The following is a 72,089-nucleotide window of genomic DNA, read 5'->3' on the forward strand; positions in this document are numbered from 1 at the left end:
ATAGAAAAAAGAAATAACATTATTTGGCTTTTTGTTTCTTTGTTTGTAGCCAAAGGACTGAAATAAAAATTAAGCTGCATGATATCTGCTAGCTAAAAGGGTTGGTTTTATATTTCACATTGAAAATGGGTCTCATACTTTGGATGTAAAAAGAACATGTTATATTTTTATTTCAGTTCTCTTATTCCATTCACTGAACAATAGCATCAAAAATTTGGCTCAATGTGTCAAAAAATTTACTTTTATTTCATGCTAAAACTAGTAAAGTGTAAGACATAAAGGTAAGGTACCAGAATGTTTCATAATTCTCTGAGTTCTCAGATTTGAAAAAACCAAACTATTTGTATTATTTTTTCATATAGATGAGGTGAGGTACTGAAGGAAATCAGAATGTGTCACCCCAAAATATGCTACTTTGGCACACTGATTATTTTGAATTAAAAGCTCTTATGAAACAGCAGGTTCAGGAAGTTCACTCTGACCCTCATTTTTCTTCCTAAAATCAGGAAATAATATTCCTGTGTGAAAGGCACCCTCTCTGTACCAGAAGGAAAGAAGACATTCTTAGTACCCCAGAGATAGCATCAGAGACAAATGTTACTCCATTAATTTCCTCCGATATTTTTACCCAAAGGTTGTCACCCTTGGAAGCCTAAAACTGCTTTCCTTTGTCTTGTCATTTCTTTACAAATTTATTGTTCTTTGTTGAAGATGCTATATATACTGCAATTTTAAGTGCCATTTTGAGTTAATCTCGGTTTCTGTTTCTCCCATGAGATGTGTGCTACAGGGGTTAATGACTTTTTTGTTTGCTTTTGTTTTTATTTTCTGTTAATCTCTCTTTTTGTTATAGGGATCTCAGCCAGGAACTCAGAATGGTAGAGGGAAAATTACTTTTTCTCTCCCACAGTACAAAAACAGTTCTATTGGATCCCATTGTAGCCAACTTATTAGATAATACCATTCACTTTCGTGCATCTGGATTCCCTTTAAATAGAAACAACACTGTTAGAGATTGAAGATGTTGACCTAAATGACTCCTATAATAATTGAAGAAATTAATTCAAAACATATTGCAGTTTTTCCATTCATCTCCACTAACTTTGGAATCACCTCAATTTCTACTTTGCCCCAATGTGCCCCAGTCTCTTATTTATCCATCATTTTTTCTCTCACTCAACCCTCAAAGGAAGAAATTCAAAATAATTCTTAGCAACTAATCTGGACACATTTCAACAATGGCTTCTGCCACATTACATATAGTTCCACAACCGAGAAAGTCAACAATAACCACATCTAATTTGGAGATTAGGTACAAATGGACAAGTATTGTGTTCACATCTCCATACTAGATTTTCACTTTACTGAATGTGTCATCACAGATCAGTCAAGCAGTGGTTAGCTGGATCTTTGCCTCATATGCAAGCCTGATCCACTAAGGGCAGCTTCTAATGAATAGTAATATTCAAAACAACAGCAACACCTTGCATCCTTTTTTGCAACGTCCAAACCATTTCTTTAAATATAGTCACTGTTTTCCTGTTTTCCAGTAGATATTGAATGCTTACAAATGTGTAATTACTTTTGTAGGCAGCAGATTTTACTTAGTGCATGATTGCTGAGGTGGGATACCTCCCTGCAAGTGTTTTACCCAGGGCTGACATAAGCCCTGACTAGTAGAGAATCTGATCATGCTTGTTTATCAAGGTAACCTTATGTTAAATATTAGTTAGCATATCATTTTCTAAGTGGTAGTATTCTTTCTCTGAATGGTTGATTGATTTGCTGTAGGTATAACTATTTTGAGACAAATCTCACCTTTGAGCGAACAGATTTTCCTTGCCAAAGACTAGAATTCCCACTTTTCACTTGAAGACTATAGTTTTTCAAAGGGGCCAAATATTTACATTTGTTTAGATTATTCTAGATAGAGCTATGCGGGTTTCTAAAGCAGCCTTCAAGAGGTGTTAAACTGTGTTAATTCATGACCCATATCTATGAGCTGACTTCACGTAGTGACATATGAATCATTTCAAAAACATTTTTACTTGGACTTTTTTTTAATGGTTATTGTCTGTTTCAAAATTTCCACACTGTGTTCCATTCATCAACTATATATCCTCAAGTTAGATATGGTCCCTCCCAGTGCAGTCGCCTTGCTTTCCTGTTTCTCTAAAGCTATAAACATGGTCATCATCTTCCTGGATTTGGGTGGACTTGGAGAAAAGCATGCCCAAAGAACCTGGGACACATATCCATCTTTTTCAGGATAAAACAAAAACAGAAAGTGAAATGGCATGTCCAAATTGGAATATTTAAGTTTCTTGTTTGTTTGTTGTCACAGAGAATGCTAGTTTTTTTATTCCATTTTTTTTCTAAATAAATTTATTTATTTATTGGCTGCATTGGGTCTTTGTTGCTGCATGGGCTTTCTCTAGTTGCGGAGAGGGGGTGCTACTCTTCGTTGTGCTGTGCAGGCTTCTTATTGAGGTGGCTTCTCTTGTTGCAGAGCATGGGCTCTAGGCACGTGGGCTTCAGTAGTTGTGGCACACAGGCTCAATAGTTGTGGCTCATGGACTCTAGAGTACATGCTCAGTAGTTGTGGCTCCTGGGCTTAGTTGCTCCGTGGCATGTGGGATCCTCCTGGACCAGGGCTTGAACCCATGTCCCCTGCATTGGCAGGTGGATTCTTAACACTGTGCCACCAGGGAAGCACTTTTATTCCACTTCTATATCCAAGTTTCAGAAATTCATTTTTTAATGTTAAATCTTTTTATTCTAATTAACGAAAAATAAATCACAACGAAATGTATATATGGAATAGCTATTCATCTAAATTACATAGGTTTTTAAAAATGTTTTAATTTATTCTCTTCAGTTAGTAGACAGGACCTGATTTGATATTATTTATCCATAATTCCTGAATGATACTGGAACATAATGGCTTCACTTTGATTCATATATACACAGGAAAAAAGTAACATCTTCCACAGAGTAAAACATATTTTTTAAGGTTTTTTGCAGACAGTCTATTCCCTAAAATCTTTGTACCTCATCACACACTACAATCCACACCTCTCTTCCATCATCTCTCTCTCCCCGCCTCCTCTCGCTTGTCACGTACTCACTTTACTGCATAGTCTTTAGAAAAGCTATAATGTGTAACCTTGTCTTCCATATGGGGGAGCACAGATAATCTATGGTTTTAAATATAGTTGTTGTCTTATGACTACATTTTTATAACAGATAGTTGACTGAATCAAGTACCATGACATACAATGACTTTCTTTTTCAATCTGCAACACAATGTTATTAAGAAGGCTTTTTTTCTAATAATTGTTGCAAATGGAATTACTTGTAGCTGATTATTTAATAGTTGTGTGAAAGGTTGTGTGATGTTAAAAAGGAAATACTAAACTAAATTTTAAATTCTCAATTACTGATATCAGATTTCTGATAAATAGGATTAAAAATCAGTTAAATCAAAAGTGATCTAGATTACTAAGATGCTGATAACAGTTGAAAATAATAATTTTGGCCCTACCATTTTTTCTTTTTTAAAATCAGTAACTCACAAGTTAATTTACTTATCTCAAACTTTGTATTTAAAAAAAGAAGCACTTGAATTTATGCAGTAATTCTTTTCTTTCTTCAGTTATCTTTTACTACACTTTTATCAGGTTAAATTTTTTTGCATTGAGTGTTTTGAAGATTTTCATTAGCATTCAATACTTCAAAAGATTACATTGAAAAAAAAAAAGCTCTATGTGTCAGATATCCAGAAACATCTTTGACTGGTAACAATATGAACAGATGAGAAAACTTGCAGTTATCCATATATACCAATTTCCAGCTGTGCAATGGCAATACAATCTTCTGCCAAAAATGAGTTTGGTATTTTTATAGAAACAACCTGGCGATCACCTTCCTTATAGGAGATCTTATAGGACACTGCTGCACATATACAGCTGCATAATACATTGACCTGGAATGTTCTTTAAACACACATAACAAGCAGCTGGTTATTTTTCTTTAAAGGAAAACGAGAGAAAGACAGGAAAGGTACAATTTTCAAAAGTAACTATTAACATATTAATTGCAATTTTTTCATCCTTCATTAAATTTTATTCATTGAAAACCAAACATTTACTTTTGGAAACATTTAAACATTTTGGGGAGTTCAAAGATCTTCAAAGATCTTTATCTAGGAATAGTCCAATTCACAGGTTAAGAAAAAATACCACAGAATAAATGTGGTTACTATTTCTGAGGCAGATGAATGGCTACAATTTCAGAATCTTATCAGTCCCTGAACTTCAGCCTCAAGCTTGTAATTCCAGAAGGGATAAGTACATAGTGTGGGGAATGTATCTTCCTTAGATCCTTTAGAGTAGAGCTCAGTTTTTCAGCCTTGGCCCTGCTAATATTTGGGACAGTCCCGTGCATTGTAAGATGCTCAGCAACATCCTTGGCATCTACCCAGTGGCACCTCCCATCCGCATTTGTGACAACCAACAGTGTCTCCAGATATTGCCGATGTCCTCTAGCAGAGAAGGGCAGATCTGCCCCCAGTTGAGAATTCCCTTAGCTGAAAGGGGATTCTCAACTGGGGGCCATTCAAAAAGAAAAATAAAACCTAGAGATTATAGTTATAATATTGCCTTAATTTAGGTTCTCCTAGAAACAACTCTGATGTAAGTATTTGATGACTTGTAGTTTATTTAGGAGGTAGTCCCATAAAGTACCAGAAGAGGAGGAGGAAAGTGAGACAGTGAAGGGGAGAAGCCAGTAGTGGTTAGTTAATGAACAGTTTACTGCTATATGCCACTGGGGCTTAATCCTGCCAGGACCCCCTGGGAGACTGTGAAGAACATGCCTCAGTTTTGTCCCCCTGAAAGTGAGGGACATGAGGTATTTATTCACCAACTTCCCTCCCTAGTTGCTTGCAGCTACTCCTGAGGTCATTGATTTTCTGGCACTTAATGCCTGCGTTGTGGAGGGGCTGGGCATTCCCTGTGGCCAGAGAAAGCCCCCAAGGAGAGTGACAGGTGTTTGTAGCAGGAAGCTTTTGTTATCTAGACCACTGGTTCTCAAAGTGTGGTCCCTGGGCCATAGGCATCATCATTACCTGAGAATTTATTAGGAATACAAATTCTCAAGCAGCACCCAAGCCCTAGAACAGGAACACAGAGGCTGAGGCCCAGCAATCTGTTTTACTAAGCCCACCAGGTGATTCTGATGCCACTCAAGTGTGTGAGCCACTGGTCTAGGCAGGAGTTCTCAGCCAAGGGCAGTTTTGTACCCCAGGGGTCATTTGTCAATGTCTGCAGACATTGTTGGTTGTCACAACTTGTAGAGGGAGAGTACTATTGGCTGATGGATAAGGCTAGGAATTTTGTGAAACACCCTGCAATGAAGAGAGCCCCATAATAAAGACTTAAATTGCTTAAAATGTCAACAGTGCCAAGGCGGAGAAATCTTGGTTTAGGTGAATGAGGAGTGATGAAGAAGTAAGGGCAGGGCATCAACAGTAGTGCCCATATTATGAGCTTCACTTTTTTGTGTGTTTGTTTAATTTTCTTCTAAGGGCTGTTGTGTTTTCAATATTGCAAACATCAAAAACAGCCAGTTAATCCACCCAATTTCATGTACACACTGCTATTAGCCTTATGTCTTTTCACTCTGGCAAGACACTTCCACTCAGTAAGCTTACTTCTCACTGCTCTTCAACTAGTCTCCTTGGAATGTCCTTTTCTCTTGAGGGAGACAATATGCTCTTGTAGAAATCCCTTATCTTCCTTTGCTGTATATAGCTAAAATTGCTGTCACCATCCTGGTGTCTCCTGTCATGTTTTATCTGGTGATTTCTAACCTAAGGGCTCCCTTCAGGAACACAGGTTCCCTTCCCTGTGAGCAGGACGCTGTTTAATCATCAGTCCGCTCAGTTCCCAGCTCCTATAAACCTCAGAAAATGTGTAAGCATCAATACCTCCTCTCTGGTTTTAGTTCCTCAGTTTCAGGTGAATAAAGCTGCCATTGAAATACTCTGGTATCATCCAACTTTATAACAAGGCACCTTAAATGCAATCAGTAACTAATATGCCTGGGAACTTACTTCAGGGTAGCATCTTCATTAGGAATGTATAGACCCCCATGTGGTGGATGTGCTGTCCTCGTTGCTATAAACGCCAATAGTCAGCATTCATTCTGTTTCTAGCAGCGTGTGCTAAGTACTTTGCAAACTGTGATAGAATTTTAGCCCTGGTGACTTTGCCCCCTGGTGTTACCTCCATGAATATGTTACATAGCACAATAGAGTTGGCAGGTGTGATGAAGGCTACTGATTGGTTGACCTTAAAATAGCCATGGGAGACTGGATTACCCAGGTGAACCCAGTAATACCACATGAGCTCTAACACGTAGAACTCGAAAAGGAAGTCAGGGAGAGTCTGCAGACGGCAAGTCAGAGAGATGCTGAAAACAAGGGTTCTATATGCTGTTTCTGGCTTTCAAGATGAATGGGGTACAAGCCAGGGAATGACGCTGTCCTTTAGAAGCTGAGAATGTTTCCCAGCTTACAGCCAGTAAGGAAATGACCCTAGTCCTACAATCACACGGAACCAAATTCCTGTAACGACTTGAATAAGCTTGGAAACAGATTCTCCCCAGACCCTCCAGATGAGAGCATAGGCCAGCCGAGATATGACACCTTAATTTCAGCCTCGTGAGACCCTAAGCAGATCACCCTACTTAAGACTCCCTGATCTTCTGACCTACAGAACTGTTGGGTAACAAAATGGGTGTTGTTTAAGATACCAAGTTTGTGGTAATTTAGTATGCAGCAATTAGAAGCTAATGCACAAACAGTATTTCTCTTTATGCAAAAGGCTAGGGAAGGCTTTCTACCTCCATAATTGAGAAAACAGAAGCTTAGAAATATTGAACATGTGGATCGTTTCCAAAGTTATTACGTAAGAGAGCTGGGGTCAGAATTTTGATGTTTGCCACCAAAGACCGTAGCCTTACCAACTATTCGATTCTGCTTTCAAAAGGCAAGCTATCAGAAGTCTAGAGAAAATTGTCTTAATTTATTGGTTTATTTGGTGGTATTGCGTAATGGATTTGAACAGTTGAGTCATTCACACTAAGATTAGGTAAGTCTAGTCAGGAAAAAATCCATAAATCACACAGGCATTAAAATAAATGACTTCCAGGTTTTTGGCTGCTAAATGCGATCTAAAACTGACCTAGATAACATGATTATAAGATAGTTTGCAACCCAGTTGAATAAGCATAAACAGAACACTGTGCTCCAGTTAAAAAATTCATTTCACTTAGTACAAGATAAGAGTGATGCTATAGTAGGCTTTATGGATATGGGCATTTCTTTCATTTCCTAGATTCTTTCAAATCTAACACTACATTAATTCTTTTGAAAGCAACTGATTCTCTCAAATCAACATTAAAGACCTCCCCACAAAGACATTTTAAAAAGTGGAGCATTTGTCCTAATGTTATGCAATGTTGAAAGATCTTTTCTTCATTTTTCAGGTTCTTATTTAAATTGGCAATGATGCACAGCAGGTATCATAAGGCCTTTTGTATAAATACAGTTGTACTTAATTTAGCGAGAGAAATGCGAAAGTGAACACATTAAGTGCTACACATTTTTATTTCACATGTAATGCCTAGAGAAAAGGACAGGCTACCAAAAGAGGTTAAAAAATGAAGATGAATAAATAAATATGTTCAAGACAGAATAATAATCTGGGACCAGCTGCTGCTGAACAAACATTTATTATTACCATCCATCTGAGGTTTCGTAGAAAATAGAAAGACACCAAACAGGAAATGCATGTCTGATAATCAAATATGCAAAGCTCCTGACTCCTAAGGATAATTGTTTCCCAGAGAAACACTTGAACCTATTTAAGTAACATAAATAACTCAAAGCTTGTGTTGGGATAAAAGGAACAGAGCTCAGATCTATACACAAGCAGACCAAGAAATAAATTCCACATTATTTTGGCATGGACACCTGCTAGTAACTTCAGGATCTCTCTAGTTTGTACTAAGCTTGAGGGTTTGAAAGTATTTTTCTGGTGAGTTGAATGCTTTGGAGATCCGACCCTTTCTCAGAGTTTATCCTGTCACCCCCTTGATCTGAACCATCTTTATCCCCCACCTGGATAACTTCAGAGCCTGCACGTGGGTCTCCAGCTTCCACACTCACTCTCTATAAACTGGCTGCAACATACTAGCCAGAGCAGTCCATTTAAAATGAGAGTAAATTGGACCATTCCTCCTCTTAAAACCATCCACTTGATCCTCATTTCATTCAGAATCAATGTCTAGGTCTTCAAACACACCACAGTTTGTCCCACCTCCTATACCCCTTGCTTCTTTGACCTCAGTCCTTACTGCTCTCTCTTTAATCTCACTGCTCCACCCCCCTTGGTCTCTTTGTTGTTCTTCAAACAAGTCAGGCAAGCTTCCACATTAAGGTCTTTCATACTTCCTGTGCAACTCTTCCTCTACCTGTATGATTCTTTGTTCAAATCCTCAAATCTCTTAAAGCAACCTGCTCTCACCCTCACATTGACAAACACAGACTACTACATCACACCTGATTCCTCTTATGCTGCTTTGGTTCTTATTTTGCCTCATACTACTCATCAACTTCTACCATATCATATAACTCACTTAGGTTTATTGTTGATTGTGTCATTTCTTCCACTAGAATTGAAAGTCTAAGAGGACAGAGTATTTGCAGATATGTAGAAGAGTGCTCTCTAATAGAAATATGAGAGCCACAGAAATAATTTAAAGTTTTCAGGAAGCTTCAATAAAGCAGTAGAAGGCAACAGGTGAAATAAATGTAAGATATATTTATTATATGTAAAAATAGAATGTATCTGTAAAATTGTGTAATTTCTACATGTGGCACTGGCTACATTTCAAGTGATCGACCGCCAAACATGGCTATTGACACTGGCATTGGATAGCCCAAGTCTGGAACAATCCTGACACATAGTAACTTCTGAATAGGTTGGTTCAATTTGTTGGAAAAGATGAATAAATGAGATTCTGAGTGTCCTGTCTGGAGTTATCTGTACTGTGGCAATTGATCGTTGTTCTGTCCTTGTCTTGGTCCACATCTCAGTATGACAAACTCAGCACTCTCTTCTGTAGCCCATCACTGGTCACATTGTGCTTAATTAGTAAGGCACTGCAAGAGGTTTCCCTTCTAAGTCCCACAAATGACTAAATTCTCTAACTTTATTTTCTAAGATATATCAGCAGCAGTTGCTATCCATGCCCTACCCATATTTTGACACTTATCACCTATAAGAACCCATTTTCTTCTAACTGTAAGTGCCTACATTTCTTTCCCTCTGAGGATATTTTCTTTCCACTGGAGCACATTTTGCTACATGCACCATAGGCTGAAAGTGTTGGAGAGTTGACCTCCACTGATCGCATCCTCAACCAGTGGCTCTTGAGATGTGGTATACATACTCATGAGTGTTGGTGGATAAATCCTTGCCCATTGGGTGGGATAACTCAGAGCTGTGTGTTTCATCCTGTCTCAGAATTTCCACCAGAGCATCAAGTTCTATTTACTCTTGTGGTAGGTGATTTGAAATGCAACCTTTACCGATCAGCTGCCTTTCATACTTCACTCTTTCAACATTTCCTGAAATCATCTCCCAGGAGTTCAGTTGCATTCAAATCCTTGTCTTGTATTCTGCTCTGAGGGAGTCCAATCTAAGACATATCCTCCATGAAACAGTGATACAAATGCAAATCATTTTAGTGGCTTAGAAGTAAACATTGAAGTCAGGAATAAACTTAAGAATGGGATGAAATCTATATTTGAGAAATTTATCATGTCTTTTGAATAAGAATAACAAGTACAGTAGAAGAAATTATTGTAAGTACGTGTAGAGAGAGGATTTTGAACTCCATTCAGTGAATATATACATAATAAATTCATTGTCAATGTTAGTTAAAATAAGCGAAGATGGGAGATTATAAACTCATACAGCCACTATGGAAAACAATGTGCAGGTTCCTCAAAAAATTAAAAATAGAACTACCATAAGGTAATTCTACTACCAGAAAATATATACAAAGGAAACAAAAACACTAACTTGAGAAGGTATCTGTACCCCCATGTCCATAGCAGCATTATTTACAATAGCCAAGACATGGAAATAACCTAAGTGTCCATCAATGAATGAATGGATAAAGAACTTGTGGGGTGTGTGTGTTTGTGTGTATACACAATTCATTCAGCCATTAAAAATGAGGAAATCCTACCACTTCCAACAACTTGGATGGATGGTCCTTAAAGGCATTATGATAAGCTAAATAAGCTAAATAAGGCAAATACTATATGATCTCACTTGTATGTGGAATCTAAAAAAACTTAAAAACAAAAACCCCACCAAACTCATAGAAAAAGAGATCACATTTTTGGTTACCATAAGTGGGGTGTGGGGTCAGGGGAAATTGGAGGAAGAGGGTCAAAAGGTACAAACTTCCAGTTTTCAGATAAATAAGTACTAGGAATATGAGGTACAACATGATGACTATAATTAACACTATTGCATGACATTTAGGAAAGTTGTTAAAAGAGTAGATCCTGTGATTTCTCATCACAAACAGATAACAACAGAATTTTTTTGTATCTATAAGAGAAGATGGATGTTAGCTGAACCTCTTGTGGTAATCATTTCCCAGTATAGGTAAATCAAGCCATCACGCTATATACCTTTATCTTACAGTGATGTATATCAATTATTTCTCAGTAAAAGTGGAAAAAATAAAAAGAAGCAAAGACAGACAATTTCCAGTTCAACAATACCCACTCAGTGTAGATGATGGGCACAGCACAAGGATAAGTGATGAAATATAAAACATTAAGCGCTATTCAATTTAACTATGGTTATTATAATTATTGTTATAAAAATAAAAGCAGATAACATTTTTTCAGTCCTAAGATATATAAATGATTTTACATATTTTATCTCATTTTAACTTTCCAGTAAACATATGGACAGAGAATTCCATCTTCAATTATTACAAAAGGACACAGGTTCAGAAATATTAACACATTCAAATTTAGAGAACAAATAATAGAGTCAGGAAATACGTTCAGATATATTTGACTTTGCTGTATTTTGGTAACTTAGCGTCCATTCTGCCTTCTGCTCACAGTCACTGGGCAATCCACTTCTCCTCCATTTATCATCTGTGCAGTAGATGTGGGGCCTTCATGGGGAGAGCATGTGATACAGTCTCAGCCTGTGAGCTTAGTTCATGGTTGAATGGAGTCAGTGAGGTGCCATGGCACATGTGCTAGGACATCTGGGACAGGAACTTACATCTTTCCTGAAGGATTTAAATCTGAGTTAAAAATAAAATTTTTCAAGTGCTAACACCATACGCAAACACAAGAAGAACTAGATGCAGAAAGATGGATTAAAAAATTGGGTCCTGTGGGGACATCACTTGAGCCTCTTCTCTGAATTGAGTGTAACAGTACTCCTACTCCCCTAGGATAGCATGAGACAATTTATTCCATTACTACTTAACCCAGTTTTTGTTTGGCTTTTCTGTTTCTTAGACCTGAAGAGAAAAGGACTAATAGGCCTAAATTCACTTTCGCAATCACAGGCTTTGTCTTATAGAACTGCATGACCTCTTTCAAACATGCAGGGTACAACATTCTGTGTTCATTTTGTAAGGACGTTATTACATTTAATTTTCTTTCTTTTAATACTACACATAACTTTCCCTGTATGGAAATCAATAGGTTTATGATTTTTCATTCTGTACACTCAGATCTCTTTAACAGACAATGCAAATTTGTTTTCCATTCTACCAGAGTACTTTTTATTGAAAAGGATGTATACTCTTCGAATTATTATAGCTTCTCCCCTTGCCTTTGTATAATCTATTTTCAACATAACAGCCAGAGTGATTTTGTTTTGGAAAAACAGCAACAAAATGATACCACTGCGCACTCACTAGGATGGCTATAATAAAAAGATAGACAATAACAAGTGTTGGTGAGGATGTGGAGAAATTAGAACCCCCAAATAGTAATGGTGGAAATGTAAAATGATGCAGATGCAGGGTGGTTTTTAACTTCAAAAAGTTAAATAAGAAGTTACCATGTGTCCCAGCAATTCTACTCCTACATGTATACTCAAAAGAATTGAAAAAATGGTACTCAAACAAATAACTGTACATGGAAGTGGAAACAACTGATGAATGGATCAACTGATGACTGGATAAGCAAAATGTAATCTATACATATTGTGGAATATTATTCAGCCATAAAAGGAATGAAGCACTGATATACACTGCAAAGTGAATGAACCTTGCAAACAATGGGCTAAGTGAAAGAAGCCAGACACAAAAGGTCATATATTGTGTGATTCTACTGATACAAAATTTTTAGAACAGGTAAATCCATAGAGAGAGAAAGCAGACTGGTGTTTTCCAGGCCCTTGAAGGAAGGGGGATGACTACTGAATAGGGGAAGGGTTTTCTTTTGGGGTGACAAAATATTTTGGAACTAGAAAGAGATGGTGGTTGTATAGCATTGTGAATGTAGTAAATGCCACTTTGTGGACTTTAAGATGGTTATTTTATATTATTTGGACCTTACCATTTTTTTAAGTGGGGAAAAATAGCAGTTCAACTCACTCCTCTGGTCAAACCCTGTGATGGTTTCCCAGCCCACTCATGCTAAAACACAAACTCATTACCATGCCCTGCAAAGAACCCACACAGTCTGCTCCTCTGTCACTTCTCTCTGGCCCTTGTGTTCTACTTTAATCCTTTTTCATTTCACGCCAGTCTCCTTGCCATTCCTTAAACGCTCAGGTATGCTCCCCACTCCTAATACCAGGGCTTTTGAACTTGCTGTTCCCTCTTCTTGCAGTGCTCTTCCTCCAGATGTCTGCATGACTTACTTCTTTCCCTCCTTTGAAATTCTGCTCAGCTGTCACTTTTAAAGAGTGTTTGTTTTTTTTTAACCAGAAGTTTAAATTGCATACCCTCACTCAAAGCACTGCCTGCTTCTCTCTTTCTTCCTTTATTTTTCTGCAGGACTGACCATCATCCAATACACTACATATTTTATATTTTATTTAATTCCGTTTCAGGATGTAAAGTCCATGAGGACAGGATCTAATCCAGTGGCTGGCACATTGTATGCTCTGTAGTCGTCTTACAAATACTTCTGTGCTCCATGAATCAGATGCAGTAGTGGAGATTCTGATTACAGTTAGGTGGAGAAAAAGGCAACTGTGTTGCTTGTGTGACTCACCATTTGGGGTGAGTGGTTTTGGAGCTGGCAGTAAGGGCAGCACATTCCTGGTCAGGGCTCAGGCAACAGCTACTGTGGGGGCCCAGTGCTATAATGAGTTTTGAGAATCATTCCTGGAAGCTCAGAACAGAGTTTGTTTCTTCCATCTTCCCAATCATTCTGTCAGCTGTTGAAGCCCCTTAAGGAATCCCTCGATGCTTAATCTAGTAAGAATGTATGGATTCTGTTTCTTCAAATGAGAACCTCGACTGGTATAGTATGATATAGGTGAAGAAAATCCTGAAGTTAGTCTGCATTTTCTTTAATAAGCTGTCCTATTGTTCAGTCAGGCAAATATCTAATATCTCAAGAGTGCTTACTTCTAAATATATATGACACATATATAAACTAAGTAAAAAATATAAATATACATAGTTATATATAATATATACTAAGTAATAGCAAACAATAAATTATATACTTATACACATATCCCTGTATTCCCTCCCTCCCTCAACTCCCCCCCACCCTCCCCGACCCAGTCCTCTAAGGCATCATCCATCCTAGAGTTGAACTCCCTTTGTTATACAACACCTTCCCACTGGTTATGTTACATTTGGTAGTATATGTATGTCTGTGTAACTCTCTCACTTCGTCTCAGCTTCCCCTTCACCCCCCGCCCCCCCAAACCTCCACTTCTCCAGTCCATTCTCTGTATCTGTGTCTTTGTTCTTGTCTTGTCACTGAGTTCATTAATACCATTTTTAGATACCATATATATGAGTTAGCATACAATATTTGACTTTCTCTTTCTGACTTACCTCACTATGTATGACAGACTCTAGGTCTATCCACCTCATTACATATAGCTCCATCTCATTCCTTTTTATAGCTGAATAATATTCCATTGTATATATATGCCACATCTTCTTTATCCATTCATTTGTTGATGGGCATTTAGGTTGCTTCCATGTCCTGGCTATTGTAAATAGTGCTGCAATAAACATTATGGTACATGTTTCATTTTGGATTATGGTTTTCTCTGGGTATATGCCCGATAGTGGGATTACTGGATCATATGGTAGTTCTATTTGTAGTTTTTTAAGGAACCTCCATACTGTTTTCGATAGTGGCTGTACCAACTTACATTCCCACCAGCAGTGCAGGAGAGTTCCCTTTTCTCCACACCCTCTCCAACATTTGTTGTTTCCAGATTTTGTGATGATGGCCATTCTTTTTTTTTTTTTTTTATTTTTTTTTTTTGTTTTTTTTGGCCATTCTTATCTGTGTGAGGTGATACCTCATGGTGGCTTTGACTTGCATTTCTCTGATGATGAGTGATGTTGAGCATCTTTTCATGTGTTTGTTGGCCATCTGGATGTCTTCTTTGGAGAAATGTCTATTTAGGTCTTCTGCCCATTTGTGGATTGGGTTATTTGCTTTTCTGGTATTAAGCTGCATGAGCTGCCTGTATATTTTGGAGGTTAATCCTTTGTCCATTGTTTCATAGGCAACAATTTTTTCCCATTCTGAGGGTTGCCTTCTTGTCTTGTTTATGGTTTCTTTCGCTGTGCAAAAGCTTTTAAGTTTCATGAGGTCCCATTTGTTTATTCTTGATTTTATTTCCATGATTCTAGGAGGTGGGTCCAAAAGGATCTTGCTTTGAAGGATGTCATAGAGTGTTCTGCCTATGTTTTCCTCGAGAAGTTTTATAGTGTCTGGCCTTACATGTAGGTCTTTAATCCATTTGGAGTTTATTTTTGTGTATGGTGTTAGGAAGTGTTCTAATTTCATTCTTTTACATGTAGCTGTCCAATTTTCCCAGCACCACTTATTGAAGAGGCTGTCTTTTTTCCATTGTATGTTCGTGCCTCCTTTGTCAAAGATAAAGTGCCCATATGTGTTTGGGCTTACCTCTGAGTTCTCTATTCTATTCCATTGATCTTCCTTTCTCGTTTTGTGCCAGTACCAGACTGTCTTGATCACTATGGCCTTGTAGTATAGTTTGAAGTCAGGAAGCCTGATTCCACCAACTCCATTTTTCCTTCTCAAGATTGCTTTGGCTATTCGGGGTCTTTTGCATTTCCATACAAATCGTAAGATTTCTTGCTCTAGTTCTGTGGAAAATGCCATTGGTAATTTGATCGGGATTGCGTTGAATCTGTAAAGTGCTTTGGGTAGTACAGTCATTTTCATTATGTTGATTCTTCCAATCCAGGAGCATGGTATGTCCCTCCATCTATTTGTGTCGTCTTTGATTTCTTTCATCAGTGTCTTAAAGTTTTCTGCATACAGATCTTTTGCCTCCTTAGGCAGATTTATTCCTAGGTATTTTATTCTTTTTGTTGCAATGGTAATTGGGTGAGTTTCCTTAATTTCTCTTTCTGCTCTTCCGTTGTTAGTGTATAGGAATGCAAGAGATATCTGTGCATTAATTTTGTATCCTGCTACTTTACTAAACTCATCAATGAGTGCTAGCAGTTTTCTGGTAGAGTCTTTAGGGTTTTCTATATATAATATCATGTCATCTGCAAAGAGTGACAATTTTACTTCTTCTTTTCCAATTTGGATTCCTTTTATTTCTTTTTCTTCTCTGATTGCTGTGGCTACAACTTCCAAAACTATGTTGAATAATAATAGTGAGAGTGGACACCCTTGTCTTGTTCCTGTTCTTAGAGGGAATTCTTTTAGTTTTTCCCCGTTTAGAACGATGTTGGCTTTTGGTTTCTCATATATGGCTTTGATTATGTTGAGGTAATTTCCTTCTATGCCCATTTTCTGGAGAGCTTTTATCATAAATGGATGTTGAATTTTGTCAAAAGCTTTTTCTGTGTCTATTGAGATGATCATATGGTTTTTATCCTTCAATTTGTTGATGTGATGTATCACATTGATTGATTTGCATATATTGAAGAATCCTTGCATCCCAGGGATAAACCCCACGTGATCATGGTGTATGATTTTTTTAATGTGCTGTTGGAGTCTGTTATCTAGTATTTTGTTGAGGATTTTTGCGTCTATATTCATCAGTGATATTGGTCTGCAGTTTTCTTTTTTTGTGACATCTTTGCCTGGTTTTGGTATCAGGGTGATGGTGGCCTCATAGAATGAGTTTGGGAGTGTTCCTCCTTCTGCAATATTTTGGAAGAGTTTGAGAAGGATACGTGTTAACTCTTCTCTAAATGTTTGATAGAATTCGCCCGTGAATCCATCTGGCCCTGGGCTTTTGTGTGTTGGGAGATTTTTAATCACAGTCTCACCTTCCATACTTGTGATTTGTCTGTTCATAGTTTCTATTTCTTCCTGGTTCAGTCTTGGAAGATTGTATTTTTCTAAGAATGTATCCATTTCTTCCAGGTTATCCAATTGATTGGCATATAGTTGCTTGTAGTAGTCTCTCATGATGTTTTGTATTTCTGTGGTGTCTGTTGTTACTTCTCCTTTTTCACTTCTAATTCTGTTGATTTGCATCTTCTCCCTTTTTTTCTTGATGAGTTTGGCTAATGGTTTATCAGTTTTGTTAACCTTCTCAAAGAACAAGCTTTTAGTTTTATTAAATTTTGCTATTGCCTCCTTCCTTTCTTTTTCATTTATTTCTGCTCTGATCTTTATGATTTCTTTCCTTCTGCTCACTTTGGGGTTTCTTTGTTCTTTTTCTAATTGTTTGAGGTGTAAGGTTAGGTTGTTTATTCGATATTTTTCTTGTTTCTTAAGGTAGGACTGTATTGCTATAAACTTCCCTCTTAGAACTGCTTTTGCTGCATTCCATAGGTTTTGGGTTGTTGTGTTTTCATTGTCGTTTGTTTCTGATATTTTTTGATTTCCTCTTTGATTTCTTTAATGATTTCTTGGTTGTTTTTTTTTTTTTTCCTATTTCCCACCAAACTTGCAATTTATTTATTTATATCAATATAGATTCATAGTTTCCTATTATAAGAATGGGTTATAATCCATTATCATAATTTATTTTGATGTTCAAATTCCCAGATGTGTCTGTTGATAGCCTCTCCCAACAGGCGTCTGTGTCCTTCTGGCATTTACCCATCTTTCTTTGAATACTTCCTTACTTGTTGACGTAGCACTATGTTCAGGGCTCATCTTATGCTTTCCCTGCACAAGCTCTGGAATCAGCCATTTCTCTCAGGAGCTCTGGTTGCTCTTCTCTAATCCATTAACAGCTCACACATTGCTCACAATAGTGATGGGTACCAGGAGAGTCAGCGCGGCGGAAGGCATGGTCGCTGCCCTATAATTCAGCACTTAATGGGAAAAGAGAGCCGACGCGCATGCCTGCTGGTGTTGGGGGGTTGCCTGCAGAGGTGGGGGGCAGCTGTGGCTCACCGAGGAGACAGGGGCACTGGCGGCAGGGGTTCTGGCTTCTTGGTTGTTTTATAGTGAATTGTTTAGCACCATGTGTTTGTATTTCTTGCAGTTTTTTTCCTGTAATTGATATCTAGTCTCATGGTGTTGTGGTCTGAGAAGATGCTTGATATGATTTCCATTTTCTTGAAGTTGCTGAGGTTTGATTTGTGACCCAAGATGTGATCTATCCTGGAAAATGTTCCATGTGCACTTGAGAAGAAAGTGTATTCTCTCGTTTTTGGAAGGAATGTCCTATAAATATCAATTAAGTTGAGATGGTCTAATGTGCCATTTAAAGCTTGTGTGTCTTTATTTATTTTCTGTTTAGATGATCTGTCCATTGATGTAAGTGGGGTGTTCACGTCTCCCACTATTATTGTGTTACTGTCGATGTCGCCTTTTATAGCTCTTAGCATTTGCCTTATGTATTGAGGTGCTCCTATATTGGGGGCATAGATATTTACCATTTTGATATGTTCTTCCTGAATGGATCCCTTGATCATTATGTAGTGTCCTTCCTTGTCTCTTGTAATAGTCTTTACTTTCAAGTCTAATTTGTCTGATATGAGTATTGCTCCTCCAGCTTTCTTTTGACTTCCATTTGCATGGAATATCTTTTTCCATCCCTTTACTTTCAGTCTATATGTATCCCTTGGTCTGAAGTGGGTTTCTTGTAGGCAGCATATAGAAGGGTCTTGTTTTTGTATCCATTCAGCCAGTCTGTGTCTTTTGGTTGGAGCATTTAATCCATTTACATTTAAGGTGATTATTGTCATGTGTGTTCCAATTATCATTTTCTTACTTGTTTTGGGTTTGTATTTGTAGGTGTTTTCCTTTTCTTGTGTTTCCTACTTAGAGAAGTTCCTTTAGCACTTGTTGTAAGGCTGGTTTGGTGGTGCTGAATTCTCTGAACTTTTGCTTGTCTGGAAAGCTTTTGATTTCTCCCTCAAATCTGAATGAGATTCTTGCTGGGTAGAGTATTCTTGGCTGTAGGTTTCTCTCTTTCAGGACTTTGAGTATATCCTGCCATTCCCTTCTGGCCTGCAGAGTTTCTGTAGAAAGGTCAGCTGTTATCCTTATGGGTTTTCTCTTATAAGTTATTTGTTGCTTTTCTCTTGCTGCTTTTAATATTTTTTCTTTGTGTTTAATTGTCATTAGTTTGATTAATATGTGCCTTGTTGTATTTCTCCTTGGGTTTATTCTGTATAGGACTCTCTGCGCTTCTTGGACTTGGTTAATTATTTCCTTTCCCATGTTGGGGAAGTTTTCCACTATAACCTCTTCAAATATTTTCTCAGACTCTTTCTTTTTTTCTTCTTCTTGGATGCCTATGATTTGAATGTTGGTACGCTTAATGTTATCACTGAGGTCTCTGAGACTGTCTTCTATTCTTTTTATTCTCTTTTCTCTTTCCTGCTCTGTGGCGTTTATTTCCCCCATTCTATCTTCCAACTCACTTCTTCATTCTTCTGCCTCAGTCATTCTGCTGGTTATAGCATCTAGGGTATTTTTAATTTCAGTTATTTTGTTATCCATTGCTGTTTGTTTTTCTGAGTTCTTATGAACTGTTTCTTGTACTTTCTCTATTTTGTTATCAAGATTTTTTATCATTTTTACTATCATTACTCTAAATTCTTTTTCAGGCATTTTTCCTATTTCCTCTTCATTTATTTGGTCTTGTGGCTTTTTTTCCTGCTCCTTTGCCTGCGTGGTGTTTCTTTGTTTCCTCATGGTTGTCCAAACTTCTGGGGTTGCTTGTCCCGGGGATAGAGGTGTTTATAGAATACTGTCCAAGCCCCAGACTAATGGCCGAGTGTTGGGTTAAACACATACTAAGTCTAGGAAACACCTACATGTATAAGACACACAATTACTGAATCCATTAGGACATAAGGCTCTGGTAAGACCTGACAGAAGAACCCCAGTGTGCTATCAGATATTCAGAGAGAAACCCAACAGAAATTGAAAACCAAAACAGAACAAAACAGAAACAAAAGCCAAAACAAACAAACAAATAACACCTTACACATACAAACACTAATCCAGGGAGATATTGTAAGCTAGAATCAAATATAAGAAAGAGCTAGAGTACCACCAGAGAGAATGGAAATTCTCAGAATGAAATTAGACAATTGTACTAAGAACTAAGATAAAGACAAAAACCTAATATTAAATACCAAGGCGGTGTGTCATCTGGAGAATAGAGCAAGGAGTCTGAGCAGATCGATAGTGTTGCTTATATGTATGTTAAGATAAAATAAACTAAAAATGGCTGGAAGAAAGGGGAACAGAAGAGCATAGTGTGACTGGAAATATGCAAATAAAAAGAAAGGAATAGAAATGTATAAAAGATAGAGATGAAAGGAAGGTAGAAGAGATATATAGTCTGTAGTACCAAAAACTTAGTTAGAAATAGAAGTATATAAAAAGACAAAAAAATAAAAATAGAGTAAAAAATAGAATAAAAAAATATGTTATAAAACTTGTAGATCCCTTAGGACTAAGATTGTAATTAATAAAGGCAAAAAAAGAAAAAAAGAAAAAGAAAAAAAAAAAAAAACAGAACTGATGCCAGAATGGACCAATTCAATAAAATTGACACTAATATTTCTGTTTCCTTAGAGTCTCAGCTGTAAGTGTCCTTCTACTCACCTTGGGTTTTTTGTATTATTCTGTGACCAGCAGAGCTTCCTTTATTGTTGGTCTGTAAGCGTTGGTGTGTGGGGAGGGAGAGGGTACAGTAGTGGCTCCTTCCCCTGGGAGTGAGTGAGCAGTGGCGCACTGTTGTTTCAGTCTGGCTTGGAGGTGCCTGTTGCAGAGGGACACCGGTGGCTCAGGTGTAAACAGAAAGTCTCAGAGTTGGGCCTCTGTTAAGGTTTTTTTTTTTTCTCGGCTACCCCCTCCCGTGGGCCTGAGGGTACTTGTTATCCCTGAGTGCCTTAGGTAGCCCACAGGCGTCCCTCCACTGCCTGCTGCAGGCACGGAAAGAGAGAGAGAGGCTATGCCCGTGGCTCCTCCCCCCCACCCCTGAGCCTGCAGCATCCAGCTGCCATCATGGCCAGGCAGTTCTCAGGGGCAGGCACTCCTCGCCGTGGACCTCTTCCCTCCTGTCCTCTCGGTCCATCACCTTACTGGCAACGATTTTTCTCACCCTGAACCAGCTCTCCGGTTCCCACGCTCCCGCTCCCGGACCCTCTGTTCAGCTGTGAATCGATGTCTCAGTCCGGGAATGCTGAGCTGTGTTGCAGACCCCCTGTGTGTTTCTCACTCCCTCCCGTCTGCCACAGCTCTGCCGCTTCACCCTCTTTGAGCCATTGTAGATGCCTCCCTACCGGTTATGTCGGGCTCCTTGCGGTCCTTTTTGGTGTCTGAGGTCGTCTGCTGATATTCAGTTGGTTCTCTGTGGGAATTATTGCATCTTCTGGTCCATTCCCAATGGATCTGTGGAGAGTGATGCATTCCATGTCCCTCTACTTCGCCCCCATCTTTTCTCCCCCTGTTTTCTATATATAAATATAAAATTGATGCAGAGAATTTTTGTTCCCAGCACTCCTAGATGCCTTTTTAGAAAGTGTGCTAAATTTTTAAAGCATCTACCCCCAAAAGTGAGTAATTTGTTTGTGCTAGATACCAGAATGCTATACATGAGCAGCACTATTTAGTTTCAAATATCCTTTTCCTCCATTTCTGTACCAATCAACTGTTGTTGCTTAACCAAGAACCATGGAATCTTGTTGGTGACAATAAGAAATTACTTATCACACATCTCTGAGTCAGCTGGTTGGTGGCTGACTCATCTAGAGAAAGACTGCCTGAGTGACTCTACAACAAAGTGAAGGTCTGGCTGAGTTTGACACTTCACTTAGGTCTGCTCCCTGTGAAGTTGCAACCATTTCCCAGGGAAAGGTTTTTTCATTTGATTGCAGAAGAGCCAGTGCAAATAGACAAGGCTTCTTAAGGCTTAGGTTCAGAAACTGGCCATGGTCACTTCTCCACCTTCCAGTAACTAAAGCAAGTTTCATGCTATATACAAAGGCCAAGGAAGTGGAAAGCACACCCCACCTGTTTTTTGGAAGGATTGCAAAGTGTCATAGCAAAGAGCAAGGATTTGGGAAGGGATGAAAAATTGAGCCCAATGACTCCATCTATCATACTATCTCTAGCTTTCATATTTGGAGTTTCAGAGCAATCAGAAATCAGGCTCTAATTTTATTATTGGTTTTATTATTATTACTTTTGAATAATTGGGGAGATAAATTTGACAGCTTTTGTTTAAAAAAATTAGCAATCAAAGTACACTTAATAATGTGAGTTTAATTTTTATAAATCATTTACATGTACATTATAAGGAAGTTGACAGAAACTGCTGAATACCACCAGGGAGTACATTTCCCTTTTGTTTAATGAGGGAATACCTTTACCGGCATGTAGGTTGAGTTGAATTCTGAGTCTTTCAATTTCAGGAAGGCACAGAAGATGACCATAAATTTATAAAATGTGACATTTTAATCAAGCCCCAAGCTGTTGGCTAATTATATTCCACTGCACTTAAAGGAAAAACAGGAGATGTCAGGTTGGTGTAGAGATGAGCACAAAATTGTCCTTAGTACTTCACTGATCATTATGAATACCACGGTATCAAATTACCCAGAAAAGAGAGAGTAGTAAATCCTTCTAAAAGTCATATTTCCAATTTTCTTTTCAATTTCATTTTGGAGTAAATTTGGCTACAGGTTTATTCAAAAGCTGACATTTTCTTTCAGTACGTCTTTTCTCTGCAAAGATATGTATAATGGATCTACTAGTAGCATTGGAGACCATTAAGCTATGGAAGCATGAAATCAACTAGAAATTATTATTTTAATTCTATGCACTTGTGCATAACAGGATGAACACTGTGCCAAATAAACCTTCATCAGGACTCTACCTAGTATTCTACATGCTAATGGGGCTTGAAGTTTAGAATACAGATGTATGGGGATGCAGCCAGAGAGAGACACTCAAAATCAAGAGATTAGTTGCCTATCCCCAGAAGATTATCAGCTACTGAACTAAGAATTGAGGCAAAACATGACACTCCTCTATGGTCACTTGGCTTTTCTCCTTAGTGATATAACTGAACTAACTTGACCTGGTTTTCTAAGGACATATTGTGTGAAACACTCAAAATGCACTGCTGTTCTATTAAGAGAGATTGACCCTCACAAAAAAGCTAGTGATATTTACTACATCCAAACATGCAAAGGTAACTGACCAAAGGTACTAGCCATTCTTTCAGCTCAAGGAAGCAATAACTGAGTTTTTTACATCATTCTATTCTACATTTTTTCCACAAGGTAATCTCACTTTCCAATGAGCTATTTGCTGATATAAGTAACAATTTAAAGGGAGTGGATGGTGAAGAGCAGCTTTTTTGCCTCCTGGAAAGAGGAGGGTCAGTGTGGATAGCAAGGAGAATAATAGTAAAGTGTAATCACTGTGACACTTACCACAAAGCTCCTGTTAAAAGCGGGACAGACTTCTTCTTTAGACTTGTGTTACATTTGAAAATGTAAAATATCATAGGACTAGAAAAGGCTTCAGAAGATACCACGTCCATTCTTATATTCTCAGATTAGACCACAAAGAAACAAGCAAGGGAGAGATTAAGATTTGAATTGCAAGTATATATATATTTTTTTCCTCCTACATTCTAGGGAGCCCTAGGTTTAAAGAAATCAAATTCTGGTGATTGTGTCACTTACTAATTGACTGTCTCAGAAAATCTGCATTCCTGTTATTCTCAGCTTGATATCTAAAATCTGGTGACAAAGAAGATGGATTAAGAATATAAAATTATGAGATACTTATCTCTTTTTTGTTCTTTCCAAGGTGGGGACTCCATTTAGCTCCTTCTTAGAATATTAAATGATAGATAGATGGATGGATGGATAGATAGATGGATGGATGGATGGATGGATAGATAGGAAGAAAATAACTTCTTTTTTAAAATATTGCAATCAGAATTTTAAAAATAAAATCATTGTTCTTTCTTTAACCAATTGTAGTTCTTTGGGTAGGCAATATGTGTTCTAAAAAAGAAACTAACTTGAGAAAAATACATTTCCCAGCTCAAAGTTCTTAAAGATGGTGTGAATTTTTCCAAAGGTGATCCATCTTGCTATGACTTTCTGTGAATCATTTTATCTAGAGAAATAAGAGATTGCAATGGTATGATTTTAGGTCCTCTAGAAAGGATGTTTAATGACCTTCTGCCTCATTTTTCAGCATTTCAAGTATCAATTTTCAGCAGAAGAATTAAAATTAGAATCCTTTAAATTTTGCCAAGTAACAGCAAAAGGATGTGTGACCATCCTGTGAATGATAGCATGCTTTGCTAAGTTACCATTAGAATTGAACTGAGTCCTGTGGGATGTGCTGCTTTGAATTACAAGGGTGATTCTAAACCATAGACTTTTCAAAGGTGTAATACACAGGACTATGAAAGTAAATCTCCCAAAGTACAATTTGGGGAATTAAATCACATAGTTGCAGGATATATTACAAAGTATTAAAAGCAAAATAAGTTTTTACTTTCACATACTTGAATTCACTGATTAAACTTACTCATTTTTTTGTTTCTGGAATATATGCCAGTTGTGTAGTTTCATTTGTCTTAAGTGTGTCAAGCTAGTATCTGTTAAACTTCTTTCAGTTTTAGATTTCTGTTGAACTGTTAAAGAAAAATTGTGCTTGTATTTTTGCCTAAGCATTCAAATTTATTTTTAATACTATTCATTATGTACTAGAAGCTATCTAAATCATGCTTAAGATTTTCAAATGCCTGATCTAAAATGGAAATTGCATTCAGAGACACAAGAGAGAATTACTGTGTTGGTATTTTTGTAAAATAATTTACTAAGCTAAGAAAACCCGATGACCAAACCCTTGGATACATTCTGTAAACTCAGTGTGTCAAATATCAAGATAGTTTTCTATTTCTATTTGCAAATAAACGATGTGGATCACAGTTAATCCTTGCTGTAATGACTGCATCCTTGACTTCATCAGTTATTAAAAAGCTAGTAAGACAACCAAAGGGAGCAGTGAAAGGGGCTGGAATTATTTGGAAGAGATCTTCCATGCTATAGTTTTAGGATAAAGACTGAATTATAAATGAACCTGTGAAACTTTGCAAGGTACTGCCTTTAAGTTCCATGCTGCGCAGTATGCCATTGTAAAGGAAAATCCCCTTTGAAGAGATTAGCAGAGATGGTTTGTGTGTGATCACAGCAGCTGAGATGATGTGTGACTCTTCCCTAGCTTAAAGTGGATTAGCAAGACTTAAAGGATGGAAAATTGTTTTGTGGGAAGCTCATCATGCTTTTGGAAACATAAATGAAATCACAGTCTTTAGAACTTAAATTTGATTTCTATTAGTTGGATATGGTGAAAACCCCCTTCTAAATGTTTAAACAAAAAAGGGATTGCAACTTGCCAGTGTTCACATTGGCTAATGATTGTTACACATTTGAAAACAGTTTCTTAGGATTTTTTTTAAGGTTTTGGATTCATCTATGTGAATATCATTTTACATGTTCTGGGAGACAGTTCTGTGAAATAGAACATTAGGTAAGAAATAAAATAACCAAATTCTGCTCCCAACTAGCCATTGTCTGTTTGGGTGGCCTTGGATAAACCGCTTAGCCTTTCTTAGCTTTTGCATTCTTATTTATAAAATGGGAAAATGCATACCCCACAGCCCTTACAATTTTGCAGAGTGTATCAACTACACTGTGCATCTGAGTTTTTAAAGCAATGAAGTATTCTTTAAGTTTTAGGTATTACTGTTTTTCATACCTTTGCTTGTAACTATTGACAGCTTCTATTATGGTCACATAATAAACCAATGAATCAAAGTATTATTTTTCTGAAAACTCTCTGATTTCATAACAAAAAGAGGGAGACTAAGGATGAGTTATATAGGACAAAGCAGATCATTGCGGTTGTTGAATATCATTTTACTCCCCTTCTTACAAGAGCAAAATTTATCATTCTATCTTACAAGATAGTTTAGGTTGCCTGTAAGCTATCAGACCTCACTTCATTTTTCACAAGTGTAAGAAAATAAAAGCTATAGCACATGTTTAATAGTGACCCATGGACTATATATATCTTTTCCCAAGAAACAAAAGTGTCTTAAAAAGGCAAGAGAGCCCACAGAGGGCATTTGTCTTTATTTTTATTTGGCCTCCAGGTGTCCAGCATTTGGTGTTCTCTCTTTTGTCAGTCTTTACCAAGAACAAGATACTTTTCAGCAAACTATCAAAATCGTTAAGATTATGAATATGAGTCAACCATCTGTTTTTTATATCCTCTTTTTCTTCATTGACTTTTGACAGGTGCTTAGAGAAAGAAATATTTCACAGCCCTGACATTTTTGTAAAAAATAAAGAGGCCGATTGACCAAGTACTACAGCATTCTGTTAAAAGGTTAATCTCAGCCTCTGGAATTTGGAGAGTCCAAAAAACAGCATCTGGTCTGTTCGGTCTTCACTTTACCAGCCACAGTGTTTTAACATAGAAGGAGACTTCTCAGTTAAAAACAAAATCAAATTTAAAAAAACTGGAATATACTGCAAAGACAGATGATAGCAAATAACAGCAAAAATAAATATTACTCAACCACCAACATTCTTCTAAAGTTATAAACTTTTTGATCTGATTCAAATTTGTACCTTAGATATCGATACTGGTTACAAAGTGGAAACCATGAAGAATTCACATATTCAGAGTAGAGGAATGGTCACTGGGAAGTATGGCATAAAATCTAAGCCAGAAAATAACACATACCACATTGATCCTTTTCAGTCACTATCTCAATTAGTGATTTAATCCCAATAATTTTGTGTCTGTTTTTCTGATGACAGACAGATATTTAGGAAGATTAACAAACGTAGCTGAAATTTGACTCCCAAAAGTCTGAATCCAAAGACTGTTCAGACTCCCATAGAATACATCATGATGAAACAAAGTAGTCAGCCATTTTTAACAATCAAATAATAGCTTATAATTATAATTAATATTATAAACACATTTATGACATATTAAATGCAAAAATATAAGACCATAATGAAAAATCAGAATATTATAATGTGCACATGTTAGTCCTCAAATATTAAAGTACAGTATATTATAGTATATAATATACTATATGTATAGTATATTATAGTATAATCAAGCCTTTGCTGATGCAACTTCCATCTAGCTGTGGACTTAAAGCCTATCTAGAATTATTGGACAACTGCTGGGAATTCTACACCTTCAATGAGAAAAGTCATAACAATCTGAAAGATGAAGCTTTTATAGTGGATATTTGAGCAAGGTCCAGCAATTCAAATGATACCTATTACTAGGCATATCACCCACTAGACCATTGTAAGTCAGGCCCAATGCCTTTGTTCAAACTGGTGAGAATACAGCAATCTCTTTTTCAATAATTTGCAAATGAGACAATGAAAGCCTGTTTTAAACGACCACATGACTCTGATAGTGATTTAGCAGATTTAAAAAATAAGAAAGAAACCAGGTAACAGTCTTATTTTTAGAGCACTTCTTTCCAGCCATGCCTGAAATGCCAGGAAGTCTATCCCTAGGTTTTTGCATAAGATGCGTTAAATAAACTTTAACATTTAAGATAGTCTGAACTGCGAGAAGATCCTTAAGTCCTTCAAAACACTAAATTTAAGGATTTCTCACTAATAAAGAACTGTTTAACAATGGAATGGATAAATGTAATAAACTGCTATTGGAAGCGAATGCCATAAAATAAACAAATATATTTGCTCTTGGGAGCAAATCTCAGATGATTTAAGGACAATGTAGGATGTCAGGAAGAACTTAGATACAATATAGTGTAAAGCAAATAGAAGCAAAAGAAAATACAAAAATGTTTTTGAAAGAAAAGCAATGGGTGGCAGGAAGAAACAGATAAATAATGATTAATTTCTCCTCACATTAAAGTTTAAATACTGCATCTTTGTAGCTGAAGAGAAGAGAACTAAAAGGGAAAAATACAAGGAGTAAACATGATAGCTGCCAGATTAGTAAAACTTCCCATCAAAACAATGTGCACCAAACCAGTCAGATAGGATCAAGATGGCGGAGGAGGAGGACATGCGCTCACTCCCTCTTGCAAGAGCACGGGAATTACAACTCACTGCTGAACAATCATCAACAGAATGACACTGGAGCTCACCAAAAAAGACACCCCCACATCCAGAGACAAAGGAGAAGCTGCAATGAGGTGGTAGGAGGGGCGCAATCGTGTTAAAATCAAATCCCATAAATGCTGGGTGGGTAACTCACAAACTGGAGAACAGTTATACTGCAGAAGTCCACCCATTAAAGTGAGGGTTCTGAGCCCCACGGCAGGCTTCCCAACCTGGGAGTCCAGCAACGGGAGGAGGAATCCCCAGAGAATCAGACTTTGAAAGCCAGCGGGATTTGATTGCAGGACCTCCACAGGACTGGGGGAAACAGAGACTCCACTCTTGGAGGGCACACAAAAAATAGTGTGCTCACCAGGACCCAGGGGGAAGGAGCAGTGACCCCATAGGAGACTGAACCAGACCCACCTGCTGCTGTTGGAGGGTTGCCTGCAGAGGTGGGGGGCAGCTGTGGCTCACCAAGGAGACAGGGGCACTGGTGGCAGGGGTTCTGGGAAGTGCTCATTGGCATGAACCCTCCCAGAGTCTGCCATTAGCCCCACCAAAGAGCCTGTCAGCTCCAGTGCTAGGTAGCCTCAGGCCAAACAACCAACAAGGTGGGAACACAGCTGCACCCATTGGCAGGCAAGCAGATTAAAGATTTACTGAGCTCTGCGCACCAAATCAGATTAAAGTCTTAAGGAGCTCTGCCCACCCAGCCCTACCCACCATCAGTCCCTCCCATCAGGAAGCACTCACGAGCCGCCTAGATAGCTTCCGCCACAAGAGGGCAGACAGCAGTATCAAGCAGTATTTCATCTTATAGAACTGAAAACCACAGCCACAGAAAGACAGAGAACATGAAAAAGCAAAGGACTTTGTACCAGATGAAGGGACAGGATAAAACCCCAGAAAAACAACTCAATGAAGAGGAGATAGGTACCCTTCCAGAAAAAGAATTCAGAATAATGATGGTGAAGATGATCCAGGACTTTGAAAAAAGACTGGATGCAAAGATTGAAAAGTTTACCAAAGACCTAGAAGAATTAAAGAGCAAACAAACAGAGATATGCAACACAATAACTGAAATGAAAAATACACTAGAAGGAACCAACAGCAGATTAATTGAGACAGAGGGGCGAATAAGTGACCTGGAAGACAGAATGGTGAAAATCACCGATGCGGAAAAGAATAAAGAAAAAAGAATGAAAAGAACTGAAGACAGCCTAAGAGACCTCTGGGACAATGTTAAACACACCAACATTCACATTATAGGGGTCCCAGATGGAGAAGAGAGAGAGAAAAGACCTGAGAAAATACTGGAAGAGATTATAGTTGAAAACTTCCCTAACATGGGAAAGGAAATAGCTACGGAAGTGCAGGAAGCACAGAGAGTCCCAGGCAGGATAAACGCAAGGAGAAACACGCCAAGACATATAGTAGTCAAATTGACAACAATTAAAGACAGAGAAAAGTTATTAAAAGCAACAAAGGAAAATCGACAAATAACATACAAGGGAATTCCCATCAGGTTAAGAGCTGATTTCTCAGCAGAAACTCTGCAAGCCAGAAGGGAGTGGCACAATATATTTAAAGTGATGAAGGGGAAGAAGCTACAACCAAGAATACTCTACCCAGCAAGGATCTCATTCAGATTCGAGGGAGAAATCAAAAGCTTTACAGACAAGCAACAGCTAAGAGAATTCAGCACCACCAAACCAGGCTTACAACAAATGCTAAAGGAACTTCTCAAAGTGGGAAACATAAGAGAAGAAAAGCACCTACAGAAACAAAGCAATTAAGAAAATGGCAATAGGAACATACATATCAATAGTTACCTTGAATGTAAATGGACTAAATGCCCCAACCAAAAGACACAGACCGGCTGAATGGATACAAAAACAAGACCCATATGTAAGTGGTCTCCAAGAAACCCACTTCAGACCTAGGGACACATACAGACTGCAAGTGAGGGGACGGAAACAGATATTCCATGCAAATGAAAATCAAAAGAAAGCTGGAGTAGCAAAACTCATATCAGATAAAGTAGACTTTAAAATAAAAAATGTTACAAGAGACAAGAAAGGACGTTACATAAAGATCGAGGGATCCATCCAAGAAGAGGGGATAATTTAAATATATATGCACCCAATATAGGAGCCCCTCAATACATAAGGCAAGTGCCAACAACTCTGAAAGAGGAACTGCAAGGCAGAAATAGAGACACAGATGTAGAGAACAAACACATGGACACCAAGTGGGGAAAGCAGGGCGGGTTGGGGGGGAATGAATTGAGAGATTGGAATACCACATTTTACATTCTAAATATATGCTATTTATTGTCTGTTGAAAAAACAAAACAAAAAACAATGTGCACCATTCTAATATTATGTAAAAAATGTTCAGGTAATATCAACCTTTAGGCTAACTCCAAGTGGAGAGAAGAGAACTGAATACACTATATGATGTTTTCTGTTTTTCTCTCAAGCCCCTTGCTCAGTAGTTGTGGATTCTTGGAATAATAACACTGAGAACACCCTGTTGACTAGCAAGTGTCAGGGTGAGGTTACCAGATGTGGATTTTATCCCATGCCCAGTGGTCAAGACAGAGTGCAAGCTAAATCTAAATCTGACTCCCGACTACAAAAATTTTTCACAAAGATTAAGAAGTTACAAATTTAGATCTTCCTAAATGTACTCAACGCAGATCATATTTATCTTATATTTATCTTATATAGCCACATCCATTCACACATTTGAAACTTCACATTTGTCTTCCAGGTTTTGCCCTGTCATTTGCTATTCTATTGATGCCCCTTGGTAAACCTCAGAAGCCCAAAATTCTTGATAGTTGTATACCAGGAAGGGAAACAGTTATTCTTCACTCTTCTCATTCAGTTACAACCATTATTTACCAAGGCTAAGACTGAAAGTAAAGATCTGAAATCATGTTCACTAAATGGAAAAAAATCAATTAGTTGGGGAAAAAAAGAAAAATAATTATAAGCAAAAGAAAGGTCTTATCCAGATGGACATTCAAAAGCTAGCCTGCCTCAAGATAAAAAATTTTTGCACTCTTGGAAATAACTTCTAATGCCATTTATCATCATTACTGTATAATGATTATAATAGGTTCATATGAGCTCTGATTACTACTGGGCACTGCTTTGAGCATTTTACATGTAGTAACTTGTTAAATCCTGTGGGGTAGTACTATTATTATTTCCAGTTTATAAAGGAGGAAAGTGAGTTATAAACAGGTTATATAACTTGTTAATGGTCACACAGCTACACTCCCAGTTTTTTTTAGCTGAACAGCTCTACCATTCCTTCCAAGTACCAACAAATACCCAGCATAGGTCTCTGGGCTCTGTGGATAGAATCCACGTGTTTTATTCACCTAATTATATTTTGTACATACCCAGTGACCTTGATAGTACTAGCTTGAATATATCCTTTGGGCTTAGAATTGTTTAGAAAAACTAAAATAAAAGTTAGAGGCCAGTGAACCATATATTGAATCCTATCAAGTTAATTTAAATTAATATCTGAAACATCATTTATATGCAGAGGTTTTTATGTTTGCTTTTTCCTCTCATTAGCACCAGCCCCATTGAGCTTCTGAATACATCTCATTGTTTTTGCAAATTACAGCCCTTGTCTATTTATGAAATCATTCTCTGTGTGGAAAGAAAAATATTCTCTAAAAAAGTTCGTACTCAGAGTAGACTGAGTATGTACGTTATGGACAACTAACAATCACGTCTGATAACTTATCCAGAAGACAGACCTTTATGATGTTTTGAGCTGCCTTTACGTCTATTGGTTAAATTCCATTATTTATAGAGATATATAAATATACGTATTTAATGCAAGCAAAGAAAAATTGAGTTCCAAGCAAAAGTTGCGGGCTTTTGAATGACATTTTTTTATCAGTAAGCTGGTAAACATGACTTACATTTCAGTGTTTTATGATTGAAACTGAAATGTTCTTTCTCTAAAAGCAGGTAGACAAAACTCATGCCTGCAGGTTATTTGTTATAATGCAGGCATTGAATTATCAACAAATTGCATATGTAACTAGTGAGTATGATAATTTTTATTTAGGAATCTATTACTGGTGCTTGAAAAAAGCTTTCTTTTATTCATTCAGTCAATGTTTATTGAGGGCCTACTAGTGTCTGGTACTCAGTCTAGGAGCTGGTGATACAACTGTGAACATAGCAGACACAGCCAAGAGACAAGAAACAGTTAAACAGGAGACTCATCCCCAAAAGTAGAGATTGTGTTAAGTGTTAAGAAGATGTACTAGATTGAAGTGTCCCTCCACAATTCAGGTTTGCTGAGAACCCATAAATGTAACCTTACTTGGATACTGGGTCTTTACACCTAATCAAGTTGCACTTAATACAGTCATACTGAATTAGGGTGGGCTCCAAATCCAATACTACTGTTGATTTTATAAAAAGAGGGAAATTTAGATAGAAACATGGACAAAGAGATGAGGCCATGTGAAGACAGAACAGAGACTGGAATGATGTGCCCACCTGCCAAGGAATGTCAAGGAATGCCAACAACCACCAGAAGCTAGGAAGAGGCAAGGACGTGTCCTCCCCTGACCCTTAGAAGAAAGCCTGACCCTGCCATCACTTGATATGTGACTTCTGTGTTCCACGACTATGAGTACAAATTCCTATTGTTTTGAGCCACCAGTCAGTGGTACTTTTTTAAGGCAGCCATAGGAAACTAATACAGAAGACATGAAGGAAATAAACAGATGAGTATAACAAAAAACAATGTGGCAGGAGCTGTTAGGACAGGGTGGTCAGGGAAAGTACATCTACCAGAGGGTGACTTTTAAGGGGAGACTTGAAGTATGAATCAGCTTGTATAAAAGACAGAGGGGAAAGCATGCCAGCCACAAGAATAGCAAGAACAAAAGTCTAGAATCAGAAAAGAGCTGGAGGAACTAAAAGGAAGGCAGTGGAGGCTGGAGGAGAGACAGAGAGACCAGGAGATTGAGATGTGTTGTTACCGAGTCCAAGCTCACACTGTTCGCCACACAACAGGCCAAACCAAGAAGATGATGAGCTTGTGCCCCCAAAGAACCATCTGGTCTCAGTCAGAATTAAGGCTTCCTTTATACTAAAAGAGGAGGGGGTTCAATCAAACATTTCCTGGTTCTGGTCAGCCTCCAGAGGGGCTGTGTTAATTTCTTCCTCCTTGTAGTCATTCATAGCTGGGCCTGGTCAGGATGTTTCCTGTGAGCTAAAGAAAGGTATTTTAGCTTAATGCTCATTACCTGGAAGGCAGGGTTTCCAGAGATGGGCCATCATGGATAATTTAAGCTTATAGACAACATCCCTTTAGTGATTAACTTGTAATAGAATACAAAACTTTCTTTCCTATTACAGCATGAAAAGAAGAGGTAGAAGAGGTGAATATGACACAGATGTTACCATTTTCTGGTCTCAAGGAGAACCCACTCTACTGAGGAGCAAACCCACATTACTGATAGTTCTGATTAATGATAGGAAATAATAAAAGCTCTAAGGAATGTACAGGGTTCCCAGAGAGAAACTAGTTTTTTCCTTCTCAGAGATTCATGAAAGATTTGCTGACAAAGTGCCATTTGTACTAGGTTTTAAACATGCAAATACAATTTATGTAGTATCTTAGGTCAAATTCCCTAAAGAAGAAAGCCTGAGATGAGGATTCTCATTCTAGAAATTCATTAAAGTAGTGCTCTCCGGAGAAAGGGAGAAGCTAAGTAAGGATGTGGTTTCTGGTGATGTCTAGCCACAGTCTGATTTCACAAGGGTGTGCAAATTGCATAGAAAATCTCTTTTGCCTGGAAGCAAATAGCTGAGCTTTTGTGTCTCCTGTCCAAGCAGTCACTGGCTCTGGGTCAGTTGGGGGGGTTTCATTCTCAAGCCCCTCCCAGGGAAGCAGCTTCTATGCCTAATGGCAATCCCGTGAACAAGGATGTGAATGAGAGCCTTTGGGTGCCATTCTTCTAAAGGAGATCCTGGAAATATGAGCAGAGCAGAAGAGCATCAGCTAGAGATCTGCAGATACGAGCTGGTCACAAGGAGTTAGAGTTATTTGAGGGGGAAAAATAATAAGGGCCAAGACCCACCTGTTCAAATCAACTCCAGGTGACTGACCTCATACAATGAATAAGGAAGGAACTGGCCAGACCCAGAATGGGAGTCTCTGTAGGCAGTCTCTCCTAACTTTCCTCATCTCTGCATCACTGTTGCTATTACATTCAGCTTCTATTAAAAGATAACAAGAGAAAGAAAGAGGAGTTTCACTCCTTCCTGCAAAGTCTCAGAATGAGGAAATCAATGACAAGATTTTTAAGTTTTAATGTTGGCAGCAGATGTTGAATCAAAAGCAGTGATTATTTCCAGACAAAACACCACAAGAAAAAAAAGAAGGCAGTACACACTGTCCCTTTGTTTTGTCACTGTCCCAAGAGACAGATGAATGATCAGTTATCCCAACCTTAGGAATTACAATACTTGTCCCAATTTCCCTTCAATGAATCCTTGAAGCATCTATTTTGTTTACTTAACTCATGGTTATTGAAATTTATTTACCATCCAGCAGATATCATCAATCCGCGGGAAGTGAGTTGCAGGAAAGTAATTTCACTGAAGTGTTTTGCCAGAGAATCTGAGTAACATTAGTCCTGATATGAAACCAAGCCTGTAATATGATGAAATAAGAATAATGCCATTTTGTTTGAAGTTTTCAGTTTCCTGATTTATTAATGTAGTCAAGGAAATAATGAAATAATTTTTCAGTAGAATATATGTGCGTATATATATATATATACACACACACACACACACATATATGATATATTCTATTAGCAATGATAGGACAACAGGTCTAGTTCACTTCTTAGAGATAATGATGGAAATATGTTGATTATCAGTGTGAATACTGGTTGTTCATTAAATCCAAGGGACTTCTGGTCCACAGAAAATTGGAAGAAAATCAGAATTAGGAGATTTGTTTCTCTTTCTTTTCTTTTGGCTGCACTGCGCGGCTTGGCTTGTGGGATCTCAGTTCGCCGACCTGGGATTGAACTCACACCCTCAGCAGTGAAAGCGAGGAGTCCTAACAACTGGACCACCAGGGAATTCCCAATATTTGTTTCTTAAAGTCACATTAACTGTTATTGTCTTCAATGCCTGCAAGGCATTGTCTGTAACTATTTTAGCTCGTGAGTTTTTTCACCCATTTAATGGGAGGAAACTTTCAGTGGAATAGCTAGTTACTATTATTTATACATTAATATCAACATTGATCACTGTGCTATCACTTATGGCAGTTTTCACTTTCTAAAAATAATTTATAGTTATTTTTATACAAGCAGTTATAAATAACTTCTTACAGTTAAAAACTTTAATTATTTTAGTTCATTAGAGATAACAGACCTTTTGCTAATGCATCCAGTTTTATTGATTCTGTGCCTTTTTATGCTCTAATCACTTGTAGATTACATGCAGGTTTTAAATAGTTTGCTTCAGTTGCTAAAATTATTGAAGAGTACTAACTATATTTTATATATTTCAGATGTATCCTTATAAAAATTATTTGGTGGGAGTTCACCAAAATTTATATAATGAGCACATTTATAGACATAAAATACTTGCCCTGAAAACTAGGCTATTAATTCTATAACAGGCTACTAAAATACAGTAATTTGGTAACTTACAGTTAATCATTATTCAAATATGTAATTTATTTTCATACTTTGTTCATAAAATATAGTAGCACTAGTCAGATAAATATTATTTTTCATTTTTAGAGGAATATTGGGATTATTTTATAGCTTTGCCCATATTCTTTTTTAATTCCTTTAAAAAAATTTTATTTCTTTGTTGAAGTATTGTTGATTTACAGTGTTTCAGGTGTACAGCAAAGTGATTCAGTTATATATGTCCTTTTTTTATACAGAATCTTTTCCATTGTAGGTTATTACAAGATATTGAGTATAGTTCCCTGTGCTATGCAATATGACCTTACTGCTTATCCATTTTATATATAGTAGCGTGTATCTGTTAATCCCAAATTCCAAATTTATCCCTCCCCTCCACCTTTCCCCTTTGGTAACCATAAATTTATTTTCTATGTCTGTGAGTCTGTTGCTGTTTGGTAAATAAGTTCATTTGTATCATTTTTGTGGATTCCACATGTAAGGAATATCATATGATATTTATCTTTATCTGACTTCATTTAATATGATGATTTCTCAATCCACCAGTGTTGCTGCAAATGGCATTATTTCATTCTGTTTTCTGGCTGAGTAATATTCCATCACATCTTATCCATTCATCAGTGGTCATTTAGGTTGTGTCTATGTCTTGGCTATTATAAAGAGTGCTGCTGTGAACACTGGCATGCATGTATCTTTTCAAGTTAGGAGTTTTCTCTGAATATGTGCCCAGGAGCGGGATCTGTGGATCATATGGTAACTCTATTTTTTAGTTTTTTTAAGGAATTTCCATACTGTTCTCCATAGTGGCTGCAGTGACCCACGTGAGGTGATACCTCATTGTGGTTTTGATTTGCTTTTCTTTAATAATTAATGATATTGCGCATCTTTTCCTGTGTCTATTGGCCATTTATATGTCTTCTTTGGATAAATGTCCATTTAGGTCTTCTGCCCATATTTTGATTGGATTGTTTGTTTTCCTGATATTAAACTGTATGAGCTATTTGTATACTTTGGAAATTAATCCTTTGTTGGTCGCATCATTTGCAATATTTTCTCCCATTCCATAGGTTGTCTTTGCTTTGCCCATATTCTTACAGGTCTTCTCAGCTCTAGCTATTCTATTCTGGCTGAACTAAAAATTACATTAGTTTAAATCCCTAAAATTTATATGTGGTCTAGTCATGTAAACATTTAGATTGCAAGGGCCTACCTTTTAAGCAGTATAAGAAAGTCTTTAATAAATATAACTATGCAAAAAGTTTTTCAGCTTAATTCTTATATTAGCAAATATTGATGAGATTTTTCAGTGTTTGTTGAGAGCCAGAGTAACAGTTAAGATACTGGGGCTAGTACCCTCAATTCCAGTTCATTTCAGTGCTCCATCATTTATTCATTCTGTCACCTTCTTCAAGGTATTTAAGTTCTCAACTTCAGCATCCTCATTTACAAATTGAAGAAAGTGATAGTGCCAAGTATACACGATTGTTATGGAGATCAGATAAGATAATGTATATAAGGTATTTGGCCCAATGTCTGGCATATAATAAGTTCTCACTTAATATTGGCCATTATTACAGAGTTTAGCCAAGTGTTAAAGTGCAGGACAATAAAAATATTTATTTCAGCTAAGAATCAGGAGAATGTACATAAGTTAGTACCTGAAAATATAAGTTATCATATTCTAGTTAATATAACAAAATAGAAATGATTCAAAATTTAAATAGCTTACTCCATGCAGAACAATAACTTGATTACTTTTCAAATATCTTAATCTGTATGTCTCGTATCGTCTTTTCTTGACAAAATTACTTTAACACCTTCATAAATATCCTGACACACCTCAGATAAAACCTGTTTTCTCATATTCACCCATTATATTAGGACTTGAAATTATCTACAGTTGTGGAATCTATACATTAAATTTTTTAGTAAAGTATAACAAACATACAGAAAACAGACACAGTGATGAGTGTTCACTTCATTAATTTTTCTATAGAATAAATAACCCCATGTAACTACCATTCTGATCAAGAAACAGAATTTTACCAGCACACCAGTAGTTCCTACCACACCACCTCCTGGTCAGTAGCTCCTTAAAGTTAATCACTATTCTAACTCCTATTAGTTTTGCATATTTTCCAAATTTATGTAACTGGAAGAACACCGTATGTACTCTTTTATTTTTGGCTTCTCTTGCTTATTATGCCCATGAGATTCATCCACTTTTGTTGCCTTCATTTTCATCATGGGTAATATTTCATTGCATGACTCCATCATGATATATTTATTCATTTTGTACTTGATGAAAAATTTGGCTGTTTTCTGAACTTAGCAAGTATGATAATACTGCAATGAACATTCTTTTACATATTTACTAGGGGACATATGTATGTACTTCTGTTCGGTTTATACCTAGGAGTAGAATTCAAGAGTCAGAAGGTTTGGGGAAGTTCCTGAGTCAAACTGCATATATTTAGTTTCAGCAGATAATGTCAAAAGGAATATATTTTAACAGAAATGGGACTTAGTGATTACTCATTTCATTGATTGGAAAACAGTGACTCGTGGTTAAAGGACTTGTCAATGAACCTAAGAAGTACCAGTCGTAAATGTGGGAGTAAAAGCAGATCAGATACCCACTGTGTGCCAGACATGTTGCTCAGTGTTAGGGATAAAACAGCAAGAGAAAGGAGCTGTGACCTCTGCTTTCGTGGCGCACAGAACATAGTACAGGAGACAAATGTGTCAATAAAATAAAAAGTCAAAATAACAAGTTTATAATTATAGACAAGTTGAATGCTTTGTATAAAAGAAACATGATCCTAGGACATCACATAACATAATATCATTTCTTCTAAACTAGGAGTTCACGGAAGTCTTCCCTCAGAAGGCATGTTAAAACTAATTTTCAAGGAACAGATAATAGTCAGGTAGGAAAAGAGGAGGCAGAAGGGCATTCCAGGCATAAGAAACAGTACATGCACAGAACCATGAGGGTGAAGAGAATGGCTCTTATGACAAGAGCTGGGGAGGGGGTAGTGAGCAAGGAGTCTGCAGAGACAGGCAGTTATGAGAACGCACTCGACCTTTAGCCACTGTTAAGGATTTGGGATTATTTTCCAAGAATAAGAAGTCATGGAAAGATTTAAATGTGGGAATGGGGAGAGGTACAGAAAAGATCTTGCTGGCTGCTATGTTTGCGAATAGACCAGACAAGGGCTAGCATGAATGCAGGGTACATAATCACAGAAGAGATGACACTATTTCAGAGAAGGGTGAGGCAGTGCAGATGGTGAGAAGCTGACTGATTACAGCAATATATGTAAAACCAACAGCACTCTGTAAGGGAATGGATGGTGGCTGTGCAAGTAAAGAACACGTCCAGAATAAGTCCTAGGTTTCTGGTTCGCTCAGCTGGATATCTAGGTAACTGTTTAATCCTGGGAATAAAATCATCCTAGCTGTTGATGTTGCTAAATCTAATGTAGCTTAAAAGAAAAATTACATTTAAATCCTGGAATTAAATCCAAGAACAAATTGACTGAACTGTTTTTTGTAACCTTTGGAAATGCTGATTCTTCTCCTGACATGGCTCCAGATGCTGCCAGCAGCTTTCTGACCCTGGCATCTATCTCAAATCTTCAGTATTTTTGAAGATATTGATTGTGGATTTCAGCAAGAAACATATTTCTGGAGGTGTTTAAAGATAATATCTGTTGTACGTGCATATGAAGTAGATCAATGGTAATCACCCACTCGCTATCTGCTGATCAATTTGAGTGCTATTGAGATATTGTTATGAATTTCTTCTTATTTCATCTCCTACCATTAAACATACTTTATGAATTTGTTCTGAGTTTAGTTTATTATCCTAAACCTAATGAAAACATTTCATCTGCACGGAGCTGTCACAGAGATGTCTATGAGTGTTTTGTTTTAATATAACAGTAGGTAAGAAGTACTTAACTGGTTATATCTTCACAAACAAAAATGTCTCTAAATTATACATCTGCAATTTGGGATTTGTTTGTTATACACCTTGTCATTTTTAAGCTGTGAGTGATTCATATATTGTTTTAGTCAGAAATTATATTTTGGATGACTAAAGAGTGTTTTTATTTTTTTATTTTTTTAAATTTTTAAAATTTATTTAGGCTGTGCTGGGTCTCAGCCATGGCACATGAGATCCTTTTTTTTTCAGTTGCAGCATGTGGGCTCATAGTTGTGGCATGTGGGCTTCCCAGTTGTGGCATGCAGATTCCTAGTTGTGGCATGTGGATCTCTCCATTGCAGCATGCAGACTGGTTGCGGAATGCGAACTCCCAGTTGTGGCATGCATGCGGGATCCAGTTCCCCCACCAGGGATCAAACCTGGGTTCCCTGCACTGGGAGCACGGAGTCCCACCCACTGGACCACCAGAAAAGTCCTTAAAGAGTGTTTTTAAAAAGCTAGACATTCTTGAGAAAAGAGTTGAACATAAATTTTTATTTTCCTCTCCCTAACTCCTTTTGCTTTTAAATTAATTCTGCATATCACCGCCACATTAATTTTCTAAAAATACATTTAGCATCATGTCGCTGAACTACTTAGGGATAAAAGATGCTTCCCTATTACATACTACATGAGACTGTTTCACATTTTAGGTCTTCCATAAATTATTCTTACCTTAAAAACACCAATTTACTTTTCTCGGCTTCACAGAAGGCTGGGTCTACCATATTCAACCAACTTTCTTTGTCTCATTTAATCTTTGAAGCTTGAACTTCTGTGCATTGCTCCCTCCCACCCTTACCAGGTCTTGAAAAAGCCAAAAAGCCAGAACCTCTCCAAATACTACTCATACCTCAAAGATAAGATTAAATCTAACTTCATGATTATTCCAACTCACAGTGATTATTCATTTTTTTTAGTTACCTCGATTACACACATAATTAGTGCTAGTTGGCTTAAGCAATTAATGAAGTGGTTTGCAGGGTAATACTTGTCATTAATAGATACTATATTCTCTAAAGGAAAGGACCTTTGTTTATATATTTATGTGTCTGTATCACAATGCTGCCCATGTAGGGTCTCAATAATGAGATGATAAATTGATTACTTGATTGATTGGAAGACTCTGAGCTGTTTATTAAGCATAATCCAGTAATTTCTGTACATTTTTATTTTCAAAGTTATAAGTACCCAGGGGATAGAAAACATTCCATTTATGTTGTCCAATCTTTCCTTGTAATTCTGACTTGTAATTTTACAGCAATTGGAGAGAAAGCCAAAAATGAAACCTAAAATGAAAGTAACTGAACCATTTGGAAATTCAAAATTATTGAAAGAAAAAGCTGCAAAGATTAGTCACACTCTTACCGCAATTCTGAAGCAGCATATGGCTGAATGTTTCCTCATAAAGTTTGTTCACTGAACTCTGTAACTGAATATAAGCACCACAAATGCACATCAAGATGTCATCCGACAATTGCCATTAACAATTATAGGAATAAAGACTATGTGATATCCCATCTGCCTGGGATAGATGCATACATAGGTCAGTGGAGCACAACAGGGAACCCAGAAATAAATACATGAATGTACCCTACTAATTTTTGACAAAGGTCCAAAGCCATTTAATGGAGAAAGACACTTTACAACAAACCGGAGCAATTGTATCCATAGGCAAAAGAAAAAAAGCAACTCCATAGATCTTACAGCTTATTGAAGAAAGTTAACCTAAAATGGACCAAGGACTTAAATGTGAAATGTAAAATTATAAATTTATAAATTGCAAGATGTTCCCATTGGGGGAAACTGGGAAAAGGGTACAAGGGATACTTCTGTATTATTTAATGCAATAGCATGTAAATCCAATGATTTAAATACAAATGGTTTTAAAATACAAAGTTCAAAAATAGTTTGAATAACTTCACAATGTATACATATATCAAATCATTACTTTGTGCACTTTAAATTACAATTTTGTTTAATTATACATCAGTAAACCTGAAAAAATTTTAAAAAAATTGTAGGAACATGTACAACTGTAACCTTTCAAAGCTGAATAGTATCAATTTAGGAATATGTATATATAAATATACATGATGTGCATCCTAGAAAGTGTTTTTATGTTGATGTTAAGATATACATGAGATAACCATCTATGTAATATATTCATTTATTGTTCAATAATTATACATTGAGCACCTGCCATGTGACAGGAAATATACTAGTGGCTAAAGATACAAAAGTGACCAGGAACGAAAGACATGAACTCTGGTATGATGGAGTTTACAGTACAGATGTGCAGAAAGGTAAATACTAAGGAAATACATACAAAAAGATAAATCTGGATTGTTTCATTAATAGGAAATAAACAAGTGTCATCATAGAAAATGACAAGCAGAACCTGCAGAAAGGCCTCTCTGAGAAAATGAAATTTAACTTGGTCCCTGAGGGATGAGAAGGAGCTAGCTGTGCCAAGACACCAATTTATCATTTTCTTCACTAAATATATTAGTAGTAGTTAGGATGAGACACGAAGGAAAAATTTTATCTTATGGGATCTAAACTTGTTCTTATGGTTTCAGATCAAAGTCTGCTCAACAAGGAGATTCTATGATATGGGCAACCAATTGTATGTTGTTTAGCAAAGTAATTATAGTTATAATATCAAGAAGAAATATAATAGAAGGTTTTAAGAAATATAAATCATCCTCATAATTTTCTTTTCGCTCAAATGGAAGTACTTTTCATTTCCTTGTGGCATGCACCTTATTTTTCTAAAAATGCCATAATGATTAAAGAATCACACTAATGTGTAATAAGATTTACCAAAAATAACCAGGCTTGGAGTGAAGCTGTTTGTATTCTGTTTCAATCTTTATCATTCAGTGGCAGTTGGCGCTCAGAAAATTCACTTCTTCTTGAAAGAACTGAATCTCTTCCCTGATAAAATGAATGCCTTGATCCTCTGAAGTTTCCCACCCGTGTTCCTGAAGATCATAGGATTTCATAGAATGCCTCACCGACTACCCAGTTGGGGAAGGAGAGAGGGGATAAGAGGGATATTGGAGCAGGAAGAGCTTTATGTCTCTTTCTACTACTTCAATACATATCAATAATGCATAAGTTCCAACGTTATGTATTTTACATTTGGGGATGCCGAGTAAGCTTTAATTAAAAGAATGGGTTCTGTTTCCAAAATGACGTTATAAACCATTGGAGTAGTTGATTTGAAGGCTAGATTCTAGTTTAAGAACCCATGTTCTTCAAAACCAGGATTAAAAGTATCATTTTCTTGAGACAAAATAAAAATAAACTGGTAATGATAATCTCAGGTGTTCTAGCATGACTAGTTTAAATCACTGGTTAAATTATTTTAGTTAAATCATTCATTTAAATTACTTTTAAATAAATAAATAAATGAACTTATCTGAAAAAATGGGAACATAAAGGTAGAGAAAGTTCAAGTCGCAAATGACTGCACATGTGAACCAAGTTATGCTTCCCCAAGGGCATTTGTGCACCATGTACCAGCTACTTCCATGTATCCTGGCCATCCTAGGTGTTCTTCAAGTCATCACTAACTTCAGCCACCTCCTCAGAACACAATATTGATCCTAAACAGAGATGAAACTTAAGAGTTTCACCTTCCCATTTCTATTCTCACATTTAAAAAGCTCACTCAAATGAACTGTATGGTTATTTTTGTGACATTGAAGGCAGATAGAAGATTAAAATTTTAAAACATTGTATTTGGCCATTCATACAGTGAATGAAATCCAGTGACCAAGTTGAGCACAAATTCCATGAGAATTCACTTTTTACCAGGTATATTATAGCAGAAAAGAGCAGAAACGTGGCTATTTCTGGTTGGTGAGTTTCTGTCAGAAACAATGGCAACAGTTTGAAAGGAAACTATTTCATAGCAATAAATCATTTTCAGCAATATTAAAAATATATAAATATTTCCAGTAAAAGCCTTGGGAAGCAAGATATAAAAGAGCTTTTGAAATAAAGCCAGTTTCATTCACACAAGGTATCTGCTGTGCAGAGTGTCTTATTGTTACATAACGTTGAAAAAGAATTAAGATACATAGAAAAGAAAACAGGAACTGTTTATCTTTAAAAATTAAATTACTAAAAATGTTTTATGCCAACTTATTCTCTGGAAAACATAGAGAAGGTGAATTTTTCTCTCTACCTCAAGTGATAAAATGTTCATCTAAAAAATCAAAAATGTTTTCATATTTCACATAAGCCCTTAAGAAACATTCTCTCTTCAAGTGAATTTTTTCCCTGTTGGCTTTAATTAAGTTCAGAATAGTGCACCTAGACACTAAGAAATGAATACAAATCAAATTACTGTCTAGACCAACAAGTTCTAATATTTCCCCTTACAGCTGTATTCTGCTTTCAATGTGTTCATGAAAAGTTTCTCTTAAATCAAATTTCTAATAATCCATCACACTTTAAAAGCACTAGGAGAATTTGTTATTTAAAGGACTCTCCTTTAAGAGTGAACTGCAGAGCTAATAATCCTTGGAGGTAACACACAACCTTTAACTGCTTTAACTATTGTAGAAATCTGTCTTTATACCTGTCAGATATGCTTTAAGTGCAGCACACTTGGGCAGTGCAAATGGCTCAGATATCTCTCAGTGTTAGCTAGGAAGATGGTGTCAGTTAAAATTGTAAGAGGGTTATTCACTCATACCCTTACCACAAGCACCATCGCCCACCAAAACTATCCAAGGCACCTGTCTGCTGCCGGTGCTCTCCAGCCAGAGCCCACCAGTGTTACAGCTGTAGGTGAACAAGTTAGGTTTATTATCCACAGCAGCGAGAGACAACACTTGCCATGGGAACCATGGGATGACTCAGTAAGAGGGTGTTAGAAAAGACTTGTTATAGAATATGGGGTTGTGTTAAGTGATTTCGGGGAGAGTTTAAGGATGTAGGTCTTTGGACTGGATACTCTCAGGAGGCGGGGGTAATTCCATAAATGGATATATTAATAAATCTTGTCTAGAAGAAGGGAAGGCTAAATCCTTCAGCTCTAATGGCTGAAAAAGTAACAGTCATGCATATCATATGAGAGAATGAAGTGTTTGGTGTTTCATCAGCTGGACAATGTTCATGTTTAGTCCATGTTCACACGTGATTACACAGTGGGAGATTTTTGTCTTGATCCATCATGCTCATGGAATTGCTGTGTCTGATGCTGATGTTCTCTAAATCAGGTTATGTTCAACGTGGGAACTCCAAGGCATGACTGTGAGCATCAGATCAGCCTACAACAACACCAAGTTTTAGTTGCATGTCAGGGGCTAGAATTCTCTTTCTCAGTGTAAATGTGTTCAAACTTCAGCTTGTTGTTATTTGTTGTCTCGTAATCATACTTATTTTTAAGAAGCTTACTTTTACTTTTACTCCTCCAGAGTCATCTTAAGTAGATGACTTCTCAAAATGAATTCCTCTCTGATCATTCACTTTTTCCTCATTCTTAAAGTCAACCAATAAGAGAGGAGTTCTGATTAACAAGTCCTTTTTTTCAAATTATAAATAACTATGGAAACTTATAAACTGTTATGTGTATCTTTTATATATAAATATGTAAACATGCACTTTTTTTCCTAATCAGAGAGCCAGAGAAATCAGGAATTTAGATGTCTTGATAGAAATGGAAAACTTATATACTCCTTTTAGTAACGTTTTTAGTTTCTATTACCTACACTTGTAACATTGCAAAGCCATTCAAAGTTCCTGTTTCTCTACTGTGGAACCCTGCTAAAGGTTTTACTTAAGCTTTTCCATTTCTGGATCCAGCTAGACTTAATCACCTAGTGGACTTGATAATTAGTCACTTATATTAACTTAATCCAGTAACATAGTATATCTAAAAGCGAAGACTTTTATCTCTCACAATCAAGCACTGGAACATTAGAGCATCACACTAGAGAACTCAAAAGAGAGTGAGCAGAATGGAACTTTAGTGCTTTAGTCTGAGAGCAAAAATAGGAGACAGCGGAAGCAATGATTGTTTTCTCAAGCAGTTGCAGCATTGTCTTCGTTTCTGTTGCTCCAAGGGGCAAAAACCATATGACAATATTTTAATTAGGCACCATGTAGAATTCCTGCACTGGGAATTGGATTGGAGAGCTTAAATGTGTGTCAAACCTAAGACTTTGGATTATGGTCTGGAAACAGATAGTGCCTTTTTTATGGAACCATTATCCTAAGCCATCTGTGTACTCAATTGAAACAAACATTTACCAGGTGCCAGGCATTGTGCTAGATGCCAAACAAAGTATCTATCCTTATGAAACCTATTTTATAACAGACAGGCAACAAACTCTACAGAGGTCAACATATAAATTAACACAATTTAAGTATAGATTGTGATAAAAGCCATGAAATGAAGAAGGAGGTTTAAGAAGAGGGGAAAATTAAGGCCATTTTCATAGTAATATTTAAACCTTCACTTTGAATGGTTAGAATCTGGGTTAATGAAGTAACAGGTAAATTTTCCTATTCTTGTTTTTGACTTTTAACTTTGATTCCCAAATAGAGATCATTACCATTGGGATGAATGAGTAGAATAATATAGAGAAATCATGATTTTGCCTGCTCGGAGTATTTTGTTTCTTATTCAAGAATCTTTTATCTATTTTGTGATACACAACTTATATTGATAATAATTGTGTTTATTTCTGGTTTCTCAAAGATTTTAATCCATAGAATACCAAGCAAATGGCCTACCACATATTTATATGATCTTAAATATGATACTTGCACCCAAAGTGTAAAAGCAACTAAGTAGCATAGGTAGTTGGATAAAACAGAAGCAAATGGATAAATCCTATTTTAATAAGGTTCAGAAATCCTTCACTTAAATAGAGAAAAATAAAAACAGAGAGGAAAAGATATATATTATTTCTCACCAGCACACAGAAGCTACTGTGAAATTGATTAAATGGGAGATTTAAACCTTTGAAAACAAGACTCAACAACAACAAAAAACAGCAAGATTCAACCAGAAAATCTCCGTGTTTCTTTAAATAAAAGCCAATAGGATAAGATGGGATTGTTCCATGAGTTAACCTAAGCCAAAAGCTTATGTTTAAATACCAACCATAAAAAATAATGTGCAGAATCATAAAAAATAATTGAAGAATTCTGCTTCTCATGATGAAGCACCTTACTGACATCTTCAAAAGGTCCATAGATTTCCCTCATGTAAGAAACTTATAAATGTCGTTTTTTGTTTGGTTTGTTTTGAAATTTCATGACTAGATTGGGATTTTGGAGAATAAATAGTATCAAAAGAAACTGTTGACTTGAATCCTCATTATTCAGGTATCTGAATACTTATTTGTTTACCTCCCACAACAAATCTATGTGAAAGGAATAGAATTCGAGGCAAATCCATGTATCTTAACTACATAAGTTGAACATTTTCATCTCAATTTATTTTATATCCAAATATTCTTACCTGTAAAATGAGTATAAATTAGGATTAAACATAATTTTATCTAAGAAAATGTGCCCTTTCAATTGAAATATTTGCACTGAAACCAGTTTACTTTTTAATTAAACTTAAAAATTAAACCTAATTTAAAGTTAAATTAAACTTCATTGTAAGAGCATGTTATAATTTTCACATAAAGCTATTTTTTGAAAGTTTTCATCACTTTATTCCAATTTGTCAATCTCTATAAATTTCTTGTTGACTTTCTTCGCATTGCTGTGTTTTAATTCACATCAGAGAATATTTTTTCTCATTTATGTGACACTAAAAATATTCAGTGATATCTGTTTGAAAAACATTACATTAAGATATATCAATGTGAGCATGTCCCTGGTCCATCTCATGTGATCCTGAGAGCACTGAGCTTACTTATTGTTAAATCTTTAGAAATCAAGTTTCAAAACTGTCCTTTTGCAAATAAAATGAGAGTTGATTTAGAGAGGTTCATGTCTGAGTTACTGACATTCTTAAAGCCTCACCTTCAGCCCTCCTTGCAATCACACAATCTGTGTGAATGGCTGTCTAGGGTCTTCATAAAACAAGACTGTGACATGCTTGAGGCTGCCAAGCATTGATGGGCATCTACCTAAAACTGACCAGACAATGTGAAGCAACTGAAAGCCTGATTGGAGAAAAAGAAATAAGGAACCATCACACACATGAAAATGGCTGTAATCCACATTGTATTTTCTTACTTTAAAATGTAGGATTTGATTCCTAAAAATGTTGAAAAATGTTACATTAAGATATATTTAATTTCCTTGCTGTAGCCATAACGGTTTCCTAGAAAATAATTACAGCCACGTCTACCTTATTATATTTATTAAAAATGGGATAAACTTCTATTATTAAAACAACTATCCTTCCAACTGAGATATTCCTATATCAATTTAAACAACATATGGATAAAAATTATCTCACCTTTCTTAATTTATAATGAAAAACAATGTTTATTTCAGACCTAAAGAGTGCATGCTTCAACAAATATAGAAAATCTGAATATTCCTATGGTAGCTAAGAGAAAAAAATAACCTACCTGTTTGTAATCATGAAATAAGAGCTCTCTTTAAGTTGAAAAATTCAAACTCACTACACTTTTTAGCTTCATGGGAAATAAAATTAGTTTGTTTTGTCACGAGGAAAGAAGGAAAGAAGGAAGGGAAAGGAGGGAGGGAGGGAAGGAGGAAAGAAAAAAGAATGGAAAAAAGGCTTCAGCACAGTCAGCAGGGAAAGTAGAAAGGTTTAAAGACAGACAAAATCTTTATAGGAATATACTTAATGCAGTGTTTCTCAGTATGTTACACATGTTACTTAGGCTAAACATGAATATTTTATTTTAATATTTATTTATAATAATGCCTATTAGAAACTAGAGGATCAAGCTAATGATTTAATAGCTATTACTGCATAGAAGCTAGAATTATTTAAGTAAACTGAAGAGTCATATTAAGTAAGTTATTGAATAAATGATAGTTAGTTGATATGGAAAAAGTCATTAAGGTAGCCCACAAATTACTAAGGTTTATAAAACTTTACTATAAATCTGCTCTTCAGAACTGGGGATGAGTAAACTGGAAAAGGTGTCAGGGAATAAATAATAGCTATCTTTATACATTTCCAATACTAATTCACACCAATGGGAAGAAACTACACAGTGCATGTTTCTAGCCCACAGAAGGAAAGAGTTGTCCTAAATCCAACACTGCTAGAAGATAAAGTGTACTGATTCCAATTCCTTGTTACTGGTGGAACTTAGGAACAGACCTGGCAAATGTTTAACAGCAGTGTGTAAAGGGAATTCAACAACTGGAAAAGTATTGTGCTTGGAAGATCTTTTTCCAGCCCAGAAAATTTGTGAGAAAAACATAAATACACAAGTATCTCATTTTCCACGTTTACTAGAGATAATGATAGCAAAGGTAATTTTCATACACAGAACTTTACTATCCAGTAAATTCAACCTTTATAAAAATAGAACATGGGAAAAGTGTTGAGTTTTACTTTCATGTACTATTTATTCATGTTCTCTCAGATAGGAAAACTTTAAGAATCAGCACAACTCATGGCCATCAAAGGCAAACCTTCCATGATGGTTTTTATGACTCAAAAGTACACATTTATCAAATTTGTCTTTCCATATCACAATAATCTATCATGATTTTTGGTAACAATCACATGCTTCCTTGCACTGGCATTATAAACTGTTTCATGTAGGTAATCTTTATTTATCAAGGGTTTGGGGGCAGCAAATAAAAAAAAAAAAAAAAAAAGGAATCCCCAACTAACAGTGGCTAGAATCACAGCTATAGTTTTTTCACTTAATAAGAAGTCCAGAGATAGGAAGTTAAAGACTAGTTCAAATTTTAATGTCATCACCAGTAATTTAGACTCTTTCCATTAGTCCATTCTTTTTGACATATTGACTGTCTTGGTTTTGTATGTTTTGTTGTAGTCCATTCTTTTTGACATTTTGGCTGTCTTAGTTTTGTATGTTTTGTTGTCTTAGTTTTGTTTGTCTAAGGCTTATTGCCTCATAGTTGCAAACTCCAGGTGTCACAATTATATTCAAAATTAGAAAGAGAGGGAAGGGTTTTCTCCACCTGTCTATATCTGCTTACCAGGAAATAAAAGCCTTACTTGAAGATCCCTCCCCGCCCCGCCCCGAAGAATTGTCCTTACATGTCATGGACCAGGAAAGGTTCACATGGCTGTAAGTGACACTGGAAAAGTTGTATGTGGCAAATAGGAAAGGTGGAGACAGGTTCACTTAGATCAGTCATGATTTACCCCCTATATTGGACATATTATTGTTCATCAAAAAACAAAACAAACAAAATGAAAAAACAACTGTGGTTCTGATAGCAAGCAAGAAAGGGGGAGTTGTCAGTAAGTAATAAGTAAGGTCTATCACATAAACCTTGCTCCTTCAAGGAGTTCTACATTCCCTGAGCAGAAGAGTATCTTCGTCTTTCTTTTTATTAATTTACTCAATGCCATGGGAAAACTGTTCATTTTTAAAGTACTAAATAATCCCATTCGTCCACCTATCAATTTACAGGGGTGAGTTAAAAATTATCCACACTCTGGATGTAGAATTTATAGAAGCTTTAATATAACCAGAGCGTGGATAATTTTTTGACTCACCCTTGTATATTCATATTTGGAGAAGGGGCATTTTTAGGGTGGAAGGGAGTTTAAGTAGAAAAAAAAGGAAACTGTAAGAATGAACAGAAATTTTTTTCCATGAGACTGACTTAATGATTCACTACATGAAGGTGTCAAAAGAGCCATTTCCAGTAGATTTCAAGCCTTGGTGACTGAAACAGTCATGAAGACATCAAAACAAATGGGGAAATAGAGGAAATTCCTTCAAATTTAAAAAGTTAAGTTTGATATATTTGCTTTGGATTTTAAATTAAACGTGAGTTAGAATTGCAAATTATAAATACAAAGATTAAAAAAAACACAAATTATCCATTAACCCTTCTTCAGGTTCACTACATTCATTGAGCTATGTCCAATCTGCTCATAAGCCCACCTAATGGTGTTTTCCACAAATTCAAACATGGTATTTTTCAGTTCTGGGATTTCAAATTAACTCATTTTTAAACTTTTTTATTCCTTTCCTGAGAAACCTATGCCTTCACCCATTATGTCCATGTTTTTCTGTAAATTATTCAGCACACTAATAAGTTATAAAGCCTGTGTTCATCCAGGTCATCTTTGGATCTGTTTCTATTAACTATTTCTTCTCATGAATTCGGTGGTACTTTCTGATATTTTCATGTGTATAGTAATTTTTTATAATACTATTATATTGAAAATTGAGCGTAATACTTTGTAGAGATGCTAGATATTGTTAGATATCTCAGAATTTTTTCTAGCACATATTTATATTATTTACAGATCACTTTAATTCTGTGAAAGTTTTTATTAGGTTTTGTTAGGGCATTATTATTTTGCTTTTGCCCTTGATCTTTAGGCATGGCCCTTACTGCAGACTTTATTCCTAAAGTATGTCCCGTCTAAGTTTTCCACAGAAAGCAAGATTTTTATCAAGCCACTTCAACTTGACAGGACTCCAACAAAAACTCTTATTCTCCAGTGTTGAAGCTGATGAAATCTTTGCTCACATTTTAAGTCTTCTATCTGTTGCTTTCTGCTGGGTTCCTTGAAGTCTTGCTCTGTACATTTATACTTTAGGAATAAACTGAAAAATTATATGCAGATTTGGGTCTTCCTGTTCTGTCTAACTACTTCCTATGATTTTCCTCTCAATTTTTAATCTCTCTGGCAGTTTCACACTGTGATACCTAACTCTGCAGTCAAGTAAGACTGCATCTTTCACCTTGAACTCTGGTGTACCCACACAGCCTGGAGAATTCCCTCAGGGAAAAATCAGTTAAATGTGGATCTAGTTTATTTCGTTTCAACAGTTCTGTTTCTCTCTGTTTCTGGTGCCTCTTTAATGCTTTCAAACATTTTTAAAAAATTTCCATTGGTGATTTTTAATGTTTCATTTGTGCAGAACGGAAATTTGTATTTAAAGGCACAGGAGGAAGGAAAGGCAGTTGTCACAGCATGAATTCACAAATATAGGGTGCTGGATAAAATCACAGTGCTGCTCCTCCTTAGCCTTAGGAAAATAAATAATGTGGCACCAAACCAGATATTTATTTTTATTATATTTCCATGTAAACACATCACCCAAATGTCAGCTGAGCCAAAAACATTCTGGGCAGATACCAAGGGTACATAGTTGGTCTTACTTTGGAATAAATTCCCAGAAGGTAAATTTCACCGGTGGGTGGGAGCTCTAGGGACAAAGTTCTCAGTCAGAAAGTAGACAGAGGGACTCCCTGGTGGTCCAGTGGTAAGGAATCCATCGTGCAATGCAGGGGACTCAGGTTTAATCCCTGGTTGGGGAACTAAGGTCCCACATGCCTAGGGGTAACTAAGCCTGTGTGCCACAACTACTGAGCCCTTGCACCTCAACTAGAGAGCCTGTGTGCTGCAAACTACAGAGCCCATGCACCCGGAAGCCCATGTGCCACAACTAGAGAAGAGAAAACCCACACACCACAACTAGAGAGAAGACCACATGCTGCAGTGAAGAGCCTGTGCACTGCAGCAAAAGATACTGCATGCAGCAACAAAGATCCCATGTACTGCAACAAAGACCTGATGCAGCCAAAAAAAAATTAATTAAATAAACAAAATAAAATAAATATTAAAAAAAGAAAGTGGACAGAGATTTAAACAGTCAAATATGGAACTTTGAAAGCTGGAAAAGAAAAATTTTATGACATTTGTGTTGAAAATAAAAATTATCTGCATATCAAGAACTATAATTTTTGAAAATAGAATCAGGCCTGATTAAACAGTACTTATGACTTACGGACAAGATTATAAATAAAAACTGAAACTGTACTGTCCTTGAATGAGATAAAAAACTATATTTTTCCTGCAATATTATAGGCAAACCACCAGTGTTTCACCCTGTGTTTCTTAAAATGTCATTTCTTCTTCTATCCACATTCTGCCACTTTAAAAACAGTAAAAGCTGTTCAATATGGCAACTGCTGCTAAGTGAAAATATTCTCTATTGACTAAAAAGTTATGAATGAGGAAAAAGCTGAAAATTTTTTAAAAAATACTAATTTACCCATAAAGGGATCATTGCCAGTAAGTAGAAAGAAAAATAAAGACTGGGGTTTTCTTAAAAACAGAAATAAAGCCCAATGATTTAAAACATTCTATACGTAATTTCTAATTTCAAAGCATCATTAGAAACTCCTGATCAGAGTGTAGCAAGAGAGGGAACAGAGAAATTTGGTTAAACAGTAGAGCATATTTCTAACTACTTTCCTTTAAATAACATCGAGCTTACCAATTGTTACCTTTCTTCTTCATTTAAAACCCTGATTGGCAGGTCAAATCATAACAGCATGAAAGTGAAAACAAGTCTCAACTCAATTATGAGCACAATAATTGGGGACCACTATTTCTGCCTTACAGAGAGGACTCAGAGGTGAGGTTCCCTCTTTTAAACATATGACCCCAAACTTACATGAGTCCATGTAAGTGTGTAAGTGAAACAAGTTCTGTATTTTCTCAAATAATTTTACAAGTTGATGATAAATTAGATATTAAAGATAAAACTATTCCTTTAAAACTTAAAGGAATAAGACATGACACCATAAAACTCCTAGAAAAAATCATAGGCAAAACCTTCTCTGATATAAATCATACCACTGTTTTCTTAGGTCAGTCTTCCAAGGCAATAGGGAAAAAAGGGGGGGTGGGGAGGGGACCTAATTAAACTTACAGGCCTTTGCACAGCAAAGGAAACCATAAACAAAATGAAAACATAACCTACAGAATGGGAGAAAATATTTGCAAACAATGCAACCAATAAGGGCTTAATTTCTAAAATATATAAACAGCTCATACAACTCAACACCAAAAAAACCAAACAACCCAACTAAAAATGGGCAGAAGACTTAAAAAGACATTTCTCCAAGGAAAAAATACAGATAGACAATAAGAACATGAAAAGATGCTCAACATTGCTAATTACTGGAGAAATGCAAATCAAACCTACAATGAAGTACCACCTCACATTGGTCAGAATGGCCATCATTAAAATGTCTACAAATAACAAATGCTGAAGGGGATGCGGAGAAAAGGGAACCCTCCTACACTGTAGATGGGAATGTAAATTGGTGAGGCCACTATGGAAAACAACATGGACATTTCTCAAAAAACTAAAAATAGAATTACCATATGATCTAGTAATCCCGCTCCTGGGCATATATCCAGACAGAACAATAATTCAAAAAGATACACGTACCCCTATGTTCATAGCAGCACTATTCACAATAGCCAAGACGTGGAAGCAATCTGAATGTCCATTGACAGATGAATGGATAAAAAAGATGTGGTACATATACGTGATGGAATACTACTCAGCCATAAAAAAGAACAAAATAATGCCAATTGCAGCAATATGGATGGACTCAGACATTATCATACTAAGTGAAGTCGGTCAGAAAGAGACAAATACCATATGATATCACTTATATGTAGAATCTAAAATATGACACGAACCTATCTGTGAAACAGAAACAGACTCACAGACATAGAGAACAAACTTATGGTTGCCAAAGGGGAAGAGGATTGGGGGAGGGATGGAGTGGGATTTTGGGATTAGCAGATGGAAGCTATCGTATATAGAATGGATAAACAAGTTCTTACTGTATAGCACAGGAAACTATATTCAATATCCTGTGATAAACCATAATGGGAAAGAATATAAAAAAAAAGACTCTATATATATATCTCTCTGAATCACTTTGCTGTACAGTAGAAATTAACATAACATTGTAAATCAACTATACTTCAAATAAAAAACTATGCCTTTAAAAACACTAAGCCTAAAAATTTCATCCACTATTTTCTTTAAGAAATAGATTATTAAAATCATTTTTGAAATGAGATATTAAATGTATTTAAATCTTGGATTTTCTGTACTTAATCATTTTTCTTAAAGAAAAAATTAAAAACATTAAGAGCTAGAACATGTTGCCAGGACAAAACTAATCAGAAATTTATTCAGTCACAGACCCTGGACAACTCAGTCTTGTTTTGAATTTTCCAAACCTTGAAGTTTCACTAGTAGCAGAGGATGAGAATAATGTGACATTGAAAACAGCCAGTCAGAGACAGAGAATCCCAAGTTACCTTTGTTTGGTTTGGTTAAAGCAGAATATGTCTTTAGTCTTTCCAAGTTTCTTAGCAAATGCATCAGCTTTAAAGTCAAATCTGTGGCTTTGCATAAAAAGGAATGAAATTGAGTTATTTGTAGTGAGGTGGATGGACCTAGAGACTGTCATAAAGAGTGGAGTAAGTCAGAAAGAGAAAAACAAATACCGTACGCTAACACATGTATATGGAATCTAAAAAGATGGTACTGATGAACTCAGTGGCAGAAGAAGAATAAAGATGCAGATGTAGAGAACAGAATTGAGGACATTGAGGGGGGTGGGGGAGGAGAAGCTGAGACAAAGTGAGAGTAGTGTTGACATTTATACACTACCAAGTGTAAAATAGATAGCTAGTCGGAAGCACCTGCATGACACAGGGAGATCAACTCAGTGATTGGTGATGACCTGGAGGAATGGGATAGGGAGGGTGAGAGGGAGGCTCAAGAAGGAGGGGATATGGGGGTATATGTATAAATACAGCTGATTTGCTTTGTTGTACAGCGGAAACTGCACAGTGTAAAGCTATTATACTCTAATAAAGATTGAAAGAAAAAAGAAATCTGTGGCTTAGGGCTATTAGGCAAAAGAAAGACCATCATGATAAGGAGGAAAAATAAACTGGAAGATGATCAATAGTCCAATTAGAGCATAATGGTTGCCATAAAAACCAAACACAGCAAAAAGCTTTTTTTCAATCAAATAATACAGCAAAGAAGAAAAAAAAACACAGGAAATAATTCATCTGGCTAATAATAATTTTTGACTGTAGTGTCCCAAATTCCAGAGCCCCAGTTCATGGCTTGGTACAGCAAGCACCTCCTCATTATTACATCCTTGTTTCTTATTCTGCAGTGCCCAAGTTGTAATCTCAACCAGCAGTATCACTCACCTGCAGAACCAAGTCATGGGCATCCCCTGACCAGGGAACTCGACAGGGTGCAGATCCTACATATTCTAATCCTCAAATGGAGAGTTTTGCTGACCCTAGAGCCTGGGCTTCCCATACTCAGGCAAGCTGCTGAGTCACGGTCTCTCTCACTGTGGAGCATACCCTTTAGATTCATCTGACCAGAAACAATTGTTCTTCTTCTTTTTTTTTTTAATGTGTTTTGTCCAAAGCTTATAATTATTTCAACAAGGGGGTAGGTCTGATAGCAGCTATTCCACCATTACCAGAAACGAAACTCTGTTTGTTTTTAGATGTGATAATGTTGTTCCAGTTATGGCTAAAAAAGAGAAACAGTCATTAACTTTGACAAATTTATACAGAAATATTTACAAAGGAAATATATACATCTGAGATTTGCTTCAAAATATTACAGAAGTGGAGTCTGGATCAAGATGATAAGAGTAGGAAAATTCTGAGCTCACCTCTACCATGGACACACAGTAACTACAACTATATAGACAAAAACTGTCTCTGAGGACAACCTGAAGACTAGCAGAAAAGAGTTTCTACAACTAAGGATATAAAGAAAAGGCCACCTCAAGACAGGTAGGATGAGCAGGGGCATAGTCTAACCAGGACCTGCACCCTTGTTACAGTGACCCACAAACAGGAGGGGTATCACAACTGTGGAGGTCCCTCCACCCCGATAGGCAAGAAGTTAAAGCCCCACATCGGGCTCCTCAGCCCAGGAGCCCTGCACCAGGAAGATGAGCCCCCATAAGTCTGGGTTGGAAAACCAGTAGGGCTTGCATCTGGGAGAGCTGAAAGATTGTCAGAAACTGAGGCACCATTCTTGACTCTTGCACAAACTCACTTGCTTCTACTCACAGTGCAGAGGCAGCAGCTTGAAAAGCACCTGGTTCATATGAAAAGGAAATTCCTTGACTAATTTTAGGGTGTGTGCTAGAGAGGCAGGGATCTGATGCAACTTTCTCTGGAGATAGAAGGGCTTGCAGGCGCCATTATGATTTTTGTTTACTCTTCTTCCACCTAGCTCGCCTGGCACTAGTGGGTGCCATTTCTGTCACTTTCCATCAACTTAGCTAATATCATGTCCCCCACCCCAGAGTTTCCCTGAGGACCCACCCTGCCTCACTTGCCCACCCGGGCCTGTCCCTCCAGTGTGGCTCCAGCCCAGCTTCACCCAGTGGGCTGTCTCTGCCAGCACTGGCACCCTTCCAAAGCAGCTCCCACTCTGTGGGGACAGTCCCACATGCCAGTGTGCCTGTAAGAATTGCAGCCAAGTCTTATAACCAGTTGGGCCAAGGGCCAGTCCCACACATCAGCATGCCCACAGCCGTCATAGCTGGGCCTCTCAGCCAGCTGGGCCAAGGACCAGACCTGCCCACCAGGGAATCCACAGCAGTTGAGGCCAAGCCACACAGCTAGCTAAGCCTGGGGCCAGCCCTGCTCACTGGCTCAAATGCAGCAATTGCAGCCCAACCACAACAGGAGGGCGCACACAGTCCACACAGGAGATACTCCTTCCTTTAAATTCTTAGAAACATTTTTCTTTGATAGAATCCAAAATAAAGACCAAAATTTCCATTTCATTTTTGGTGAGGTAATTTGGCCATGAAAGAAATAAATCCCACAGATGTGTTAATTATAACTCTTTAATTAAACATTCTAGAGATCAACTTGAGCTAGTTTATGGAGATATAATGGGAATTCATTATGAAGATTCAAAGTGTTTTGCATTTTCCAAGAGTGAGGATGTAGAAGGCCTCAGAGAAGGGTGGTAATAAGGAATAGAAAAGTATCTGGAACATAGAAGTTATTTTACCTCTATTTTTATCTTTCTCTGAAAAACTACTCATTCTTCCTTTCGCTTCTGATTGGTAAATAAGGACTGTATCACAGCACCTTTGGAAAAAGAATATGATTGGCAGTCAGTCATCATCTTTCTTGGACATAATCACATGTGTCCAGGAGAGTCTTTTATTTCACAATTAACTGTAGCATCCTTTTCCTGGAGGTAAAAGTATTAATGAATAGATTATACGGAGCCTGAAAGGCATTGCAAAAATTTCCTTGTTCAATGGGTATAAGCTGTGTAAACTTAAGTAACTTTTGTCTGCATATGTCTTTTTCATTTACTTTCATTAAGAGACAGAAACTGGGTTTGAGTTTAGAAGAATGTAAAAATAAAGAAAAATGTTATAAATAGAGAAAAATATGCGATATGGACCTCAAATTGAGAATAATGAGATAAGGAATTGAAAGCCTGGCTGGGGGAATTACCAAAAGAGAATTACTGTTAAGAACAGTGTGGCCAGGTTGGCCTTGTAGCCAAGAACAAGAAGCCTCGTTATTACAGAGGAAGCTCAGAGGCAGTCACAGCCGCATTCAGGGTGGATTTGTAACACCAGCAATTACTGAGGTGGGGCTGAATAATCAAGGCTGAGCTGAGACCTGACCCCATGGTCACCAGCCATAGACTATAGTAGCAGAAAGAGCTAGCTGCCCAGGAATAAAGCTCAAGTAACTGCACCTCAGCAGACACCACTAGTGAACACACAGGTACCAGATGCGTCACCCTGGAGAGTAAACCAGTAGTAGGTAAAACCCCAGACAGCTTTTCCTTCATGAAACATAGTGAAGGCCTGTCACTTATGTCCAGATGCCAGCTGGGGAAAGACTGAAGGGGAAAGGTGAGGTAGCCCTGAAAGAACTTTGACTTCTAACCTGACAAAATATTTAACAGAATTTAGAACTTAGAACTGAAAGGTGTTGTTAAAACTGGAAGATGCTGAAATATTGTTGATAAACAACGTGTCTCCTCACTGCCTAGAAGGATGAGTCCGTGACACTGTTTAGGTCAGTTGCATAAAATAATTAAGCCATAATTTTCATGCACATCTGACTAATGTGTACCTTGACAATCCAGTTACATTGGAAAAAGCTAAACTACAGAAAGTAAACATAATTTAAAGGAGGAGGAATTAAATAAAAGGAATTGGGAAGGACCGTGAAAATGTCATAACAAAAATAAACATCTATAAGGGTAGATAAAAGAGTGTCATAAGAGAGGCAGGGCTGAGTCATGTCTTACATAGTCAGGTGACATGAAAATGATTTGTAGTCAAATTTACTGCTAAAAATCCTTGGGAAGGCAACTGTGGTGTTCCTGTTTTTACTCTCAATAAGGACAACCAAGGCAATCTTACAAAGTCCTAGGATTCTAGCCTCCAGAATCCCCATCCCACAGATTATCTAATACATTATAAAGCACTCAATTTCCACACTAAATATCTTGTGCATTTTTTTTAAATGAGAGAATTTGCATTTTCTGCATTTGGATAAGGTGTGACTCCAACTGACTAAATTTAGATCTTTCTTTGGGGTTTTTTGTTTGTTTGTTTTTTGGATCCTGCATACTCGTGAATTGTTGCAGAGAGAAAATGTATTACAAAATTCTTTTCAGTTGTGAAAATCTATTACAAATACTAAACTTACAGTTACAAAAATTGAGTTCATGTGTTCTGTAGGCATTTAATTGTGTTGACTCATTTCAATTTTTTAAATTTCTGTAATTTGAGGCCAGTATATTTTATTTCAAGGTTCAACTATTTTTACAAGGCTTTGAATTACTCCAAAGCCTGAAAACAAATTGCTTCAAAGATAAAGCAGCGTTGAATCCAATGCAGCCAACCTCAGGAATAAGAACCATAACACCACAAAGTCACTGTTTTTCAGTGGGACACCTCTTGTAACCTTTGGTTGAGTTGGGGAGTAATGTAGTAGAAGTATATATGTGTCTCTGTTTGTGTGTGTACACTATATTACAAAAGGGTGAGATGGTCAAACTAAGCTATGCATGCAGGAAACTAGGATCACCTTAGGAGCAAGAGATACCCCACATCCCAGCTTACTTTGGGCCCTACATTTATGAACTGAAATGGGAGACATAGTCTTCTGCACAATTTACATACAGTCTGCCCTCTGTATCTATAGGTTATGCATTTGCTGATTCAAGCAATTGATCCCTAGTTGGTTGAACCCCAGGGCCCACAGATGCAGGTCCTTGGAATGCAGAAGGAGTGCAGACTGTACTAAGCCATTTTATACAAGGGACTTGAGCATCTGAGAGATTCTGGTATCTTGAGGTTGTCCTGAAATCAATCCCCCACAGATATGGAGAGACAACAATAGTTGGTTTTTCTTCAGCTTCTCTTTCATTTCTTTCTTTCCATCTCTCCCGCATGTCTCCCCATTGTGTGCAATACAGTTTACACTTGGGCTCCAAGGTACAATCTGAAGGGCTGTAAGAAAGGCACATACTCAAGTGGGAAGCATCAAGGACAGTTTATGAAGAAGCTACCTCTTGATGTTGGCATTAAAGGAAAAGTAAAATTTTAACACTATTGGTTTTTTCCTGAGAGGGTTGGCATTCTTGCTGACAGAAGCACATAAGCAATGGAATAAAGGCAGCAAAGGTTGAGTATATTTGAAGAGCAGCAGAGATCAGAGTGTGTTCAGAAAAACAGCAGGAAATAAGGTTAGAAAAAAAGACATAGGAACATAACATGGAGAGTTTTTTTCCTAGTATTATTCCACACTATTTGGAGGTGTGTTAAGGACACATGTCCATCATTGCCTCTCCTGCTGTCTTTAAACCACCTCTGAGTTCCTACCTTAAAGTTTGGTGATTTTGTTAAGGCCAGTAATTACTGCTTTCTGCATTTCACATTCCACAATGCCTTTCCTTCAAAGTTGCCTAATTAGTACCAAGTCTCATTTCCACATGCCTTGCTGTATTCATTTGATTATGTTTGCTATAGGGCTCCTTGCAACTTGTAACAGTGATACTGGTAATAGTAGAAAAGAAGAAAAGGAGCTGTCATTCATTGCCAGATGATTTAAAAACTAAAATCTGAAGATCTTGTGCATGCCATCAGCTGTAAATACCTCTTCAGTAATAGTAAACCAGAAGAGTTCACCCTCACCCTTTCTATATAACCTTTCATACTTTGTATCAAGGCAGTATATTATTTTGTTTACGAAGCAAAGGCTCTTTTTTTTCTTTTTATAAAATATGTTCCTCATATTGAGTAAAATAATAGTAGTTTTTACATTTTTCTAGTAAACCGTGTCTACTCTGTCATGGAAGAAGCTGCAAAAGATCCCCGGGTAAGCTGCAAAGGTCTTATCTGACCTTTGACTTCTACAAGAACAAATAAGTGTAACCTAACTTTTATTGAGTCCTTACTATGAGCCAGTTGCTGTGTTAGATGTTTGTACGTTTAATATTTTATTTAATCCTCATACCAACTTTATAGATTAAGTATTATCCCCATTTTATAAAAGAAGTATAGAGGTTGGATAACTTGCCAAATGTCATACAGCTAGTAAATGTTAGAACTGTCATTCAGACTCATCATTTATAATCTCTATACTACTGTTTATAAAACATTCCATTCATATCTATAACAGGTTGTCTATTTATTGTCAATAGCACATACATATGGCCCCATAGTTTTGTGGAAGCTCTGTGTACACTTTGTGGTGCATCTAGTATCCTGAATGACCAATGCATACTATACCGTATGCGCATTTCCTAAGACCTGAACCATATTTTCATGAGTTTTCCCCTCATCTTGAAGTTCTGAGTTTCGTATCTGCCTATCTAACAGGTTGTCAGATAAGTTATGCTATGACTTACTTCTCAACTGTTTTCTTGATTAAAGCTCGAAGTCCAGTCATAATATTAGTTCTAGGGAAATTGTGATCTGCTCCATGCTCATGTCTACAAGGCATACCACAGCGAAAAATGCAGAATATATACAGAGGTGTGCCCTCTGTAGGTGTGCCCTACAGCATCTGGAGCTATACATTCATTTAACTTGGACCAAAATTACATTTTGGTTAAATTCTCTGAAGATATTTATAGTTACATGTTGTGCACATTAAAGTAAGATGGTAAAATAAAAAGAATGGAGAATGTAGAACCAGGCTGTCTGAGTTCAAGGCTAAGTTTCACCATTACGGTGTCACTTTGTATAGGTCACTTTAACCTCCTTTGCCTCACCTAGTGAATGAGGATCACAATAATGCCAGCTTTGTAAATCAACTAATTGACAAGTTCTGAAATAATCCGTAACTCGTGAAGTATTTTTTTAAATCTTAATTTTTTGTTTTTTTATCTTAACTTTTAAAATAAGGATAATGGATTACCAGCTCATCATAACTTTCCAAATATAATATTTTGACTAGCCATTTGCTCAAAACTGCCATTAGAATATATCATTAGTAATAAATATGCCAGTTAATTCAGTGAGGTTTCTGTTCTCTTCAAAGGACTCCCAAACAAAAAGTGTTTAATAACTTAGTGCTTTCTATTTATATTCAGAGAACTTTGTATTCTGTATAAACATTTTTGCAATGGATAAACCATATTTTGTTCCAGTATTCATGATCTAAATTGTGATTCATTAAAAGCATTGTAGAGCATATATCTTTTTAGAAAACACAGCCCCAGTGATCCCCCAAAAGGTGTGCATTTAACTTTTAAGGAACTTATCACATTTGTTCTCTTTAACTGTCATTTGATTTAGCTACTGTAGACATCTGCTACAAAGCTCTTTCAACTTTACATCAAGGCAAATTACTGGAAACCTGGGTTACTGTGGCAATGAGGGGTAGTCCTCATTGTTTTTCCATGTCAGTCCTCTCAGCACTGTTAGTTTGGTGGTGAGTGCTAACCAGTAGGGGAGTTAAGACCAGCATACCTTTGCAAAGCTTTAGATTATGAATCCTGGGATAGAACTGCTCAGACGGAAAGGCCTGTTTCCATGGCAACAGGAGCAGCTCCTATTGTTTCAGTTTGTCACTCATCACAGCAATGTTTGCCTTGGGATACTGTGCTAAGCATTTCTAGCCTCATTTTGTTGTGGATCCAAGAGATTGGATGGCAGTGCTGCTATGGTTACCAGGGTTTTTGTCTTAGGGGAGATCCTAGAATAAAGTAATCTATCTGGTTCCAACAGAAATTTTAAATAACTAGCCGTGGAATAAAAAGAAAAGAAGTTATGATAAGTAATTCCCTTCTGGGACAATGATAACAAAGTCTGACAAGTCTTACTTCCTTTTTTTTCTCTTTTTGGTGCTTATGGTGATGGGGTGGTTGGGAATGAGAAAATGAGAATTGGGAAAGGTTAAGGAAAATTAGAACAAGAAGTAAGGAGAACATAAAATGATTGTTTATCATTTCTTTTAAAAATAAGAATAGAAAAGAGAAGGGCTCAAAGAAAAATGTAAGGTAAATATTCATATAGTCAAGCAGTTTCTTTTATCAGTCTCTATATAATTAAATTTAAATGAATTTCTCCCCACACTTATAAAGATAATTCATTTTCCTAGTCATATCATGACCCCTTCCCCAGCACTGATCACTCAGGGTGTTGAAGGAGTAGTACAGAAAACAGAAAACATTCAAGCCAGCAACATTTTTAAAGATTTTGTTTGTTCCTTATTCGCATTCTTCATGGGTCCCAAGACTGATGCAAACAAAGAAATAGCCATTGAGAATTACAGAAAAGGCTACAATCAATATGGTCATCTTTTCTCAGATTATATGGTTACTATTGCATCCCTATAGTATCAGAACACTGCAAACCTGACAATCATTAATACAAATTCATTTTATAGAAAATTATTAAAAGCACAGGAAACTGTAATACAAACATTTAGAGATAAATGTTTTATTATTTTATTTTTATTTCATGATTTCATCTTAGTATTTCTCTACAATGTAAGTATTGAATCAAATGCATTACATGCATTGCTTCACTTAAATGTCATGAAAAACATTTGAGGAAGTTATTATTATTCCTATTTTCAGAGGGATTACAGCTAGCTGGCAGAATTATTTGAAATTAGATACCAAGTTCTACTACTACATCTGTCCTAGGATAGAACATCCTCATTTTTTAATCACCCCAAATCAAATCATACTATGTGAGCTCCCTTTTTTATTCCCTGAGCATGAGTGACCTGTGAGTTTTCAAGAAGTTGTCAACAGTCAGACTTATTTTAAATGTCTATAAAAGTGGTAACTTCCTGCTTCATTTGTGGACTTTGACAAATCTTTTACATTTATAGAGTTATAATGCATTCTTTTGATCTCAGCAAGTATTTAATGAGCAACTAATTAGTCTGTGATGAACTCCTTAATAGGTTATGAATATTTACGATGTGCATTGTTTTCTCAACACATTCTTTTGGAAAATACAGCATAAGATACTTGAACTATATTTAATATTTTTGGCCTACAAATGGAGTGAATGCAGCCACAGTTGATAGGGCACGAAATACTTAGGAGATATCTGGAGAAGAAACTGTGTTCTGCCCATATGGCATGGACTGACTGTTCACCCTAGTGAAACGGGAATTCAGCTCTAACTCCCTAGGCACCTGTTTAATGGCATATAGTCTCCATAAGTTATATCTCTTAATTCTAATTCTGAGAAGGGGGTCTGTAAGAAAATCCAGCTTTTATCTTTTATTCTTTTCCTGGATTTTGGTCACATTGCCATAAGAATCTTTTTTAAATGCTATTTTTTCTCATAAATTTTATTCCCAGCATAAAAAACTTTACGAAGAGATTTTAGAAGAACTTAGCATGAAATATAAGGCCATTTTGCAAGATGCAGTCAAGGAATGTACAGTAAATGAGACATGGTAATTGTAGGTGTTGAGAAACAATTTGATCCCAAATAGCCAGCTTTTTAGTTAAAGAAACTGAATGCATGTATATGCACGCATATGTGTATCCATAATTGTGTATGTATGTGTAAATATGTACATAGCTAATACCAAGATTTTAGAATTTAATAAGGGATAACTAAAGCCTGTAGTAGTGCCTTTGCATAAGTAGTATCTTGTAGATATTTTTGGAATGCGCGAATGAATGAACGTCAAGAGAAAAAGATGAATGTCACTTGACTGTCTTAGTTAAAATGAAAGGTTATCATAAGCCTCAACTCAGAGTTTAGAATTTTTGTGATAATTTTTCTTTATTGTATTTCTCCTTTGCTTAATAGTCTAGTTGTTTTTACATTTTATGACTAAAAGGTAATTATTTTGTTATAAATAAGTAGTACCAAGATCTGTTTTATGCCTTACATATGTACATTCTTGAGTTTGGCAAATTGTTTATTCTTTGTCTTCTATCTGGTACCTCATCCTTGCAACATTCAGGATTTTTCTTTCATTGAAGAAATGTTTATGAAGACCTTCTCTGTGCACTACGCTGGGTATTGATGAAGGGGAGATGAATGGGTGGAGGGGAGGTGAATTAGTCATACATACACTTGTGAAAGTTCACCTAGAGTTTTGTGATTAAAGTTCAGTGTATTTTAAATTATCTTAATTGATGAATATATTAAGATCAACCAGAAGTAAATGCCTACTCTAAAAAAAATTAGCCTAACTTGTAACTTCTAAGAACAAATTTGTGTCATCTGACCACCCACAAATGTTTACTGAGCACCAGTTATCTAACTGAAGCTTTACTGCAGAGAATAGAGACATGAGTCATAGAATGTCTTCCAGAATATGAATTGTTCCATGAACTGCCCGATGCGCCATAGTCTTGAATTTTGACATTCCATCAGCTTGGCAGAACCTTCCTCCCGTGGTCTTCTGTGTCAAGACCCAACTGAAAAAATCACTTTCCCTGGATGTCTTCCCTGGCAGTTTGGTCTCCAAGCATTGGTAAAGTACCCTTTCTCTCCATTCCCATAGCAATCCCACCATAACGCTATTATGGAATAGACTATGTTGATATTTTCATTAAATTTTTTTATTTCTAGTTAATTTTAAATTTGCATGCCATTGTAAGAAATAATATGGAGAGATCCCATGTATCCTTTACTCAATTTCTCTTCATTGGCGATATCTTTCTATAGTACAGTATCACAACCAGAATATTGGCATTGGTATAGCCAAGATACGGAACATTTCCATCAACAAAAGGATCTTTCATATATGCAACCACATCTACACCCCTCCCACTTCTCCACTCCCCACCCTACCATCTTTAACCTCTGGCAAACACTAATCTTTTCTCCATTTCTATAATCTTGACATTTCAATAATGCTATATAAATGGATCATAAAGTATATAATCTTTTGGGATTGCTTTCTAACTAAGCATAATTCCCTGGAAATTCATCCAGATTTTCATGTGTACCAATAATATGGGTGTACCAATAATATGGGTGTACCACAGTTTATTTAATCACTCACCTTTATTCATTCATCATTCAGATGTCAGAAGGACATCTGGGCTGTTTCTAGTTTTTGATGACTAGCAATAAGAGTGCTATAAACATTTATGTACAGGTCTTTGTGTGAACATAAATTTTCATTTCTCCGAAATAAATGCTGAAGAGTGCAACTGCTGGGTCATACGGTGGTTATATGTTTAGGTATTCAAGAACCTGCCAAGTTATTTTCCAGAATGGCTGTACCATTTTACATCCCCACTAGCAAAGCATAAGTGATCTATTTTCTTTCCATTCTTCCCAGCATTTGGGATTGGTACTGTTGTTTCTTTTTATTTTAGTCATTCTGACTTTAAAAAATGTAAACAGACTACCACAATACAATATGAGAAATGCTCGAAGAAATCATGTAGAGAAAGCTCTAATCCAATCTTGGGTGGGGATTTAAAGAAATCCTCTGAGAGCAGAAGCTAATTAAGGTAGAGTATAAAGAAATAACTTTTTCCATCCAGGAAAAGAAAAAAAGATAAAGAAAAAATCTTGTCAGAAGAAGTCACATGTGCTGAGCCCAGGGATAAGAGGGAGCACCAGGCAAATTGGGAAAATGCAGATAGCTTGGGAGGGTAAGAGCAGTGAGGAATTTAAGGAGAAGAAGAGGCAAAGTTAAGCAGAAATTAAATAACAAAGAGCCCCTATGCCTCTCTGAGACTTGGCCTTCACACAGAGGATAAAGGCTTGAGAGAGAAAATGATGGTCTCATTTTGATTCACATCTGCTTCCTCTTCCCAACCAGCACTGTCTTAATATAGACAATTAATATGTGAGCAAGAAAAGAAAACCCAGTGGAGGAGACAGAGGAGGAGTGATCAATGACAAGAGAAGACTCCATTGTAGCCAGAAAGCTAAAGGATATGAAGTGAAATGAGAAGCCAATGAGGAGCTTAGAATAGGGATCATCAAACTATACCTGTGAGACAAGTCCAGCCCATCACCTGCTATTGTCAATAAAGTATTATTGGAGCACAGCCACATCCATTCATTAACATATTATCTATGGCTATTTTTACATATGATGGCAGAGTTAAATAACTGAGACAGACACTATCTCTTAAAATCAAAAATATTTACTCTCTGGCTCTTTACAGAAAATGTTTGCCAGTCCTTTTTTTAAAGCAAAAGAGCAGTTGATTAAAAAAAGGACTACCAAGAGTCCTTTGGATGTATCAGCAAGTAGGTTTTGGGAGACTCTGTGAGAGCAGTTTTCAGAAAAATGGTTGATGCTAAAGGTAAAAAATGGAATAAAAGAAAGTGTAGAGAGTAAATTCAGTCACCTTCCCATCACCAACTCACTCCTGCCCCAGTCCCAACAATAAAATGCATTGTCTCCATTCACTGATGAAGAAACACTTTCAGAGATTTTGAATAATTTAGCCAAAGTTGCACGGCAAGTACTTAGGGATCAGAACTGGAATCCAGTTCTACTTAAAACCCACGTTCTTTCTGCTAGATTGTATTTTTCCCTAGAATTTAAGTTTGAGAGTCCAAAATTCAAGCCTCATGAAATTGTTTTAGATTCCAAAAATTGTGAACTTAGAAGGCAAAGTATTCTTGCAGAGAAATGAGATCTTGAAACCTCATCTGTTATCCCTGCCAACACACACACTGATGGGGCGAGATTGTTTAATAACTATGTACAATTAACCCAGAATCATTTCTTTCCAAATGTAAAAAATCTTATTCCTCAGACCGTCCTAATTTACAGAAACCACCTACTCAGAGTAAGTTTTCATAGACACAATGGAATTCGCTTACAACAGCATCTATTCTAAAATATTTTGCACAGCAAAGAAAATGAATAAATGCCATTAAGGGAACAATAATAACAACAATAACATTGGGGAGAGACCTTTCTAATGAAAGGACAGAGAAACCAGGTAGACCAGAACCTTCCTGTCCTGTAAAGGTCTGCATGAAAAACCTGAATAAAAGAATATAAACAATTTTTTCTAATAGTAATTCACTATTGTCCAAATTCATAGATGTGTGTTAAATGAGACATATTAGCCTCATTTTTCCTCATTCTTTTATTAGTTTTCAGGCCAACAATTTTATGTGTGATAGGCAGATAGGAGGGAGAGGTTGCTATAATGTATGTCATTATTAACGAGAAATTAGTTTAAAGCAGTAGTACTCAATGGGAGCAATTTTGCCCCTCTGGGGACATTTGGAAATGTCTGAAGACATTCTGAGTTGGCACAACCTGGGGCAGGGGAAAGTACTACTGACAACTCATGGGTAGAGGCCAGGGATGCTGTTAAACATCTCACAATGCACAAGACAGACTATCACAACAAATAACCTGCTGACCCAGAATTTCAATCATGTGCAGGTTGAGATATGCTACTTCAAAGGAGCACCATTGTAGCACAATGGCATTCCAGCCAATGACATAGTCTCTAGCATTTCAAATATACTAACCATGCACAGGCAAACGTTATCTGCAAAGTCATGAAATATAACCCTTAAACTCCCACAGTTGGAAAGGATAGCCTCAAAGGAAGAATTACATAGAGATGATTGAAAGATTAAAAATATTGTATTATATAAAAAACAATAATGATGTATTATATCAATATTACCATGTATGATTTTTAATAAAAATTTGTCCTCTCTTCAAAGATGGTATTATATATATATCTGGCTGTGTACATATATCCTTTGGGCCAGCTGCCTATAGCTACATAAAAACAGTAAAGACCTGTTGGCATATTGCCAATTTATCCACAAAAAAGGAGAGAAATGTGTGACTGAGAAAGTACTTGAACACAAGCTGCAGCTGTGTCTAATACCTAATTACTCAACTAGAACGTATTACCCATCAGGCAGAACAAAGGTGGGTAATTCGCTATCATTTACTGAGATGATTTACCAAATTACTGCATAAAAATACACTTAGTTCATATTAAGTTATGACACTAACCAATCAAACACAAGCATATTCAGAATTAATGGTGATGTGATCTACTTTCCTTTGTGGGACTTAGAAAATATACTCCATGGGAATAAACCACAGGTAGTATAAAAATCTTAATTGGAAACCTGAAATTGACATCAGAATTCTTCCAGAACTACCAGATTCTTCCAGATTTCAAAAAAGTTTGGTAATCAAAACCTATAATATGGGAAAACGTCAGTAATAATTTAAAAATAAATTACATTTGTTACTGCTTTGGTTACTTGTTATAAACCAAATTATATACAGATATTATTGTAAATTTAATTACAACAGAAATGTAATAGGGATGAACACTACTTTCTTGGATCTTAATAATAAACTCTACAGAGACTTGAATTGGAGAAAAATCTTCTGATAGCTGACTTTGTCATCAAGTGAGCATCAGAAATATCCTCTAGTAAATAGGTTCATTGCTCTCAATTCTACACTCCTATCCTATATTGGAATTACAGACTCCATGCCCTTTGTCACATGACTTTGCATTACCTGCCATTAATGTGCAAAGAGTATGTTTCCACATTCAATTGATGTTGAGTTTAACCACATGACTTTGTCCAGTAGCATGAGGACTAAAGTGATGGACACTATATACAAGCTGAAGCCTTTAAAGGCATTTCATAACTTTGCTCACCTTTTTTGCTTTCATGCCATTTGCCACTAGAGAAACATGCCTCACACGACTATTAACATGTTAGAAAAATGCAGAGCTGACCCATAACTTGAAAGCAGAGAAGATATTTGTCATTATAAGCCAGTGAGATTTTTTGAAGTTGTTGGTTAAATAGCAAAAACTACTATTTCCCTTACTAAAGGCTTTTCCAGAAATGTTTATACTCTGGATGTTTGATGTTTACCTCTGCAGCAATTCCTTCCCTGATTTTTAATCAAAGATCCACCTTCATTCCATATTTTTAGGAAGGAGTTTATGGGGTAAACCAAGTCTTGGCATTTTTCTGGTCACTGTAATTTGATTCAGTTATGGGCATAAGATTTTGTTTGGGCCAATCACAATAAATTTCTGGTCTTCTGGAAAAGCTACCAGAAAAGAAATTCACTGTTTCCCTCTAGTCTCTTACTAGAAGAATAGGAAATGTAAGCTGATACAGACGTCTTCCTGACACAAGGAGAAATCTAGTGCTACCTAGACTTAAGCCAACAAAGTTGAAAATAGTCAAGAAACAGAAAGAAACAAATCTTGAGGAGGTTGCCCAGTCTCCGAACCCAACTGAACCTGAAAGTTAATCTAGCTCTGGATCTTTTCTTCATATGTGTTGATAATTTCCTTTTATTTATTAATCTAATTTTAATAGAGTTATTGGTCACTGACCACAAAGAGATTCATAATGGATACAGTATCTATGGTGTCAATTTAAAGGATAGGAAATAGAATATTTTTTAATTTCTTTTTAAAAAGTAATTTTTTTTTATTGAGGTAACATTGATTTGTAACATTATATGAGTTTCGTGTGCACAGCATTATACTTCTACTTCTGTGTACCCTACAGTGTATTCACAAGATAAGAAATAAGTGTTGGCGAGGATGAGGTTGGTGGGAATGTGAATTGATGCAGCCACTTAGAAAGTCAGTATGGAGGTTCCCCCAAAAAATTTAGAATAGAACTACCGTATGATCCAGCTACCCACTTCTGGGCATTTATCCAGAGAAAATATTCTTCTTAAACACAATTTTCCTTTATTTGAACTTAAACACTCAGTTATTCTGTAATGTGTATAAAAAGAATTTACTGCGGAAGAGAATAATTATAAAAGCATATGCAAAATACATGCCTAAATCTCCTTCTATTCATATAATTTTCTTGTAAAAGTGAGTCTCATTATGACATAATTATAGTTTATCCAAATTTCAGTGTAAAATTAACATTTCAAAGATAGAATTATAGTATTTTTCCTACAGGCCAAAATATTTTATCAATTCAACCTAAATTTATAATAATCTTCCAAACTTCACAGGAAGTATGAGTATCTAAAACTCTGTGAAATTTAAAGTGAACAAACTTAATACCAGGTTTATAAACAAGACACAAAAACACCTCTGATGACAGAATAAGTTATATCTGTCCTAAAGTCGTCTGCATAAATCTATTTTTCTAGATAATATAGGTAAAGTGTTTTTTTCTGTAATTGAGTAAAGGAAACAATCAGATTGCCTCCACTCAGTGAAAAGTTTTGACGACCATCAGTAAAGTGGCCAAGTATCTGATAATTATATTATCAGATGTGAATATTTCACTTCTGGTTGCTTAGCTGCCACCTGTATTTTAGAAAATAATATTCTATTTCTTTGGCTATAAATATGATTCATACTATTTTATATTAGTTGGAAAATACTGAAAGGTATTAAGGAAATAAAAGCCTGCCATGTTCCAAACACAAGAGAGTTATTACTATTAACAGTATATTGTATTTCTCTCCAGAATTCATTTCCCAGAATTGTACTGTTTTATAATTGTTTGCACCTTGGTTTTTTTAAATATACACTTATTATATTTGATATTTTCCTATGACAATCATTTGTTAAAAACTTTAAATAAACGCACATCTCACTTTAAGTAAGAGCCAAATTCTTACAATGGTCTCCACGAATTGCATCCTCTCAGTATCTGTCTGATCCAACGACCTCCCACTCTTTAACTTGACTCTGATCACAGCAAACCCACTGCCCTTCCTCCAGCGTGCCACGTGGACCCAAGTTATGCCTTTGTAGTAGCTGTCCCCTTGGCCTGCAACCCTTCCCCTCCTGATGTACATGGCTTATTCCACCACGTCCTCCAAATGGCAAATCTCTGTGTTACGTACCATAACCTATCAGGTGACTGTGGTCATGGTCCCTGGAGTCAGAATTCACATACTAGCTGTGCGACCTTGGGAAAGCTGCTGAACCTCTCTGTCCTTTGAGGAATAGCAGTAACTATTTCATGGGCCTGATGTGAGAATTAAATACATTTACATCACACAACCCTCTTCCATACCAGCATCCTCAGGGG

The sequence above is a fragment of the Hippopotamus amphibius genome, chromosome 13 (genome assembly GCF_030028045.1).
Source record: "Hippopotamus amphibius kiboko isolate mHipAmp2 chromosome 13, mHipAmp2.hap2, whole genome shotgun sequence".
Taxonomy (NCBI): Eukaryota; Metazoa; Chordata; class Mammalia; order Artiodactyla; family Hippopotamidae; genus Hippopotamus; species Hippopotamus amphibius.